This window comes from Ammospiza nelsoni, chromosome 1 (genome assembly GCF_027579445.1).
Source record: "Ammospiza nelsoni isolate bAmmNel1 chromosome 1, bAmmNel1.pri, whole genome shotgun sequence".
Classification (NCBI taxonomy): domain Eukaryota; kingdom Metazoa; phylum Chordata; class Aves; order Passeriformes; family Passerellidae; genus Ammospiza; species Ammospiza nelsoni.
In genome coordinates, this window is record NC_080633.1 from 141585501 (window position 1) to 141657589 (window position 72089).

Sequence of the window (72089 nt, forward strand, 5' to 3'; positions counted from 1 at the left end):
TCCAGGCCTTGTACCTCAGTATGTGTGGTTTGTTCAAAGACCATATCTCTTTCCCACTCCTTGAATTCAGAGAATTTGGGAGTGAAAACAACTTCTTGAGCTTTTTTCCCTCCTGTTTTTAAAACCTAAGCAAAAGTTTGCCAGGTGTGTGGAAAAAACATGAATTTTACTAAAGCATCTGTGTGGTGAGAGGGGCAATGGACAGACCTGGAGCTGTCAGGGGAGGGAGAGCAGAGATGGGAAAGACTGGAAACCACTGGTCTGGATGAGATAGGGCATGACCAGAAAAAAAGAAATTTGTGGATTTTAGTTCATTTAAAGTTTTGAAAGCTGTTGATGTTTAGTTCATGATTGAATTATGTCTGGAAAAGTGATACCTTTCCTTCCAGTTCCATTCAAATGTATATACAAACTCTGTACAAAAGATGTTTATCTATACATATCTACATATGTCTATAACTAAATATATTTCTATCTATCTATCTATCTATCTATCTATCTATCTATCTATCTATCCCACCAGTGAAGGAGATATATGAAAATGTTTCACTGCCACTGAGTGAGTAAACAACCAGAGATGTACCTGTGTCTAGGAGACTGTTCTGGCAAGATGTGAAAAGAGTAAAAAGTGAAGAAGAAATGAGAAAGAATTAAGAAAAAGAAGGGGGGAAAATGCAGTTCAGAGCATTAAAATGAATTTTGCATTTGATTTACATGGCAGTCATGATTCATTTTAAGCTATGTCGTTGTACAGTCTTTGAAATATATTTGTCAGCCCATAATGTCTGTAAGAAGTTTTATAAGACCAACAACAGCATTGAATAGGCTGTAAATAAACTTGCTTAACACTTTTGCTACTGCACAGCTGAGTGCAGCCCTTGGGGAGGTGAACACTCAACCTGGGTCACGTCATAGGAAACTGTGACATCCACTGCTGGATGTTCCTGCCAGCATTCCTCTCTGCTGGAGTTCCCTAGGATTCCTCATCTCTCCTTTTCTTCACCTTTACCGTGCTTTTTGAGTGCTCCCAAGTCAACCTGAAAAAAATTCCTCCGGGACAGGCAACTTAAGATGGGTTTGCCTTGCTCTGCAGTGGCTAAAATGTGCCCAGGACATAATTGCTCTGTAAGCAGGCAACACAAGAAGGGTACATGTGCTCAGTCCAGGTTTTTGATCTGGAACATACTGTAAAAAGGACATAATGTGATGACATTTATCAGCACTGGCCATCTAGTTAACAACCCTTTGAAATGAACAGGCAAATAACACCTCAAGCCTATTGTTTTAAATGAAGTTGAAACAAACCCATAAACCTGTCCCACTTGCTCTGGGTCTTTGCTTCAAGATAACCCTAGCTGGGAGATTTTTACTAAAATCTGATTATCTAAGTGACAAGTTAGCCCCCCACAATACTTGCAGATGGCTAGCATGGTGCTGTCTGACTGTGAAAAGGTTTTGCCCATTTTTCCAGCTGTGAAGGCACAGTGGATTAAATTCCATAAAGTTCCACAGTGGATTAAATTGCATAAGGAACCAAGTGGTATTTGCACATCCTCCTTAAGTTCTGATATCAAAAAGCCACCTGTGGATATCATTGCTGAAAGGCAACAGGGAGTACTGCAATTGAATGTCCATGAGAACAAAATTGATCAACAAGGTTTTCTGAGTAGGCCAAGGGGTAAGGAAGGTGGTGCTATGTTATGCATATGTTATGCATGTTGGGATTTCTGGCTGTACCTGTTGTTGCTGTTAGTCTATGGGACTGTCGTTCCCACAAATTTCACACATATTAAGCTTGATTAAAAACAACCAAAGGAGTATTTAACACTCAAAGAATCCTTTCATTATGGAGAACACTGAGATGCTTGTTACATTTACACTTAATGAAGTGCATAAAAGACAGTTGCTAAAATATGCTGCACTCGGGCATGTAGCTCAGTTAACAGAATTTGAGAGGGGGTTTGAAACCTGGTCTCAACCCCAAATCTAAAAAAAAGCAACATTTCTGAAGGCACCAATCATACCTTGACAAAAGTATGAGAGGACCAAATGGGCTACAAATAGCCAAGTAGGTAGAAAAAGCCTGTGTAGAAATTCTGTATACCTTGGCAAAAATTCTGTCAACTGTCTGATCTCTTCCAGCAGAGAAGTGGAAGTTTCCACCCTGAACTCAAATGTTGTTACAAGGAGGTAAAAGAGCAAATGAAGGAATGAATTGCTCATAGTAAGGCACTCACTAGAAAATAGTAAACAGATAAGATAGAAATATCACAGAGCAGTACATGCTGCATATACCAACAAGAGGCAGCAGAAGGATAATTAGCACTTCAAAGAATTTTTATTAAGACAAGTAAAATAAAATATAATAGTCTTTCCTCAGGCAAAATGCACATTGAATTTAGACCTGTAGATGCAGGCAGAAATCACTGCCTCCTCCACTATATGTATGGGCTTAGTACCTCACAAGACTGGACCCGTAGCTATGCAACACTGGACCAGAAACGTGTAGCAGTTTTACATGGAGCTACACTGGGAAAAGCCTGCTTCTGAATTGAATACCAGTAAATTTGAGACTGGATTTTATGAAGTGTGTGGGTGGTGGTATGTGTCAATTAGGTAATTCCCATTATCCTAATGTCCCTAGTGACTTAGAATATACACATCTTGAATTCATTAAGTCCTGTGTTGGTCTAGGAAAGAAAATGAAGGGAATCCTCCTTTAGCTTACAGATAGAACTGATTAAAGGTTTAAGAACAGCACAGACTCAAATTTTCATCATTGCACAGTACATTTAGATAGAGGATGTAAAGTGCTCTGAACCACTCCAAAACATGTTGTAGCAACCACCTGCTTTCAGTTCTGGTAGCTCAAGCAAGTGAAGTAAGATAGACTTGTCAGGGAGAAGAAGTGAAATTAAAGATTTGATTGCCACATTAAATGTGGAAGAGAAGATTAAGTTTTGTTGGGGTTTGAGAGAACAGATGGAGAAAGCCTTAAACTCATTATTCACCTCCATATTTTTTGACGTGGTTGTGGTGCTTGTGTTTGCCTGAATATTGGTGGTGGCTCTGGACCATAGTTGGGAAACTATCTCCGAGCAAGGAGCAGAAGGCACAGTTGATAGGACTGGAGGTAGTCCAGCTTCATGTGCCTTCTGTTGACTCCTACTCAATATCTACAGTCTGGCCTGAAAGGAAAGACTGTGCTGAAAAAGCTATTTATGCAAGTGAGCATGGCCTTGAGCATTCACTGAGTTAACACAAAACCTTTTATGGACCAGCAGGAACTCTCCTGGACATGGTAGTGGATTGGAGGCTGGCATCATGGAAAGGAAGGCAGGAGAAAAGCAAGGAGGATAGAAAACAGTAAGTAATAAAGTTAGCTAACATGTCCTTTTTTGGGAACAAATACAGTCAACTGCAACAGCAGAGAGAGCATAAGAGAGGGAAGCTGTACACATCAATTTCTCATTTTGATGAAGCTTTCAAGACGTTTCACAGGACATGTCTTGAGCAAGGACCTATGATCCAAAGGAACCACTATAAGTTACATGGTTGGTGAAAATATATAGATAACCAATATATGACACCTAGTTGAAAAAAGAGATAGCATTTCAAAGAGGATGTTTCAGCAGGGGTACCATCAAGATCTGCCTAGAATCCATATTATATTTATGGCATTTGGGGATCAGTCAAATGGTGATTGAAATTTTATTCAAACTCTAGGAAGTGGTAATGGTGCCACAACCTAACCTAACTGGCTATTATTCAGCATTGAATGATGCCAGTTGATGCATCCTCGAAACATTTCACACAGGTTTATAAAATGTTCTTGAAATCTTAGAGTTCCATTGGAGGAAATCTGGTTTAATTGAACATTTATATGTACAGAATACATATAGAGTTAACAAACATACTTAGAACTTTAAGTGGAAAACAGTTTCTGAGGACTCACATTTTAACAGAGGTATGTTAAATGAGAATGCATTTCACTGGGCTTCAGAGTTCCTTAAATGGAGAATTTCTTACCTGTCTGCTAAATACTAAAGCAAAATTAGTGTTGAATTTAACACGAAGAAATTCAACAGTGACCTTATAGCCATTAGAGTTGGGAAAAAAACTCTCTTCAGTTCTCTTCAGTTTTCAATTAACTCATGGGTGAAAGTTACAAAAAAACCTGCAGAAGTCACAAGCTCACCTCTGCTGCTGGTCTCTTCTTTTAACCCATCTCCTCTGAAAACAACCAGTTTTTGAGGACTATCAGAGTTGTGGGTTTGGAACATACTTTTCCAGAGTATTCTGCTCCTATGTAAGTAACATAAGACTGCTCCTTTTAGCCTTTTAGCATTTGTATGTTCCTGTTTGCAATGAGTTGTGGCTTGTCTGAATTGTACTGTCTGAATTTTACTGCATGAATATAATAATAGGACAATCTGTGGAGGAGACCTCTTCTATTCTACTCTTGAACAGACTTACTGTGGTGTAAGAATGGCTTTTTTGGCTTTGATTCCAAATAACAGAGGCTTAAAAGAAAAAACAAAACAGGTGTGCCTGAATAAACTCTCAAGAGTTTCATTGATCTATTTGATTAAAATAAATGACTTAACATATACTAAATAAACTGACATGTGCAGACAAGGTTTTTAAAATATGCAGCCCCTCCCTCTCAGAAGTTTGGCAGCAGCAGCACAGAATGATGCCAGCTGGATTACAGTCTACTGGTATCAGGGCAAAGACAGACAGTGCTTTCTGATGGAGCTGTAACTCTCAAAGAAGTAAATAACCCTGGCTGTTGGCTGCTGCTGTTGCCTCCACAGCTGGGATCATAAAAGGGACTGAGATTGATATTTGCCTGGATAATGCTATTCAAGTATTTTACCTGAATAAGCACTGATGAGCATGGTTTGCATTAACCTGGCTGACCTGATGCTGAATCGGGTGAGAAAGCAAAGCATAAAATTTCTATGGCAACAAGTATAAAGGTGGGAGCATCTTGCAATGCCTCACCTATTTCTAAATCAATATATACTATTTATCATCAGTCTAGATGCAAGTCTTTTAAAGCACAGTATTCCTGGGCAAGTTATTTTAGTGGTTTGTCTCATACAAACAGGTAAAAGCTGCTCTGCTAGGATATAGTCCTCCAGCATAGCATGCTTTGTAGCCTAAATGGATCTAAGGAATGATCCATTTGCTTCTTTTTTGCTTTCTTAGAAAAACATGTGTCCCTGCATTGGTGACTTGTCCTGTCTGTGGTCAAGATGACAAATCAGGAGCAAATTATTTCATATGCATTAAACTCATGCTAATTGCATGATCTTTTTAAACTTCTGTTAATGCCAAGGGATTCAATGTAGGTGAATCAAACCAAAGGTTTTTTCCAACTATTTTAGATACATGCAGAAGTACATGATAAATGTACAAAAAAGAGGCATCACTTAACCAATACTGGAAATGTGGCCTTATCTCCTTTGGAAAACATCTGTTTGTTGTTATGCAGCTGTGTTTTGGGAAAAGGAACCTTCAGAACAGAGAAATACCAGTTCCATTCAAGCTTCAGGAGCAATTCAATTAAAACAAGTGTTAACTACTGGAATTTATGAATTGTTTCCTGCCTAATCTTATGAAACATGTGTAATTGCTATGGGTGGTTAAGACTTTAGCTTTATACCTGCCTGGCTGTGCTGATTGAAACAGAGAAGTAACAAATTAGATTTGAGGAAGTGGCTGGAAAACAAAGGGATACAGGTGTCCCATGCAATGATGCTGAGTTTCCCAGGGCTTTCCTTGTTAGTGCATAGGGTATGACCCAAAATTCACAGGAAGAGACCCACAAGGATAATAAGCTTTCTGTTTTGTTTTAACACTGGGTTGATCAGAAGACTTTCCATAGTTCTTGGCAAGCTGAAGTCAATGCCAGATATATTTCCAAATTAATGTTTCACTGGTTAGTTGTTTTAAAAAACCAAAACAAACAAAGGGTATGGAGTGATCTATCACATGTGCAGAACACTCTTGCAAAGACCAGCACTCTCCCCAACATTTACCACCATGCTACAGCAATGTATTACTGAGGAGTGCATTTCTGCTGACAGATTCTTTCCACCACAATTACAGAGAGAATAATGGCTGAGAAAAAACACCCATATGTGCTCATTAACTTTGCAATCTGTCTGTACTTACAAAGCCCTCATCACATCTCAGATATTATAGTGAGAACGGGAGAGATTAGACAGACTTCAAAGCTGCAAGAGAAATGTGAGTGTTGATTCCCAGCCATGATTAATTTGGCCAGAACCTCACACTCCTTTAATTTAATTAAGAACATAAGTGGCAATCAGAGCAGTGACAAAGCAAGAGAGGGACCGAGCTGGCAGCTGAGGACAACACAGGCTCCCCAACAGGTAAAGACATCCATGTGAGATCTGTCAGGCTGCCAGGGGAGTACACCCTGCTGGGGGTGGGCAGCATCCTCCATGGGATGAATCCAGTCGATTACAGCATGTGTTTTAGAACTGGAATTGTGTTAAGCCAAATGACCATCAAATAATTAATTACCAGAATTAAAGACTAATAATTAAAAAAATTGAAATTAATGGATCTGGCAGCTGCCTGCGATCATGCTGCCATCTTGCAGTATGTATAAAACAGTCTGTCAGGAAGGAGTAAACTGCTTCCAGTGGGCCAAGAGGACCACGCACCGTGACAGCTGCACCCAGCACAAGGCACTGTAGGTTCACACTCTTTTCCCCCTTTGGTAACACACTTATATGCCAGTGCCAGAGCACACCACAATTCACTTCACAAGTCCCAGGTGTCTTTGTATGCACAGGGCACAGGCCCCTGGCTCACCCAGAAAGCAGCCCTGAGCAGTTTAAGGTACATATACATCTAAAAGCTTTCTATAGCCTAGAGCATGAGTTTACACTGCCTTAATTATCATACATTATCTGTCCAGTTTCCTCTCATGCCCTGTGGCCAATGCAATGTAACTAATGACTCTGACACTGCAGGCTTAAGCTACCTCAAGCTTACTGCAAAGCAAGGATTTGCCCAGGGCAGACCTCATGGAAAAAAAGTGCTGTAAATTCACTTGGCTTATTTTATGGTAAATCATGTGAGACTGATCTGGCATAGGCCCACACAAAAGTGTCATGTTTTTCTGCCAGTTTGATTTAATCAATTCATTACCACAATTTAGGTAAAATTTTCTTTGTACAGGCTAGTAAACAAAAGTTTCAGTTTCACAGTTGTGAGCATAATTTCCCAAGAAACATAAATCAAACCAAACCAAATATAATAACACTTAGACTACAACAAGTGAAATCACAAAGATTTTGGTTATGTTACACTTTCTTGTGTAGACAAGGCTTTCAGGGTGCATGTGCATTTACACATTTGACCAAATCTGAGCATCTACAAAAGTCAGCATTTAGGGAAGGGCTGTGCTAACTATGGGATAGACTCTTCTGTTGGGTTGCTTTTATTTCAGAGCTATCCCTACTTTGAGCAAAATGTTGGACTAGATGATCTTCTGAGACCCCTCCAACCTGAATTAAACTATGAACCATGATCTGAGCTGGCTACTGAGCCTCCCTCCATTGGCAGTGAACAGCAGCAGCCATTTTTAGGGAAAAAGGTCTATTTCTCTTACAGTATAAGCATGAAAGAAGCATTCTGTGTACTGTGCAATTCTTTTATAGCTCTGTCATCAAATGTTTCCTTTCCTGAAGGAGGAGCCCTCTTCTATGATCTTCACAGACTTTCTCTTTCAATGCTGAGCTCTCTCCCAATGCATCTCACAGTGCTGTCAGGATTATCCAGGTATGATAGATGGTGGCAGAATCCAGGTCAGGACCAGCTCTTAGGAAGGCAGTGAAGACTGAGCACAGACAGAATTCACTGGTATCTGCAGCATCAACTCTGGATGGGTTCAGCCCATAAGCTACATTCATTAGAAAGAATCACTATGGAAAACTTGAGAACAATTTTGAGGAGCAGATACAGCCCACAATCTCATAACTAATTTAGAGCAAGCTGCCCACTTGATCTGTTTTTAGCCACATTCATCTCATTTCTTCATGACTAAGTGTTCCATGTAGCAGTATGTCCCCAAAGTGCTGTAGGGTCAAGACATAGAAAGAAGTGCTACTTTTACTCATAAAGACTATGAAATAAAAAATTATTTGGGCAAAAGAAAGGTGCGAAAACTGCAGAACTGAATGACATCTAAGGATCTCTTGAGAGAATAAGATTCCACATGATGTCAGGTAAATGCATGAGCTGACTTGCCTTTTGCTTCTGAGTGGGGTAGTGATAGCTTCTATTTAGACTGGTAAAAAACAAAAGCCAGGACTCTTTTCAATCTGGTCATCTTCTGATGATGGGGATCACACCTAAACTCCACAATCTCCCAGACCAGGCTAGTTCCTGCTCCATGTATCAATACCACCTGTGTCCAGCATTTTCTGGGGCAGGACTCTCTGGCCTATGGCAAAAACATGCCACAGGCTGTATTTACACTTCAACAGTAGAGGATTCTGTACCAAAGCACAGAAAGATGCCTGGATCTCTCCTTTATTTAATGACAATGTAACTACAAGGTTATTTTCCTCTAGGCAGTTTGGTAAGTTATAGAAATCTTAGTGCTATTTTAGGAGAGTAAATTGGATTTATTTGGCCAAGACAAATATTATAGAAAGTATAATATTTATTCTAAAAAGTATAACATGCTTCTTCCATAGCTAGAAGAAGCAGAAACAATTTGTGGCACATCATCCATCCATCCATCCATCCATCCATCCATCCATCCATCCATCCATCCATCACAAAGCTGAAGCAGCATATTTAAGCTAAATAAAATTTGGGGGGGGGGGGGGGGGGGAATGTACATTATTTAAAATAATTGTGTTAACTCCAGAGAAAAGTGGCATTTGCAACAAAGCCTCAGTACTACCAAATCTCATAAACAACTTTCAGTAGCTTTTACTCCTCTTTACCATCCTAACTCTTGCTAAGAAACAAATTCAGGCCTAATTTCTTAATAGACAGATTCACAACAGCTTGTGCATCAGGACATGTTTGGCAGCATGTGTCTGACAAGAATTTTTCTGCCTCCTAGGAAAGTTCTGCTAAATATTCATGCATTTCTCATTGAAAGAAACCTGATTCTTGGCCAAAATGAAGCTTATTAACAGACAAAAGAGGAGGGGTCCTTCCTCCCTGCTGCACCTCTGATTATTGTAGGTTTTGCATCACACCTAGTCTCTGCAAACAGTTGCTCTCAAACCCAAATTAGTCTACTATGGAAATGATTTATAACTTGAGATATTGCCAATTCATGGCATTTTTTGATTTTTTTTAAAACTTTTATGTAGAATTCATAATTTTTGGGACTTTTTTCAGCACCATCTGTCTATCAAAGGTGACTAAAAAAAAAATCTGTGTTTTTAAAAATGTTCAAAACAGACCAAGAATATTTCTTTTAACATGTTTTCTTCTTTTCACAGAGATCTCAAAAATATATTTACTATTAATGAAAAACAGGAAATGTTATTAAAGATCTTAATTTGTTTGAGAACACTTTCAATATGAACTGTTTCATACTCTATTTTTCTGCTGAAACCTTTTCCTAAGTGGCCACAAACATGTTGAGGAGAGTGACCCAGTCACAGGAAGGGCTCTGATGTTTTGGGTACTCAGTACCAGCTCTGCTGAGCTATTTGTGCCTGGGGTCAGGATGGATGTGTTTGGAACAGAGACAGAATGAGCGAGCCTCTGTGCAGGTGCAGCTGTCAGCACCTGCTTCAGAAAGGATGACAGGAGAGTTCATATCTCTGCCCCAACCCTTGCCTAAAGTAGGGGCAGCTCCAAGGTCAGACCAGGCATCTCAGGACTTCACCCAGTTTAGCCTTGAAACTCCCTCAGGATGGAGGGAGGATGCACTGCCCTGGCAACCTGCTTAGATATCTTCATATCCAGGCCAAACCCTGAACCTTGAACCTCTCCCCTTTCAACTTGGAATCTTCATCATCAAACCAAGCAGCCCTGTGAAGAGCCTGGAACCATTTTCTTGGAAACCTCCCTATAGGTATTGGATGTGACCTTAGGGTCCTCCTGCCAAAGCCATCCCTTGTCCCTCCCAACCAGTCAGGTGTCTCAGACACCACTCCAGCTCAAACCAACCTGGACTGAACTCACTGCAGTTTATCAGTGATGTCCCTGTCCTGGGGTGCTCAGTACTGGGCACAGTACAGACACAGGGTAACAAGCACTGAGGGCTGAGAAAGCTGTCTCCTAAGTCACTGACCTGTGGCATGCCTGTGTGAGATTTCACTTTGCCCCGTGTCCCTGCAGCAGTGGCTGCTGCCCATAACCTTCAGTGACACAAAACATACAGCTGCCCTTCAGCTGTGCCAGGGCAAAGGGGGCTTGACAAACAGCACTGATGAGGAGCAGGGGAAGGCCATGGGCCTGTCCTCCTCTGCTTCCCAAGCTGTGGAGGGTGATAATTTCCAGTGGACAGGAGGGCAGGAAAATATCAGCTCCTATGTAATGTTCTAAAGTACTTTGGCCATAAACTTCAAAGTGCTTCCCAAAAGAAAGCTGGACTGCTATTCCTGTTTTGTAAATCAAGAGGCTGAGGAAAAAGGGAAGGAAGTGTTCTGACTGAATTGATCCAGCAGCTGCTGGCACAGACTCTGAGTGCTGCCTATGCCCTGTGCTGCCTCTCAGAGCAGGTCCCAGCCCCTGCCACCTCAGGCACACACTGCACTCCACAGGTGCTCCTCGGCAAACTCCCTCTTGGAAATCAGGCTGGTGACATTAGAAATACAGCCTTCAAACTGTGCAGATTTATGGCTCCAAAGTAAAAGTGCTGGTGAGAAATACCATGAATTAGTCATAATCTTATCAAAAATATTTTATTTATGAAAGTAACAATTATACTATACAACCTATATTGGAAATACATTGAATAATTGCTAGAATAAATACAGGCAATTAATTCAATCTTTTTATAGAATGAGAAGATTTATTTGACATTTGAATGTTAACCCAAGCTTTAATTTACATCATAAATAGTTAAAAGGCATAGTCAAGTTTTTTTGATTTTTACTGTTTCTCTTGCTTTTTTTTAATACTGTTCTATTTTGTAATCAACATGAATCAACTCTCCAATCATTAACATAACATTAGTATGACTTTCAAGCAATCATGTACCTCAAGATAATCAGACAACAAGGTAGTGTGTGTGCAGTTCATTCTACAGCAGAATCTATTCATGTCTGCATAAAAAAGAGAAGCTGAAAATGCTTCTAAGTTCTTTAAGCATCATATGCCGATTTCTGCTTTACCACAGTGCTTTTAATACCAGAATCTAAGAAGGGCAGCTGGTCTTTCTGTTGCTCATAAAGTATATTAGGGCTCAATGCCACATTCCTTTGGCTGGTGAAGGACTGCAGAATTTAGTCCTGAATATTATTTCTCAAAACTATTGTCCAAAATAAATGTCCAGGACTGATTATTAGGCACCAAGGAAGTGATGCATTTGCTAAGGCTTGATGTTTTCTGATAAAAAAATTGGCTTCTTTTCTGGTAGATATGCTGTAGTCAAAAACAAATTATTGGGCTCAGTACTGGGGTCTGTATTACACTGGATGTCAGAGAAAGGGATGTGTTTATTTTCTGTAAACTGTATGAAGGACTCTGCAGAAGTTTCATAGTACAACACACACATTTTGAAAATGTTGATAAGTTCTTCCTTCCCTGTTTTTTTTTTTTTTTTAATAAAAACCTGAACTCTTTGCTTGGTAGTAGTAGATTATGGACAGCTAGGACCATCAGTGAATTCAATAGCAGTTTCATGTGCCCAAGATTTTTCCAAGTCAGAAGTTTTTGACTGCTCAGGTCCCATATAAAATCAGTGGGATGCTTTCCATAGCAATGTCTTTTGCAGTGGCATGGAGGCCTGCCTTGCTTTACGGTTTATTCTGCATGCCAGGGATATTAAGTTCTCAGCGGAGAAGCAAATTTCCCTTTTAAAATGTTATCAAAACAAAAACCCCAAATTGCACATATCTACCCCTTTGGCCTTTTTTTTTTATGCACAAATGTGTTTGTATGCAAAACCTGAAAATTTCACGCCTTTCCTAATAAATGTCTTAAAAGAGCACATTTAAATGCTTTTTCACAGAAACAACCATTCATTAGTTGCAAAAATGCAGAGAGACTTTTTATTCTTTCTGTTGTGAACAATACCATTTCAGCAGAAATTTGGGAGGAGAATGTATGATTTTTTTTGTCCCCAAATATATTAAAAAATGCTAAAGAACAAAATGTTGGGGAGGCAGCTTTTTTTGGCAGATAGTAAAATATAAAATATGTGATTTAAAAAAAAAGTTGGCTTAAAAATACACACACACAAATAATACAATAATATAAAAATACAGCTCAGCCAATGGCCTCTTAAAATTTACCTTTGGCATTACATTTGGCAGCCTAAAACAAAAGACCCTTCCTATAAACAGAACTATAAAAAAAGAGAAGTTCATAAATTAGGTTGCAAGGGGTTGTACAGTCCTTTTCTTGATTCTCCAAACTCCCTTTCTTTCCGTCCACACACATAAGCATGACCAGTGAGGTATATAGAACGTAACACTGTCAGGCATATGCACAATAAAAAAAGTGCATAAACACAGAAGTTCTCCCCTTTTCTTGTGAACAGGTCGTAACTGTGTGGTTTGCGTCCTTCCCCCCTTTGGAAACAAAACCCCCTTTTTTTTTTCTTATTTTTTTCTTTTTTTTTCTTTCCTTACTTTGGCAGGATGAAAAGGAACCCAGAGGAATATAAGTGTCCTATTCCCAGCAGCAGTGATCCATTTCCCTTGGCAACATATGTCTGATGCCACAGATACTACAAGGTCATTGGGTTGCTTTACAACTCTGGGTAACTTCCCACGGAAACATCATACGTCTAGCACCATGTCGTAGTGTTGTTGCTCTTTCTTCCGCCTGCCACATTTGTTGATAAGAACCATGTACAAAGTCAAAAGCAAAACCCAGTAACATGCATAGAGTATTGTGCCAATGATGAGAACTGTCTGTTTTGACTCAGAAAATGGCTTTTTTGATTCCTTGTAAATAGTGAAAATTACGCCACCTAGGAGGATTGTAAACCAAATGGAGACTGGAATGAGTCCTATAAAATTAACTACAATGGTTTTCCTTCCTGACGTGCCCCACCCTGCTTTGTTTATCGTGGCAATCGCAAACATCTTTGCTGGCAGTAAACTTGACATGTACAACACTGAGTAGAGTGACATGAAAACCATCACAATGTTGCCCCTAAGGAAGCTGGCAAAGGAAGACTTTATCAGGCCAACTAACTGAACTGTCAACAGGAAGAGAAGAATGTTCCAGATTTTTCCCCTGTAGAAGAGCTGAATGACTGTGGCAATAAGGAAGAAAGGAAAGAATCCAGTGATTACAGCTTCATAGGTCATCCACAAATGGTGCTTGTGGAACCACATGGCATTATAAAGCCACTCTCTAAAGTAGGATTTACTCCAGCGGGTCTGCTGATTCAGCCACCTGAGATACTCTATCGGTGTTTCCGTAAGGCACTTGGATCTAGCTGTGTATTTTGTTGCATAGCCCAGACTTAGCACTCTGTTAGTTAGATGCCTGTCATCTCCAAAGCTGCACTGGGAGCCCATAAACTCTTGATTATACCAATCTTCCACAAATTCATGGAGTAAAGAGTTTCTGTACATTCCCAGAGGTCCGCTGATGCACTGCACACAGCCAAAGTAGGACTGACAGGCTCTTTCGATGTTAAACGCCATCCAGTATCTCACGCTGCTCAGAAAGGAGATCCAGGAATCATATTTGTTCAAAATCTGCAAAATAAAAAAAAGTTTTCCTTTTAGATGAGCTCTTAAAACAGAAAACATGCACATTGGATCATTAAGGAGTTTTCTGAGATTGGAGCACCATTAGATGAATTGTGATAGGAACCTCACTCCTGTGTTCAACTCATGGCAAACCCAGGAGCTACACAAACATTTCAGCCAGGACATTGACAGGAAGGGTGAGATGAAACCTTCAAATGTCTGTTTCACCAAGAGGTTCTTTTTTTCCTTGCAACTTTTCCTATTCTCCACAATGAAATTTCCTTACTTTCTGTCTCATTTTTCCTTCCCTTTTGCCCCCAATTAGACCTTCCGGATTTAGAATTTACCAAGAAGAGCTGGTGAGTTCATGGCCTCCTGCTGCTTTCTTGCCCATACACATCTTTGGGGCTCACAGGACTCCTTCCAGTCCTCCCAAAACTATGCTGGAACATAAGAAAAGCAGAGCCCATGGTCTATGGTGTCTGCCCTACATTTTTGGTATCACAAGTCTGGCCTTAAAGGTTTAACCTTGAACTGTATCCCCATGTCTAGCATTCCTTGGAGGAGCAACCTGTCCTGTCTCTGCAGTACCAGCCTGTTACCTTGTCCTAAGCCATATGGTGATACTCCAGCAGAGCCTTCCTCAGGCCCACACAGATGTCTCAGTCTTTCTCTTCTGCACAGCCCAGCTGCACATCCAACCTGAACACTCAGCACATGCATGAGCGCAAGTAGATGTGCAAGTGTGTGGCTTCACATCCAAGTTCTCAACATGCACCTTGTGCCAGAGGATGTGACAAGGAAGTGTGTGGATCTTTGGCCTTCTACAACTATAAAACATTGCCCTGCAACTAGAAAAATAGTCTTTTGCTCTGATGGTCCTAATTTCTGTCAGTTTTAATTCCAGAACATATTAGAAGCAGAAGGGCTTGCTGGGAGTATGCTGGAAAATGAACTGGGGGAAAAAAAAGCCCAAAGCCTTCATTCTGTCACCTTTCCTCAAAGAGGGCACACATCCTTCCCAATGCAGATGCTTATGAACCCTCACTGCCACAGCTGAACCTGTCCTGCCTCCCTTCACTTGTACTCACACATGCCTGGAATTTCACATGCATGGGCTGTGTAGCCTGGTTTGTGGTCAGTCTAGAGCTCCAAAGCTATTCAGGTTTCTGTGGGAATCCTAATTTCTGCAGTTATGAGCCACATGCCTGAAATACTTCTGACTACTTGGGCGTTCATTAGCAAGTTCTTGCTCATTTACATAGCTCTTTCTCCTCTGTCTCACATAAAAAGTCCAACTGAGTACAGGGGATTGATCTTAAGGCTAACAGAAATATTCATACACACTTCTCTTTACAAATTGCAGCAGAAGGAGTTGTTTCAAAAGGCACCACCAGCCTTTTGCTGTAGCAATCAGCAAAACTCAGTAATGCTGAAAATCCTAACACACATGGAGCTGGTCTGACTTGGAAGTTTTTATTGCCCTGCTTGACAGAGATGGGAGACCCAGTAACACACAGAGTGCACACTGCAGAGCGTTTCTAAGTTATTTTTTCTTTCTAACAATCTTGGCTGCCAGTAGTAATATAATTGAAGTGCTTGAGGTTGCTGGACATGGCTATGGGACACCTGTTCTCAATTTCCTGCCCCCCTATAGCTTTTCTTTGGTACCTTGAGCAAGCAGCTATACTGAGAGACTCTAAGATGCCACAACAATCCTGACAATGCCAGTGCCCCCCTTTTCACATATTGGGGCAGAATATTATTTTTTTTGCTTGCTATGGATGTTAAAACCATACAGTGCTCACATCCAAGAAGAGTTTCCAATCAATGGACAAAAAGGTTAAGGTATGAAAAGAGCATCTATAATGGCATATTATATATGCATATAATACATACACATATATTATATTTAATGCTATTTCAGGCAGAGGAATCTATTGCAATGCAAATAGTTGCTGAAACACCTCTGTTAATCTGAAAATTGTTGTAGTCACCTGCACATCACCTCCAACTCCTCCAACCATTGGATCTTCTTCTAAAACTTTTACCATCTCCACTGATGAGGCTGGATCAAGCATTGTATCTGAATCACAGACCTACAAGTAAGAAAAAACAAGAACAAAATGGGTTAAGGAGTTCACTACAGAAGAAAATAAAAATCATGCAAGTGATTATAATGACTCTAAATGCATATTCTCCTGAATGCAATTAAATCTGACTTTGAAGTCTGCACTGATATTTCTGCTAAAGGTCACTTGTACCAGGCAGCAAGGCATAGTGCTGCACAAAACACAGAGCTTGTTAATGCTGTGCACACAAACAATCCTCTGTATCAGCTCCATTTGTTTTACTGGCACACTGGACTGACTTCTTCGAGTAAGATATGGGGCACTGCAGAATAAGATGGTGTTTGTGGGTGTGCAGCAGATTCCTGTTCTACTCTGACATAGAATTTCTCTGCATCAGCTGCACAGTTGGAACACCCTGGTCAAATGTTTCCTACTGCCATATGAGGGAAAGAGCGAGGAGTTAAATCCCAGGCACTTGTTATTAAAAAGAAAAAAAACCAAGTAGGAGTCTGGGAAGAAACCTAATCGTTCTTTCACTCACAGAAGGGTTTAGCAATTAATGTAAAATATGTATCTTATATTTCAGAAAAAACTCATTTTAATTTTAGATGCATGATGTATTACTACTAGTGCAGGGATTTGACATTTGATGTAGAGAAATTATTTGCTATTTTTCTCTGGCATTTTTTTAAAAAGATATGTAAGGCCAGAAGGCGTGAGTCCCGAAGTCCAGTACTCCAAAAGACCAAGGCAGAAGTAAATGACACACAAGACATTTCAGCTACACAAACACTCCTAGTCAACTAAACACTGTGTACATTAGGAAATTGGCTTTCCCCTGGAGAGTAGGAGGAGGGCTCAGACAGGCTGGCTGGTCTGTGAGACAGCTGGCATTGCTTTCGTTTGCTCTGAGGAGAATGACTCGGCTGCAGCCTGTTTAAAACAAGAGGGTGTCTCCTTGTTGTATTGCTGCAGCTGAAAGAACTGGCCACATCGTGTGTGAACTCATTTCACAGACACCCAGGAACTGGAGCAGAGACTGTCCCAGAAACCCCAGAAACACCCCTCTGACTGACTGAATCCCACCCTAAAAATTCTCATACTGCCTCCAGTTTGTCCCCACATTGCATTCCTGTGACTTCAGACAGGGTCAGTAGGAGCAAGTCAGTGGCTCTGCCTAAACAGCATATCAAAACAGATTCTGCTGAGGCTTTGTAATGGGTATCCGACTTTTGGTGTCTTTTCATGCAAACTTTCAATTCAACCTAAGCCCTGTCACTCCAGGGGAGAGGTAAGCTTTACAGCTGCTCTATGAAGGGGGAGAGCACTGGGGCTTTGCTGTGGACCAGACTCAAGAGGAGAGGTTACCCAGGATAGTTGGACTGCATAGTTTGGGATGAGCTGGGACTCTGCCAACATGCTCCCCTCCATGCCCACTCAGAGGGGGCCAAGAGGAGAAAGGTGATGAAAGCTCTCATATCTCTGTCAGGATAAGAGCCACAAGCCTCTCCAGCTTCCGCTAACTTGATGCATCCATCCACAGCATCTTTGTATCCTGGCCAAGGCCTGACTCCAGCTTTAGTGGAAAGCTGTCATCAGTGGCAGCACTGGGTGATAGAAAGGGAGCAAAACAATGAGGGAAAACAATGTCTATACTTTTACTTGGGTTTTCCTGGACAAACCTGTTGCAAAGTGCTTTGCACAGGGAATCTAGTTTGCTGAATCCCCAGGGTGCTCAGGCAGTGACAGGCATGTCATTTCTAGTGACCATGAGTGGTGGGCTGGGATCAGCTGCCTCCCAGCCCCTCTGCTTTCCCTCCAGCACCTGCCACTTGAGCAGCTCCCACCCCATTAGATGTGTTTACCTGTGGCAGAAAGGCCTGCCCATGAGCCACATCACTAATATATTAGGGATGAGGAATCCTGAAAACACTGGATTTTTTTAACAAAACACCATCACATGTCCTGGGCATGCTAGCACAGTGGGTATGTCTGGGTTTCTGGGAAAAATCTAATAAGCCATCATTTTCCATCTGGATGAGGTTTTTGCAGGTGAACAGAGGACACACCAGAGAAACACAGACACTTAGAAGCCCAAAAAAACACTGACACCTGCCTAGCCAGGGTGTGCCCAGGACAGCCCTGAGAGACAATTTCCACATAAGGGCTGAGTGACCCAAACATCACTGCTTTGGGTCACAGAGTCACATGAAAGGGACAATTGACCTTAAGGGAGCTGGTTTTTAACTTGCTGTAGGCAGTGACAGTTTATCCCAGCTGCTCTGAGTTCAGACTGCACTACACTGTCCACACAGGCACGTCCATCAAGCCAAGATGAATTGCACCCTGGTTACCTCACAACTCTGCATTGATAATACCTGCCAGATTAACTCCTCCACCTGATTACCTGCACACTCATAAACTCTTCTAGGATGGAAACAAGCCTTCAGAGCAGTTTGCAGTACTTAATGAGACACCACTACTGAGTAACAGCCCGTTATCTGCACTGGTCTGACTGTTTATGATTGCCTGTTCATAATTCCAGGGTGTCTTCTAAGAACTGTAAGGCTTACAATTTTGAGGGTGGGCAGTGGTGCTGACTGGCCACTTTAAAAAGTGCTTAATCATTGTTGCAGACTGCTTAGCCCTTGAAATATAGGGCTTGTTTAAAGTAATTTACCCTGGGTCTCCCCAAAGGACCATTTGAAATATCTCAACCTTTATTTATTCTTAAAACAGAGCCACATTTTAGTTCCTTTTTTTTTATGACTCTGCAATAGCCAGGGCCACCAAGGGGCTGCATTTCTACTACAGATGTGACTGTAGATGTGACTGTGGCATCAGTCACTAATGCATACTGTGCTCACAGCACCACTACAGTCTGACAAATTCATTAAACCTTCTGAGCCAGGTCTGGAGTGTTAACTGAACAAAAATATCTCTTCTCTTTTCTGAATTTATGCTATGACTATTGAAATAGAAACATTTTTTCCAGGTTCCCTGAAAAATACAAGAGCTGAACTGAGGGAGGAAACTTGCAATGAATCTGCTTTCTCTCTGCCTTCTTTCTCTGCAATCCAGTATGTCTGTGTGTTTATAAACCCATGCTAATAAAGAAAAATCAGCATTTTTATCCCATCATAGTTCCTCACAGCACAAAACCAAAGTGCAGACAATGGAGAGCTTAAGCCCATTGTTTTGAAAGAATAAATCAGTTTCAGTTTGGGAAGTGGCGGAGGATGGGTTTTAAATCTTGGCTTTACTTTCCTAGCTCCAATAACAGAGCAGTTCCTGGCACTCTTCACTTTCTGCCCCTCCTGTGCACTGAAGACTCGCTGCTCTCAGCCCAGCTCCTGGCAGCCCCTCCAGGTCCCTGGGACACTGCACGTGGATGCTGTGCTGTGCAGAGCATGCACACACCCACACAAGGCTGGGCACAGGCCCCAGAAACACACATGGCTCAGCCATGCAGCTGCCCTGAGCCAGCAGAGAGCACCTCACAGGGAGCTGCTGCTCCACTGCAGGAGACTGCTGGATGCCCTGACTGTGGGAGAAGCTTGGAAGAACTGAGGGTGGTTCTTTTGGAAAATCATCTCCTATTCAGTGGGATTAGTCAAATGAGCCTTCTTGGCCTAGAATTCTAAGGAAAGGTCCTCAGTGTCCAGCCAGAGTATCTGATCCCACCCGCCTTCCTCCACACATGACCCTTTCCCCTTCCCACAGTCAGCAGGGACGTTTGCAGGAGCAAGGAATCCATGTAAGTAAGGCAAAAACATAGACAATCTTTCAGGGGATCCAAGGCAGCTGGAAAGAAATGTGCCTCTGCTGCTTTGGAAACAGGGAGAGAGGACCCAGCCTAATTCATTTTTAAGTGAGTAGTGTGTCATAAGGGCCTTAAAGGCCAAGTTGCAGTGAGTGAGGTAATGCAGCTGTAAGTGATGAAGCAAAAGCTCCTTCAGGCTTTAGCTGAAGAAATTTTCTTTCAAATCTACACATTGACCCTTTTATTGAATGCTCCACATGGCCTTCAAAGCCTTTAAAATATATCCCCATCTTTTTTACAGCTTCACCACTTCTCCAAGATATTCCCTAGAGAGACCAAATACCTGTCTGTCTGCTTGTAAATGGGGCCACTGACAAACTCACAAAATAAAGCCTCACCCGAGACCTTCACCCACAGGAGCAGAGATGGGGCTTTCAGGAGGTCATTGGCTTTGTCTGAAGCAAAGCCATTTGAATGAGGGCACAGTACTGAAGGCAGGGGAAGGATTTCAGATTTCTCCAGTAGCTGGTACACAAATTTAAAACAGTCACAGATAGACTGGCCATTTTAAAAGGTAGCAAAATACCCTTTTAACGGTCAAGCTGTTTCCAAACAGACTGAAAGGAGCACTGTGTTCATCAGGGACTAGGATGGCCTCTAACATGCTGCACAAAATATACAAAAGCTGCTTTCTTTCCAAGTGTGTTTGAATTGGCACTGACCTGGTGCTCTAATACCTACCTGTACATAATCCACACTTCTCCCCAGTGCTTTGAATGCTGTGTACATTACTTCTCTTTTTCCACCCCATTTCTGCATGATGCAAACACTTTTGTTGGACAGGACCAGCTGAGATACGTGTTGCATGCTCTCTCTGTGAGACTCCTCTGTCTCACCAGGACCTTTGTCGTGGAAATTATTACTCCAGATATAAGTGGCACAACTGTCCCTACCCATGATTTCAGTGAAAATGTCCATCATGTAAACGTCGTCTTCTGAGTTCCCATCAATGACCATAACAACTTTAATTCCAGGGTAGGTCAATCTTTTTACAGAAAGTAAACATTTTCTTAAGTAGTCAGGATCTTCTTGATAGGCAGCAATACAAAGGGCAACTGTTTTGTTCAGTTTGATTGGAGTCTCTAGCGACCGTTTCATTTTCCTGTGCTCTAGGTAGGCAAACAGGCTTTGGATGATGAGATGTGATGCCAGGATAGCACCATAGAGTCCAAAGGAGAAGTAGTAGTTGTCTGTTTGGATGAACTGGTAGCCCACAATGTAAGCAGCGGTGATTCCCAGCAGGAGGGACACCCCGAAGAGTGTGGTTCCAAGTATTCTCAGGATGCATATAAACCTCTCACAATACATCTGCAAAGAAGCAGGGAAACCATTAGCAGAGCCACCACTTGCTGATATACGACATCATAAGGGGTGCACGTGGCTGCAACACAGATCTCAGCATCAACAAATACGCCCTGAGCTTCTAGCTCACAGACTCACTGCATTCCCTTGCCCAACTGAACATCTCTTTGCAGGACTTCCCCCATGTAAAGTGCAATCCAAACAGACTTAATGTAGCAGAGATTATTTCTGCTACTCACAGTGCTCTCACAGAAGGTGCTATTTGTGCAGGATCTTATTTTGGCAGCCTGGGCTGGTTGGATAAGACTCTCTTGTCATATTATCCTGAGGAGGTTGGAGAAGGGGCTTTTGGGCCACCACTCAATTTGTATGGTCACAGGGGACTGGAACAGCTGAATGTCTGGGCAGCCCCTCCTCATCCCCCATCCATGTCACGACTGTATCCCACCCTGAATTGTTTCTGTCGCTTAGTTATGTTTGCAAAAATATTGGAAAGACATTCTTAAAACAGATGCCTGAATGTATTTATAATTTTTTAAACAGATGTCTGACTATATATATAATTTATATTTATATAATCAGACATGTGCTTTAAAAGGCCTTCTCAATACCATTACAAAAATGCATTATTCATATACTTGTGTACATAGATACATGCACATGTAAGCATGAGTGTATAGGGGCTAAAGCTTAACTGAGATTAAGTCTGTGGAAAAAATATGCATAAATTTAACAGAGCCAACACTCCACCCTGGACTCGGAAATTCTCTAGGACATCAGCTGATTCTGATCACTTCTACATATTTAGCTTACCTGGCTGTTTCTAACCTAAACTCTGGGCTATGGAGCAACTGGCTGGCACGGAGGGTGCTCTGGTATTCTTGAAACAAATAAACAGTATGGGCAGGCAGGCAGGTTGACTCTATTGGTACCTAAATACCTTTTCTGACAATCACATTACCCATTTTATGCAACGGCTTTCTCAGAATTGTAAGAAGTTAATGACAATATTTTCTGTCAAGAGATGCATTTCATGTGAAGGACATAAAACAGGTGATGTCTGTTTAAGGCTAATCCAGCAAGTGTGTTGCAAGTCAATAAAACTCATGCTTGAATATTTTGCTGAATTAGGTCCTCTCAGAGTAAGAGATTTAATATCTGTGTTTTCTTGCTATTATTCATATTTTCCCTGCTGTTATCATCTCACTCATCTGCTGCTCATGTTTGTTTCACCATCTGTTGGCCAAAGTTGAAGCTGGAACAGGACTTCCTTACATCATATATGTTTTTAACTCTTCCTTGAAAAATGACTACCAAGACACAGCAGCATAGCTGTCATCAGCTATATATATGTCTGAAAAGCTACAGGCTTGGAACAAAAAAGTCAACACAGAATCACTTACAACATAAAAATAAACTAGCCAAGCATGAAGTTTGAGGTTACAAAGACTTTGTCTTTTTCCATTGGCTACTTAGGGTCTTAAATTTCAAGACAGGAGGAAGCCTCCTAAATGTATATTTGGAGGCACTGTTAAAGAAATCAGACCCTGGCTCTAGGACTTCCTTGAATACTTAAGGCTGGGTTCTGACAGGTGTTGTAATCATCCACCAGCAAAAGGGACCCTCCCTGTTCTGGCTGTCTGAAAACCTTTCACAGCAGGGGTCATAAGGATGCCTAATAAAAGACAGCTTATGCCTACCACCACTATAGGTGAATTGAAACTCAGTGCCCAAAATAGACTTGCTTTAGAAAACAGATTAAGTAATGGATCCCCTCTAGATTACCTCAAAGTAAAACAGTCCATGTGTTTACTAATCTCTCAAGCATGCAAAATGTTACAAACATCAAGGTAAATGTCTCATTAATGGTGCACTTGTACTCTGCTTTCCCATTTGGGGTCCTAAAGTCTGCTTACATGAAGAATTATATGGCTGAAATAAATAGGATATACATTAAGATCTGGAGTGGCTACATTTGAATGACCATATATTGTAGCAGACATCTTTTACATTAATTTGCTATTGTTTTGCTCTACCTATGAAGTCCTTCTGCACAAAATGAAAACAAACAAACAAAAACAAATTCTCTGACTTTATCATTACAGCACAGATCCTCTTCACTGCAAAAATCCAGTCTTTTAAGATCAAGAAATTATTTTCTGGTGTTAATAAAAGAACATTTCTTTTTCCTTTTCTCTGTCAACCTTACGAAAATAATAAGTGTTTTGATCTAAATTCATGGCTTTCATCAAAGAAATTTTCCCCTTTGTATGTGCAATTGAGGGTTTTATGTATAGTCTTTTAAATGACTGAATCTCAGGGGAACGGGAAAAGTTGCTCAATAGTCTCAAGATTTAACACGAGGCATTGATAGCTTGCCCAGCAGAAATGATCTTTATCAAATTTAACATGCCCAAACAATAGCAAAGAAGCCAAAAATCTCCACCCATCTCCAAGAATTAAGCTAAGAAGTTAAAAAGGAAATGATGCTTGTACAAGTCTGGGACCAAAAATGAACTGCTGAATCAAATATTGATACTGTGGCTAGGCAGCAGCTGCTTCAGAGACTTTCAGATCAGACAGTGCTGTTGTGAGTATCTAGCCTGGCCTGACACAGTGAAATATAATAATTCTATCCTGCAATTTGGGCACCTAAATCCCTTACAGGCACCCTCACCTAACCCCATGGAGTTGAACCCAGTATGAGTTTTACACAGCCTCCAGCAAGCAGACCCAAGGTTTGCATGCACAAGGCGAGCGTATGTAAAGAGCCTTCACAGTCTACCACTGAGCAATTTGTTGTTGTGATGTTTCAGCTCTTTCCTTTCAGGAATGAGCTGAGCAGTGCTCACCAGCCCATCTTGTAGAACTGCAATGTGAAAGCCATATGTTAAATCCTGATGCTGTGCAGGCTGCTGCTGATTCAGTCGCACATTTTGATTCACAAAGCAGTGCCAAGTATATGCATGCCTTGTAGTGATTGTACAGTAGCAGGCAAGGAGAGCCTTTCTTTGGAGGCTGCTATGGAAAAGCATGACCAAGAAATGAACCCTTGCATGTACTCGACATCGGAGTCCACCTGGTGAACCGTTTGGCATTGTGTCTCTTGGCATCCTGATAAAGCCAAATATATATACAAGAAGAATATATTCCCCTCTGTGATGAAGGGGAATTTTCATTGTTATGAACAACTGGCATAACTAAAATTGTAGTATTCTAACAATGCTTTCATGAAAAAATCAGGTTAACAAATGACTGATACACAGTACATCTAATGATTGGGGTATTGACTGTAGCACTAGAGATCACACTCCTTTCTCACACTGAATAAGGCCTTAGATCTCAAATTAGAAGAACATAGCAAAATATGCTTCAGTTTTCTCTATTCTGATAAATATTTAGACTAGTGTTTACTGTAGTTATGGTACCTAGATCTAAATTTTAAGATCTAAGTTTAAGATGTAAGATCTAGACCCTTGACTGAAAGTCAGCAGGTTCTTATGTTTTGTTTTGAACTGGGTCTTTACTCAGCAAAGAACACTGGTGACTTCCATGGTAAAGTACCAATTTTTCTTCCTCCAAAATCCTGTGGCAAAGTTCTTCCATGTGGCTATTAATCAGCTTTCATGCATCTCTGAGAGTAACAGGGCCTGAAGATAATTTATCCCTTTATGAAGTCAGGAGGCAAAGAGACAGAAAAAGCTTATTTTGTTACTAATACTGAATAGGGGCAAATAGATATCCAGAAAACCAATGTGCACTGGTGCCAGAAGACATCAATATTATCTGCAGCCTGTTCAATTCTGCACCCTCTGTTGTGGGATACATCTCACTACATCATCTCTCTCAGAAATCCCCTTTCATACAACACTCAAACATTGGCACATAGTATTTCTGGGTAGCTTTTCCTCAGAAGATTAAAAAGCAAGAGAGGGAGACAGAAAGTTTGCACCTAATATGATTGAATGATTTGGAAGGTTGACAGAATTATCACTTAGTAATTCCAAACATCTGAAGACATTTAGAAAAACCCTAACCATAAGTTGCAAAAGCCAATATGTACCCAGGAGGCAGTAATAAAGGTTTGATCACAAATGTGCTCATTGTGTCCCTGTACTGGGCCTGGCTGAGCTGGATTTTTTCCCCATAGCCCTCCAAGTGCTCTGCTTTGTGCTGGTGGGTGGGAAGGTGTTGCTAATGCAGCAGTGTTTTGGCTACTGCTGAGCAGTGCTCCCAGCATCCAGGATGTGTCTCCAACTTTTTCTCCCACACCAATATGCTATGGGTGGGCCAGGTCCTGGGAGGGAACATAACCAGGACAGCAGATCCAAACTGACCAAAGGGATATTCCATACCATGTGACATCTCAGATAAAAAAGCTGAAAGGAGGAGGGGGAAGCATTTGTTATGATATTTGTTTTTCAGTACTGAAGCCCCACTTCCTGGGAAGTGACTGAACATCATCTGCTGATAAGTAGAAGATAAATCTTTTGGTTTTGTTTGTGTCATGCACAGCCTTTGCTTTATCAAGTTGCCTTTATCTCAACACACCTGGAGTTTTGCCCTCTTTTTTTCTGCCCCTACATCCTGCTGAGGAGGACAGTGATAGAGCAGTTGGGAGGGCACCATGCAGCAGGCCAGGGTCAACCCACCACAGTCCCCTTCACTTTTAAAGGTTACAAAGAGCTGTGGCTTTCTCTACACATCGAGGGTTGTGGTCACATCAGCAAATAGTGCAATACCACACCAACAGATCTGCAAAGAGGAACACCTGGTGCTGAGGACCTAACTCCACCCTCCATACATTTCTGTGCTTTACTCTGAACTAAGTATAGTCAGACCCAACGGAATAAAAACCTGATAAGTGTCTTCCAGAGGTAGACCTTGCAATTAGTTTCATTCAAGAGGAATCCAATTTGGGTGTCCAGTTACTGCTATGCAATACAAACTCAAGCAATTTTGTTGAAGGAGGGACACTTGTAGCAGCAGCTTCTATAGCACCTTCTCATTGAAAACAAATTGATAAGACAAATCAACCTCACATGTGAGATCTGCAGATCAGATTTGTCTGGAACCTTTGTGGAAACCAGAAGTGCTGAGCACAGAAAACCTTTGAAAACATCTCATTTTTACATGCCTGTATGGAAGCTGCATTCTTAAATATCTATTCAGCCTTAGTGCTGAGGCTTTGAATTCAGCAAAGCATGTAAGTGTGTCATTAAAGATAAGTGTGCACTTAGGTATTTTGCTGAAGAGGGAAATCAGTGGATAATTTATCTTGCAGTTCCGTAGTAACTGCAAGATAATAAGGCATAAAAAAAATCTTTCTCTGAAAATATGCTATTTCTGAGACACTCAAGGTAAAAATGCAAGTATATTTTTGACAAATTTACTGTAGAGATTAACCTCCCTTATGAAGGTTGTTTGATATGTCAATGCTTAACCACTGCATTTCTTACATTAGGGAATCTAAGAGTGGATCAGGGCCTTGAAAATTTCAATTTCCTTCCAAGTATTGTCATTCACCTGTTGGGTAACCTTAAATAAGTGAATTCACCTTTCTCTGTCACAGCTTCCTCACCTGTAAAATGGGGATCATGATCATGCACAAAATTTTTGGAGGGCTCCATAAGGCTTAGGTTACTCTTTTTAATGCTATATGAGATCCACCTGTTCTCTCCTTCCATACAACTGGTTTTAGTCAAAAAACTCCAACAAAAACCAACACCCCCCTTGCTATTTTCCTTGCCTGTATTCCCCTGAAAGCATAGTCTGTGGGGATCTGTCTGTAACAAACATGCAAATCTAACTCAGCAGGAAGCCTGAGAGCAGTGAGGTGGGCACCATAAAAGCCAGCACACACAGCTTTAAGTGCATACCAAGGGCTGTTTTGCACACAACCAAAGGAAGAATGAAATCTTTATAATCCTTAACACCTACTTCCTTACTAATGAGAATGATAGCACTGGCTGCCACAGAGCTGCTGCTTCAATGACAGAGTGTGTCAGAGTGCACGTGTGGATCTGGGCCTGTATACACTCTCTGGGAGTACATGGTGTTTGAGGCTTACAATTTCTCAGACAATATTTAGACTCATTATTAGGCTTATTTTGTTGGTAAATCAAATCATATATCATTGGAGTACAAATGATTCCAGGTAGATATTAATCACAAGCATAAGACAGCCATCCAGACTCCCTCTTCTATTCTACAGCCTGAAGAGAGGAAAGTGAAAAGTTATGCTCCATCTGTACACCTTTATTACAACACAATTGCCATATCTGGAACTTTTGGTTATTTGTAACTTCCAGATTTTGTTATGCTGTGGATCTGGAAAGGGTTCACATAAAACTAAAGTTAACTCTGAGGTTAAATTAAAAGTAAAGAACAGGATTACTGATGATGGCAAACTCTATCTGTATGCACAGGCTTTGATCAGCAAATCAACAATCTCCTATTTGTTCAGTGTATGTTTCCCACCAAACTGCTCAAATTTAATCTCTTACAGGTTTAAATAACCAATGTGGAAAGAATTCTGTGGCTGCAGGTTGGATTTGACCCTCATGTACACAATAATACACTAGTTGTTAAGAAAGAAAACTTACAAAAAAATCTCCAGACAAATGCTCCAAAAAACGAAACAAGAAGTAAATCATACTTCTACTCAGTTATTTTGGATTGTGGGTAAACAAAAATCTAGTTTAGAAATGTTTTCTGGTTGCTGGTTAGAATACTTTGCTGCTCTATACACTAATCTTGAATAGCAAAAAAATGGAGCAAATACGCTTCCATGTCACAAATATGAAGACTTGAGTTTTTCCTAGTGAACTTGCCTGAAAAACTCCACTGAATCCAGTAGAGCAGCTCTTCCTACTGGGAAAACCTTGATCTGAGTTTTTCTATGCTTGGATACAGGGTAAGAAAGATTTATTACCCTTATCTAGTCCTCAGAATAACCCTCAAGGAACCCATATTACACACAATGTGAGCTTTCAAAGAAGTATATGGGTGCCAATGGAAAAATGATCCCAAAGGCAGAAGACTCAAGCAGAGCAAAACATGGAGAAGCAGCTGTGCCCTAAGAGATATGGGGTCACTGCCGCCCTGCAGAATCACAGAACCCTTGGGGTTAGAAGGGACCTGTGAAGATCGCGGAGTCCAACCCCCCTGGCCAGGTATGGTCACCTAGAGCAGGTGACCCAGGAACATGGCCAGGTGGGTTTGGAATGTCTCCAGAGAGGGACACTCCACGAGCTCCCTGGGCAGCCTGTTTGGTGCCCCGCCGTTCTCAACGTGAAGAAGTTATTCCTCCTGTTGAGGTGAAACTTTTGTGGTTTAGTTTAAGGCCATTGCTCCTCGTCCTGTCGCTGGGCACGACCGAAAAGAGTCTCGCACCGATCCTCTTGGCACCCGCCCTTGAGATATTTATATTCATTAATGAGATCCCCTCTCCGTCTTCTCTAGACTAAGACAACGCCCATCAGGAGTGTTGTACTACAAGGGGATCCTCTCGGGGCAAGGAAATGGGGTAAATTCCCTCCCAAGGGCCAATGCCCGCTTCTGCCAGCATCGCCATGGATGCTGCGTGGCGAGGCTCTGACCAGCAGGCTCTCTCTGTGTCCGAGACACGCACCGCGGCTCCCAGAGGAGCCGAGCGGGGCTGCCGGGGGCTGAGGGCTCTGCAGCGGCCAGAGGCGCCGGGCCCCGCGCTGGCCGCGGGCTGCACACGGAGCGGGGGAACCCCGGCCCGGCGCCGCGGCCGCGATCCAACGGGGCGGAGCGGCGTCGTCACCGGGCGGGGCCGGGGATCCCCGCGCGGCCGCGTCACGGGCCCCGCCCGCGGGAGCGACCGGGCCCGGCCGTGCTGGCGCTGCCATCGCCCCCCGCTGCCGCGGCCCCGGGGCGGCCCTCCCCCGGCCGGGGCGGGCCCGGCGCGGGGAGCTCCGGGCAGCCCCCGCCCCGCAGCCCTCGGCTCCCGGCCCTCCCGCGGGAAGCCGCCCTCCCTCCCTCCTTCCCTGCCCTCCCTCCCCGCGCTGCGGGGCGCCCGGGCGGCTCGGCGGCGCTGGCCGAGGCGGGCCGTCAGCCCCACACCCGCCGCCTCGCCTGCCTCCCCTCAGGGCCAGCCCTCCCTCCGCTGCCGGCGCGTCCCCGCCCGGCTCTGGATGCAAAGGCGAGGGGAGGGAAGCCGGATCGGGCTCTGAGCAGGTCTCGCCTTCCCCGCTGCGATCAGCGGAGCGGCTGCCCAGCCTGTGCTCGATTTTATTCTAATTTCAGCGGATTTATGAGGCGGTTGGTTTTTTTTTTTTTTGGCTTTTTGAGGTCGGGATTTTTTCCCCCCAGATCCTGAAGCTCAGCAATGTCTTAAACGGTCTTAAACGGATTACACGGAGGAGGGGTTGAAGCTGAAAACTTCATTCATCCTCACGGCGGTTCTATTCATTGCTGAAATAGGTGTAGCGTAGGAGCCGGTAAGATCCTCCCCCAGCCCCACTCGTATTTTGGGGATCTGTTCCAGCTTTCCTCCCTAGAATAGTGGGGATGGGAGGAGGGGGTCTTCTGCTCTTGAGCTGACAGAAGCATAATCATAAATCACCTACCTTGTTTGTCCTTCTGTCCTTTGGTCATAGAGGGGCTCCAGCCAACTGTGTGGTCTCACGTACCGTTGCTCCCGCTGAATAGTTTCCAAGTTTGAGGTAAAAGAACAAATCGCACTTTTCAGGGACTTAGTAAGACGCTCAGAAATAAAAAAATAATTAAAAATGAAAATAATAAAAAATCATGTAAGGCTATTCAGTCCTACTCATTTTCTCCCACGTGTTTTCACAATTATCGTGCATTTGTCTTTCTCTGCTTCAGTTTCTAGCTGAAAAGTTGTGGGATTTTTCCCCAAATAATAGCAATAATTTTAATAATAATAATTAAAAAAAGTTAGAAATAATAAATTAGGAGTTAGTTTCTCGTGGTCGAAGCTGAAGATCTTATTTCAAACCCGGCTAGCCAGGAGCCTGGAGAAGTTGCAAGGCAGTGTCTGAAAGTTTGAGAGATCAGCATCAGATAAAGTCTCTTTGGTGATACCTTGCTGCTGTCCGAGTAACTGTTTCAATGAGGTTTCTCAGCAGCAGCAGCAGCAGCAAACGGGTAATATTTTCCAGACGTCTTTTTCTTTCCTGCTGCTGCTTTTCTGCCTCTTCCACGTTATGGGGTCTTTTAACAAGGGAGACTTGACTTAATAGGCGGAGGATGGGAAGAAGGAGGGAACTCCTGTAAGGAGGAAAAAAAAAAAACCCAACCCTCCCAATTGCCATGATCTCAGCCAAGGACCAGTTCAGCGCCAGGAATTTAATTAGCCAAGTTGCAAATTTTTTCAGAGAAATACAATACACATATGTTGCCACCAACTGGTTTCCTCTTCGTGCCCCGCAGTTGGGGGAACCCCCACCTTCCCCACTCCCTACATCCTTGGGCTTGGGGTGTGGGATTCGTCCCTCCCACAGCCACTATTCGGCTGGGACAGTTTTTACTCCTGCTGGTTTTTATTAATAAAGGCATTGCGTCTATGAATGGATGAACTTCACAGCTTTATATCCTGCTTTACCCGTTCACTCTCGGGAAGATTTGTTGTAGTAAATACCCAAGGAAGCTCCCACTGATACTCATACCCATGCCTCTTGTGTTAAAACAAGCTGGGAAACGTGTTAGGCCATTTAAAAACTGTAAAATTGTGCCGTGGGCTTTGTTTTGGTGTTTTGGATTGGTATACTTTTGGTGTGGGGGTGATAAGTTATAAGTCAGAAGTGTTAATTCTGTCGAAGGTTCCCGGTTAGCCAGGGGCACCAGCAGCTCACAGCACGCCCCATTGCCGCTTGCCGGCCGCTCTCCCTCGCTCCCTGCGGCTCCGCTCTGCTCACAGGGCGGCTTTCCCGCTTTCAGCCGCCCTTCCCGGGCAGTGCCCCGGGCGCGGCGCTGGGTGGCGCTGTTGGGGCGGCGGAGCGGCGGGGCCGTGCCCCGGCCGGGACCCGCGGCGGCGGCGGCGGCGGCTTCCCCTGCCCCCGCGCTGAGTGCTCAGGGACCGCAGAGCTCGCCGCTCTGGGGCGTCCAGCCCACAAAGGGAACCGTACCCAGACACCGTTGGGAAATCCGGAGATGACTCTTGGCCGAGTTATCGCCCCTCGTTACCTTCTGCTGTGGGAGAACTCCGGAGCGCTCTGGGGGCTTCTCGTGTGCTGTAAATGGTTTAAAGCCGGTGGTTACCTCGGCTGGAAATTTTTTGAGTACCTACTTCGGAGAAGTGTTACATTTACAGGTGTGTTCAGTCACTGCCACGGGGGAGTGGCTTTAGGATGTGCATTGAAGCCGAGCTCCCTGAACCATCACTCTGTCTCAAATAACAAATCTGATGCTAGTTTAAGCCAGAGTTTTGTGGGCAGTTTTAACCTGGCATTGCCAGGGAAAGCTAGTCTTTCACCCTCCTCCTCACTGTCCCTTTTTTTAGGTCAGGAGAACTGTCCTAGGTTAGAAGTTTGTTTGGGGAGAGGGAGCAGTAATAAAGTAAGAAATAATTTGGGCTGATGAAGACAAAACAACTGCTTTGGCAACAATCTGGCTTTTGGTGGTTTACAGTGTCCTTTAAAGTACAGCACAACTTAACAAGCATAGACTCTATCGGGGCTTTCAGGTATTCCTTCCTCTCAGACCTTCCTCCCATGGCAGCTCCATTCCCATACAGGGGCAGAGGGCAGAAAGGTGTCAAGAGGGCTACTTGATCCCGTCTCCACAGGAGCCACCCTGATAGCCAAGGATCTGGTGTAAGCCAGGCTTATAACACTATCACAGAATCACAGAATGTTCAGGGCTGGAATGGACCTTAAAGATCATCCAGTCCCAGCCTGCCCTACCATGGGCAGGGACACCTACCACGAGACCAGGTTGCTCAGAGCCCCATCCAGCCTGGCTCTGAACACTGACAGGGTTGTGGCATCCACAATCTCCAGTGCCTCACCACCCTCACAGTGAAAAATTTCTTCCTAATATGTAACCTAAATTTCCCCTCTTTCAATTTGTACCCATTGCTCCCTGTCCTATCACTGCAGCTCCCAATGAATGATGAATGTCATTTAGGCAAGGGGCTATATCAGCAAGCTCTGCTACTGTTGTACACATAACCAAGTCCTTGATGTCTGTGTGAGTCCTAAGGTGTGATCACCTGGCATCAGACTTTCTCTGGCACTGTCAGAGGTGAGAGAGGATTAGCACAGGTGTCCCTAGTCCATCCATCCATGGCTACTCTCAACACTGTGCCTTGGGGAACTGGTGTTGCCTGCCTCGTTTGTGTTCCTTGGGCGCTTGGTGGCCTTGTCATGATTCAGGGATATGGATGTCCTGAACAGGGGACTTCATGTCTAGGATAATTTCTGAAATGAGGTTTCAGGGGGAGGATGGGTTTGTATGGTTTGGTTAATAACTAAATGTTGCAGATTAATTTTTTCAAGTGAACGTGACTCTGTTATAAATGAAATATCTTTTTTGTTTGCTTATTTGCTTGGAGGTTTTTGGGTTTTGGGAGGGTTTTTTTTTTGTTTTGTTTTGTTTTTGTGGGTTTTGTTGGGTTTTTTTATATTTCACCTTTTAATAGTTAGAATGCACATTACTCTGGAAGTACACAGTATCCCACTGGCTTAATCCCACGCTCCTTAGGTTTGAACAGGGATCAAGAGACAGCAGTTGAGGCACAAATCTTGGTGCAGCAATAAGCAGCACTTAAATCACACCAAAACTTTGATTTAGAAAATGACATAATGGGAATGGTGAGTCTGTCATGTCTATATCTGTTTCCTTCTAAGCCATAGCTCATGTTGTGTGTCAGGGCAAGTGGGATAACGTAGGTCGGGAAGTTAGCTTTGCCTACCGGGAAGGAATTAAAAGTAGGAGGATATGATTAATGCCAATCCACACAGTGCTATAGAAACCAGATGTAGATGTGTTTCATTAGAAGTATATCACATCTATATATATATGTTATGTTATGTCTACATGGTTACCATTATCAAACAATCCTGGCTCCTAATTGTGATTTACACTCACAAGCAGTGAGGAGAAGGGAGTTCTTGGCTGTCACTGTCCACTGGCATAGACTGTCACCAACCATAAAGAATAATAATAATGAACTAACCTGACTTAATCTTCTAATGAGGCAATGGGTTTGTTAGAGAGAGGTCAGACAAAATATGTTTTGGGGGAGATTAACACAGACCATGGTTGAATAAATTGGTTACTGCAGAGTAAATTAGTGGATGAATTGATGGCATGTAAGCCACTCTTCAGGAGCTATTGAGTACTCACTTTTACCCTGAGGGAATGGCTCCATGTGCATTTTTCCTCTCTCTTCTTTCCTTTAAATATCTGAATACTCACCCCCAGCACACACACGTGCTTGGGCCAGCAGAGTTTGCAGTGCATCTCTCACCCCTGCAGTGACCTGTGCTGCAGGCAGCTGCAGAGCTCGATGGCCATTTCCTACGTGCCTGTGTGAGCTGGCCACGGAGGGAACGGGGCTGCTCTGCAGTGGGAACGAGCAGGCAGTGCTGGCTGCCAGCAGGACTGCCCTCAGCAGCCTCTTCAGGAGTTGCCAGGAACACAGGACAGGTGTGGTCCCCCAGCAGTGGCTGCTGAGGGCTGAGCCCACTGGGCTGAAGGCTCTTATCTTGCATTGTCTCTAAGGTAAGGATTTACACACACCCTTTTACTGCAGATCAGCTATTGTGTAGGGCTTATCAAAAAGAAAAGCAAGAAGCAGACTCTTTGCAATGCATAGTTGTCTTCAGGTAAGAAAATTAGAGAAAATAAGGATCTTTGTCATGTAACAATGAAAAGCTAAAACTGGAAGGTAGATGTATTCATGCTAGACAGAAGGCACATTTTACAGCAATCTTTCTTTAAAGTTATCTGAACGATGAAGGGGAGTGGTGGATTCCTGTGTTTTAAAACCTCTGGATGCTTTTTTGGAAGCTACATTTTAGTTCAGTGAAAATTATTGGGCCCACTACAAGAATAACTGAATGGATTTCCATAACAGGCGGCTCAGACAAAGTGATCTAGCGGTTCCTTCCACCTCTAAACTCCATGCAGCTATCAACAACCAGACTGACATGTCAGGTGTGTTCCACACCTCTTTTCACATGTAGCAAATTCTGCTGGAAGTGAGAGAGTTACAGAAAGCCACCTCCCACATGGGTGTAAGTGAAAGCAGAATCATGCCCTAAATTATCATTTTATGGTAACTGAGAGTCCACTTGCAGATTTTAATATAAATATCATGGACACTTTAAGGCTTATGAAGACTGGGTGTAGACAGACCAAACATTCTGTGGTTGTTTTCACCATATATAGAGCCATTTTAGAGGCTTTCAGTGTTCTGGGAATTTAAATCCAGGGTTATTTATATGCAAAGATTTACAGGGTCCAGCAAAAACCATTAGTCTTTAAAATTAAATAGCTCTTGCAAAATTGAAACTTTCCAACAATTTCTTTTTAATATAACAGGGAAAACGATGACTTGAAGAAAGTTAGAAGTTAATAGCAGGCAGGTTCAGACTAGAAACAAGTCATGCACATTTGGATGTGTCCAGAACTCTTGGCTAGAATGGACTGTGACTGTTAGCAAAAATGCCTGTCAGGATGGTTTGAAGTAATGGGTTTTAATGTGCAACCAGCATGGAGCAGAAGGAAAAGCAGGTCAGTTAGAGGTTTCTTTTGTAAAGTCTAATTTAAGAGAAATGACTTAATCACATGCCTATAGTCTAACGTGACAGTAGTGAGAGTCCAATTTAGAGTGTCTCAGTGTTAAAGTAGAAACATTATATTCTGCAGGATGCACAGATAACACCACATGAAACAAAGGGCACATGCAGATAAAGGCAGATCTATACACAATGGCTCTGCTGGTGAATTGGACTGACCAGAGCCAGGCAGCTCTAGCTTGGCACATGTTCATCCACACAATTTCACTGCTGCCAAGCTCCTGGCAGAGCTGACCCTGACCAGTCTGGAGACTCTGACTATCCCTGAAGGGGACCACGTCTCCCCTGGAAGAATGGCTGGGCTCTCATCTCCAGTGAGCTTCTCACAGGATGGGGAAATACTCCTCTACATTCCCAGACACCTTCAGATGGAGAAACTGGAATGAGTTTAACACATGCCAGCATAGTGGTTTTTAGAAGCCTCCATGACTGGTTGGAGGCAGTTGCCTTTATGAATCTCCCTTCTTCCTGGGCAGAGCACTGGAGTGGTGCAGCCAGTCACAGCCTGCTGGCAGGTTTGCCCTGGTCTCTGACAGCCTGGTGGGTGCAGGTGTCCTCCCAGCAGTGATGCCAACAGAGGCAGTGCAATTCCCATCCACCACGTGGGAACAAAGACACAGGGACCTCTAAAGGGCGTGGTTTTTATAATGACAACAACAATAATAAAATTTAAATATAACTGACATTAAATACAAATTTTAATTGACTTTAAATTTCCTTTGGAAAGAAATTTTCATTAACTCAAATAAAAAAAGAGCGAGTGAGGCTTTCCTAGAGTGTGTGAGATTTAGGCAGGGAGGTAGGACACCCCTTTTGTTCATTTTTAGGCTGCTCTTTTATCTGTTGCTGGTGCTTACCAAACAGTTCAATCAAAGTTGCCACTTAACCTAAATAATTACATGGTCTCTTGGTTACTTCCCACAAACACATATTGCAGATCAGTGTTAGGAAGGTGAATATGACTAAATTGATAGGCCCACCCTACCATCACCAGCTCCAAGAGAGATGGGTCACATCCTGCAGGCATCAGAGTACAACTGCCCCAGGAGACCTCAAGGAATGCAGCTGCACTCACACAAGTTAGAGGCCCATTTTTTGTCCATGTTATATGAGAATTCACCAGAAATCAGAGGACGTATCTCTTATTCCTTTTTCTGGAAATCCCTCATCAGAGCATCAGCTCTCAGTTAATGACACATTTTTCTTCAAAAGTAGCTAAAAATCAAGAGTGAAACCAACACTTGTGTGGTGCTGTGCACCTCCAAGCTGGCTGAGCAGCATGGCTGTGTGGAAATTTGGCTGTGACATACAGTTTACCAAGGATCTCAAGATGGGACCCAGCAATTTTATGACAACACTAGCAATCAATTCCTGCCCCAGGAATCCGGATTTTTTTCCAGTCCAAATTCTTTCTTGCCTGGCATATACACTTGGGCTTTAGGAAGGGTGCAGGTTCTATTTTGTGAAGTTCTGTGTCCTTCATGGATTTTCTTGGCATGTGGTCTGGGTTGAATATTGGCTTGCAGCATCCAACAGCTGAGCTGTTTGGGTTATTACATGGTCAGGCACTCAGTAGCTGAAGATTTTTGTTCCATGTTACCCAAACATCCAGAATGTGTGAAAATGTCTGGCAGTGCTGCTTTGTGGAGCAGGAAATGAACCTGAAAAGAGCAGGGCTGCTTACAAATAACAAGTATCAGAGAGTACTAATGATCTCCAGCAGCTTCCACACAAAGCAGGTGAGATCTCGTCACAGGCAAACACTTTTCTTGCTTTCCACTACAATTTGATTTGCACAGGCAACATCCCTTTGACAAAGCTACTTTTGAATGTATGTGCTGATAACAAAGCAAACATGAGAGCAGTGACAGTCTGCAGACCCTGCTGATTCCTGGCTCTTCTGATCTTTCACTGAAAATGTTTTCTCTTCTGATTATGAGGGCAGATTTCAAAGACACAGCCTTATGCCTGTTGTCAGACTGAAGCCTTGATGATGAGGTCTTTCCCTGACCAAAGCCACAGGACTAGGTGACACATCAGAGCTACCAGTGAGTTGAGAGAGACCTATCTGGGAGTATTAATGTGCCCTGATGTAGAGTTCAGCTTTTCCTGCTGCTGCTTGCTGTGCTCTGAAGTGACATCAGCTCTCTGGCCTTTGTGGGGTGAAGTCTTTCTGCTGCTGGGAAGTGGAACTGTCCAGGTAGATACCAGGGTGGAAGCAATGCCATGAGAAGATGTGAACTTCCATGTGCATCTGTCAGGGAGAGCTGTGACCCTTGCTACCCACTGTCCCCAGTGCAGCCTTCAGGCAGCCACTGTGCCTCTGACCCCCAGGCAGGGAACAGCCCCCCGGCAGGAGGGGAGTGGTGTAAGGACTGAATGGTTTTTCCAAGATCTTTCTAGAAAGTCTGCACCTTCCTGAAGTAATTAAGAGCTGTTGTGTTATGATGTGGACTGACTCTTAAAGGAGTTGAGAGGCTAAAGAGACATCCTCCCATTGCATCTTCCTGTGCTCCAGTGAGTGGATTTTCCTCACTGTGGCTGGAGGACACATTGATCTGGCTATTAAAGTGACTCTGTGCTCCTGTCATGTGCCTTTTTCTAGATGTTAAACACAGCTTACACTACTGATTTTGTTACACAATGGATTGTGCAGGCAAACACACAATTTAGCATAATAAATAATCATTTAGGTTGGAAAAGATCTCTAAGCCCAACTGTTAACCCAGCACTGCCAAGTCCACCATTAAATCATTATTTAAACAGTGATTTTGCAAACCCTCATATTCTGTGACCAGTGGTAAAAGATGCCATTGTCTATCAGCTACCTGTCTGAAACTCTGTGTCCTTCTGGACTTGATACTTAAAAAGTCTCTTGTGTGAAAGTATCTTCTGGAGAGGCCCATGTCCTCCCATAACATTTAATGTCACCTGCAGAGGTTTTAGCTTTCTGAGGTCAAGAAAGATTTTTGTTGTCATTGTTTTGTTGTTTTGTTTTGTTTGTTTTGTTTTTGTTCTTTTAATATGCTCATCTGACAGCAGGTCAGACTGTCCCAAGCCAGGGAGGATGAGCTTAAGGCTCTAGTCTGGTCATGAGAACACAAACCTTAACATGACCCTTCAGAACCAGTGGATAGACTCTAATTAATTTCATTTACTAGAATAAACACAGACATGATAACATATTAGGCATATGATTGCTGGGAATTATGTTACAGCAGCTTAAGATCTTGCAACTTATCACTTGACCCTATCAAACACATTTATTCAGGCCATGCTAATCTATTTTTGTGCAAATGCCTTAGCAATTTTGGTGTGTGGTTTTTTTTGGTTTTTTTTGCAATGGGTTTGAGCTTATCATATTCTGTGACTCAGATGAGTATGCACCATAAATTCCAGCATGCACAATCCTACATGCTTGAAGCAAACAGATACAGCAGACACGAGCCCCTTTAACATAGATGCAGTAAGGTCTCAGTCCCTCTGCTAGTCCTGCAAGAGTCACCAAGCCTTAACAGGCTCATTTCTCTCACTCTCTGCTCTCTAATCCACAGTACTGATGGATTTGTTCTGCATATTTCAAGAAATATTTAAGTATATCCATGACTTCAATACTAAAATCAAAGGTATAGATGTATAAAGAAGGACAGTTAAAATCTCTTCACAAAAATCTCTGGATTTTGTAGGTTGCTCAGTTCTTCAGGTTACTGTCCTGCTGATTGCCTTTCATTAAAACACCCTGGCAGCAAAGTGCCACTAAAAAGATCTTTGCCACTTCCTATGAAGCTATCATTGAATGGGCAGTTACATTGGAAAATGAGAGCACAGCATGATCCCTTGATGGGCTCACCTAGGGATATTCTCAAAGGATTTTTCTTCTCACATTTTCTGAAGATTAGTATTAACTGATATCAATAATTATTAACGATGAATTCAATGAACACACTTTTGAAAGAAAAGCACAAGATGTGTAGCTACAGCAATGGCACAGGGCACAGATTTCACACCATTGGTCTGCAGATGGTGGGTGAGCCTGTACTGCTGGGGAGCAGCGTCTTGATTTGATTTCTGCACCAGCAGCAGCATAAATCTCCAACTGCTGTCTGAGACCCCAAGTCCATTCACTCTAGCAGACCCACTTCATTGCCTGGCTTTTGGCCAAATCTGTCATGGGGAAGAATCATGTTGTAATGCAATAGCATCCTGACTCTGCAGGATGCTGTTTGATCTTGCCTGTATAGATGGGGCTATGTCCTTGCTATGACAGCATTATGGCAATGTGCTGCAGCCCTTTGAAGATCAGGGATTTTCTTCATTGTTGTAAGTTGTACTCCTTGCTGGAAGGAGACCCATCCAGGGTGGAGACAGAGAAATCTTGGGGAAAGCAGAACTAAATTAGGGAACACCTTCTCATAAATCTCTGTCCTCTAAAGAACAAGAGAAAATTTTGCCAATGCCCTTTGCATTCTGGTCCAACATTGGTGACAGCTAACAGACACTTCTTTCCCCACTTCCCTCCCAGACACATCTGCTGGGTCCTTTGAACCTACAGCCTGCCTCCTCCTAGTGCTCTGGATCAGCAGCTGGTGGCTTTCCCCTAGATTAACCCTCTGGTGTCCCCAGCTGATGCTGATGGATGTACCAAGGCTTTCTCTCTCCTGGTACCTAGCACAGCAGGAATTTGTATCTATCCTTTAGCTACAATTCCTCATAACAAAGGAAAAGATGGGGATATTAATAGTTTCTTCTATTCAATAAATGTGGATGAAAGTATTGAGGTGGTTTGTGAAGGCAGGTGAAATCCAGTCATTGAAGAGACCTGTAACATTTTTACTGCTTCCTTGGAACTACAAAGCCATTTCCATGGGATTCAAGCTCAAGTCCAGGCCTCAGCTAGGGATACTTTCATAGCATCTGTGCACCAACACTCACAGTCTGTAAAAACAGGGTACCCACCACCTCACCCCTTCCTGAAGTTTGGTTGTTATTTTTAGAATGGAGCAATGGAAAACCAAAACCTCAACTCCTTCTCAAAGCTGCCTTTATCTTGCATCCTGTCTTTGAATTTGCTGAGCTGCTCCAGCCTTTCTCTTCCAGAGGAAGTACAGGGCCATGTGTTTCAATGAACTGTCACTGTTTGCCTTGTAAGAGGTGAATTTATGCCCCTTTACTACACTTCAGACCAACAGTGCTTGCTAAGGCAAGCTTGAAGATTCAGGAGGTAGAATCACATGTTCCCTATTGGAGCTACCAAAGACATCAGAAACCCCCAGCTGCATGTTCACAGGGAGTTTACAGGTGCACATGACAACTGATAGGCTCAGAGTGATGGTAACTCCTGTGTGGGTGTCTGTGGCCTCAGAGGGAGCTTTCAGCCCTTTGCCCCTCTCACCTTTTTGTCCATTGCCAACCCAACAAGGAGTTGCAAATGATTTTCCATGTGCTGGTGCCTTGTCAGCCCTCTACAGCTCCAGTGCCAGTTCTGCCCTCAAAAGCAGAGAGGTCTTTCAGCTGAGATCTGTTGGAATACCTGAGTTTTGAATATGGGGTGTGTTAGCAGCCTGGGAGTGCCTATTGTGATGTCTTCCCTCCTAGGCAAAAGACTTGTCTCCATGGTCTCCATTTCTAGCTGAACAGGTGGGAAACCTGAATGCCAGACTTTCTTTTCACAAATATTTCAGTCTCATTCAAAAGATGGTGTTCTGTGCAAAGCAATGAAAGACAAAGGTGGTACATTAGATTTACTTGTGAAGAAGACCCTGAAGAGAAAAGATCACAGACATTGAAAAAGATAATTCTATAAAAACAATTTTGTATCAAAGCAAACGATGCTCTGACCATCAAGACTTTCTTCCTGTCAAATTTTGCTTCTGTGTTGTCTACTAAGGGTTGTGGCTCTGCTGATCTCAGTTAGGAAACTCAGTCATCTTTTGGACACCAATTCAGCCAGTGCTTGAAATACCTTAATATTTTGGAAATTTCTCTATCACTCTTATTAATTTCATAGAAACTGGCATGGGAGTTAAAAAACACTGACAAATCAGAAGGAAAAGTTAAAATAGAGGAGGTAAAAACAACTTGCCAGAAGTTAAACAGACAAGCTAAAAAACACTTTTGAAAAAATACTCTTAAAAAATTAATTAGAAGTGCCCATTGCAGTTAATCCCCTTTCATATTCCAATATCTTAGCTGGTTTTTGCCTGTGTAATGGAATATCTACATTTTTAAATGCCAATGAAGTTTAACAACTCTTAGTCAGAGGGAGTTGCAGGCGATTAATAATGATTCTGGCATAGTGAAAGCTTCCTCTCACTAGTATTTTCACTTTTTTCCATCATTAATCTTGGATGATCTGTCCACATCTCTTTCTTTATCTTCTCTCTTCCAGGAGCTGGTCTTCCCCAAAGCAGCTCAGCAGTTGTGTGGGCTGCTTGAGCTGGCTGCACAGTGCTCTGAATCCTTATCATGTGTCTGCTGCAGGGAACCCCCATCTCATCTGGTGTCATTCGTTTCATCATCTTCTGGGTGGCTGATCAAACCCCTCCCCAGCTGGGCATTGTTTCGGTAAATTAAGTCAGGAACCAAATTCCCCAAGGTGTGGAGGTACTCAGAGCTCGTTCATGGTGTTACGCTTGCTCATCTCTAACTCTTTCTCAGAAACAGAGAGGAGCAGCTCATTGAAGCAAAATCTAAAAGGGTTTTTTAAATTATTCTTTTTCTTGCTTTCTGTCTTCCTCTGTTCCTCCAGAAACCAGGAGCCCCACTGATATTTATTTCCCCATTTCCCTCTCACCTTCTTCATGGGGGATAATCACCCAAGCCCCTTGTGTGGTGCAGGGTTAGGCTTGTCTCACTGTACATGGCACAAAAGGGGCTCACAGGCATCTCTACAGGGTATAAATAGCCCTGAGGCCATGCTTAAGTGTTAGTTCTCTTTCTGCTCGTGTTTCTTGACTATATGAGCACCTGTGGGGCTGCCTCTGACTTGGCCCATGTAGGTTTCCGGGTAAGTCCTGGAGGTCTGGGGGAGCACTTCCCCCAGACCTCCAGGAGGGGCTCCAGCACCTTATGCCTGGCCAAAACTTTCTATTTCCATAGGCTGTCCATAGGCTCAGGTCATATGAGTGTTCTCTGCTCAGCAGGCCAAGCTGCTGGAGCTCTTTTCTAGGAAAGCCCATTGCTGTTCAGCACAGGAGAAGATGGAATGTGAAAACCTGAGCTCAGACCAAGGTTCTGAGAGTGGTTTTCACACTCTGGGCTGAATCTATTTGGTAATTCAGACATCAGGCATGGGATGATCCTTTCCTCCTGGTCCCAGGTGTCCTTGGGTGCCCTTGTGTTGGGTGCACCCAGCCAAGTGCACTCTTCACTGCCTGCTCTGCTCCCTTTCACCTCCACCCGAGACAGGCTGGAGGGGAGCAAGAGAAGCCGTTCCCTGTGGTGGGGTGTCCCATCGACACCTGGCATGGCCAGGGATAGTTAGTCAGAAACCAATGGAAACGGAGCAGCCTGGGAGGAATCTGCTCCTCACACAGCTGCTATTGCCCAATGTGAGCTTTGCACAACTCAGGAATTGCTTCCAAGTGACTCAGAGCAGAGCTGGTGAGGAAAGCGCACGTCAGGAAGGGTGTGCGGCTCCTCGTCGGGGACACGACATCAGAGATGGCAAAGGAGCCGGGCAGAGATCAGTGAGAGGGGATCCTGCACCGGGGTCTGTCACAGGGAGAGCCCTGAGAGAGAAACACAGCCAGACTCGCACTGTTCTGTGCGGGAAACACAGCAGATCCCTTTCTCTGTGAGCACTGTGTGTGTGTGGAGGGCTCGCTCCTCTGGCCAGAGAGGGCACTCTGAGTGCAGATATTTAAAGAGATTTGCAGAGGCAAGTGATAGCATGGCTGATTGTAAACTATTACTGATATTAACTAAGAGCGTTTCTTGCTTTTGATCTGAGCTGTGAATATTATATCAGCTCAAATCAACTGTACTTAAGAATATTTGAAATCTGTTAAAAACAGACTCACACTTGTCTCTTTGTCTGGTGCTACTGGCCAATAACATTATCAGTGCTTAATATTGTATCCTTTACAAAGGGGATAAGTGACAACATAAAGGCAAGAACAACATGAATTCAGTCTTTATTTACACAGGCAAACATTAGGATTATTAGGATTTACTCATTCTTGGTCTGCATTTGTTGTAGCCCTGCTTAAGCTGACAGCCAGAGTGAAACCAGGTTTCAGTGCACCATGGTTGCCTTACAGCTTTAATGTAACAGTTTTGAGTGAGATGAGTTTTGAGATACAGGATTTTTTTTGCACCAGAGTTGTAATTTCTGACACTACCCTTTCCAGAGATTTATAATATCAGTGGGATGTTGTTTCTTTCTTTTCTTTTACTTTTTTTTTCTTTCTTTTTTTAAACTGATTTATATATGAATGAGGCAGTGCCCTTTTATTTTCTGTTCTTTTTGCTACAGCTCACTGGCTGCTTCCCTTTTTTCCCAGCCTTGTAGTATTTCTACCCTCCTCTCCCTTCCCCCAGTCTGCCACAGTGTCGGTGAGAAACAAAACTGCTGAAACCTGAGCTTTCTGGCTAGAGAAGATGAAGAATGAGAGGAGGTGGTAATTAAACCCTCCCCCATATTATTCATGCAAAGGAATTGTCTTTGAACACCACTTCATCCTGGGAGCCTCTCTGAGTTCAAAGAGAAAGTTGAGTTGTTGTCATTCTGGGGCCATAATCTAATCACGGTGTCCCCCTTTGATTTAAAAATCTTCTTAGGAGGTGGCAAATATCTCTCCCTGTCTACTCTTTTATATTTTATTTTTAATTTTTAGTTTTAAGAAGGTGGTTCTTGTTGTTTTGGCGTTTTTCTTGTAGTGCAGAGTTTTATCACCCAAGTTAGGCTGGTTTCTGTCACTGGCTGTGGTTTAAGAGATCTAAGCCTTTAGCAGTATCAAGAACAGACACATTTTCCTCTCTGTAATTGCAGACAATTCTCTGTATGCAGGATAAGACCAAAAGGCTCCCCAAGAGCCTCCATCTTCCAAGGTATTTCCAGATTGATGCTTTCAGAAGCAGCTCTGGTATGAGTGCTGCTTCTAGGGACAGGCATGTAGCATCTACTGGGACAGATCTACCATTTTTAATCTCTTGGCAGATAAAGAGCACTGACTGTGTTTCTTCATCCTCTTCTTGCCCTCTTTGCTCTAAAGAAGCCCAGCAAAACATCTCTAAACATCACTCCATTTCCACACAGACCACTGACACAGGTATGTGCCCACACATAGAAAGTAGGACACAATGATCTCAGCAGTCTTTACCTTTTCAAGGTAATTCATTATATGATTCTCTGATACACACATTTAACATGTTTTGTATTCTGTCTTGTGAGGGCTGTTCTGCATCAGCCACTTGAAGGAGAAAAAGATCATCCATTTTGGTTTCTGAGATTTTTAAGTGAAATGTCCAGTATTACTCAAGGGGTTGGTGAGATAGGGCCTACTCCCTGAACACCAGTAATGTTCCTCCACCCTTGCTGTCAGAATTTATTAGGTCTGTTCAGGGCACACTTACTTGTTCAAGGTGCTCCTGCAGATTCTTGCAAAGTTCAGTCTGCAGATAAATAAAGGCAGAAATAAGTTATGGTCACTGCAGGCTGGGGTGTTGCTGAGCACATGCAAGTGTTTGTACAGTGAATTTTGGCTCCTTGGCAGTGTAGTGATGCTGAGGAATTGCCTGTCCAATTGTAAGTGTGAACACCTGCCCTGTGTTTCTCCTCCGAGGCACAATGTCAGGACATCTGAACACTGCCCTTTAATTCTATTATAAAAATGTTTAAAAAAATAAAAAGGGCACTTTTGTTGTGGATAATAAAAAACTTCAGAAAAAAATCAATAACAAGAAAAGTAATGACATAAAGTAGATTTCCTTGTGAATTTAAGGCTTTCAACACATGGTGTCATTTCAAAAACACCAAATGCTAGTAGCTCCCCTTAAGCCCATATGGCTCTGCTCAGCAGACACACTTGAAAAATCCTTGCCCTTTCTTTAGATATCTAAATATACACCTGTCACACTTATTTTTAACATCTTGTCTTAGATTTTTGGTTCTAACAATTTTTATATACAGATTTAAAGAAGAGTGATAATTTCTTTCAATCTGTATCTGGTCAAATCTCTTTTGTGCTGCTTATATAATTGTAATTTTAAAGGTGGCTAAGTAGTTTTTGCATATACTTATGTTTGAGTTCATCTCTGCTAACTTTTTGTATCTAAGTATTAGATATTTAGCTCAAGGTGGTCACTTAGATTCTTTTATTTTCAACCATAGGCACTGGCAATGGCTGTTCATCCTTTCCTGAGGTTGCCTGGATAACTATTTCATGAGGAATCTGGAGTGATAACTTTTAAAGTGCCTAATTCTTAAGCAGCTAAATGAGAAGAGGCTTATCCTTCATACCCTCAGCATTGGCTTTCACAGCAACTAAATCTGCTTCATTAAGAACTGATGTTTAGCTAAAATGCTGCATAATTATTGCATAAACTGTCTGATATCCCCAAATGCCGATGGAGCACAGCTGATAGAACTCTGACTTGTTTCCTGCTTCCCCTGTGAAAATGGCCAGGCTGAACACTGGCTGGTTTTGAATCAGAGGAGCAAGGAGGGAAGAGAAGATCACCTGAGAGATGCCTCCCTCTGTGCAAATGTGTATTCAAATACACAAGAAGATAATATGAAGGAGAGCAGATTTTGCAGCAGTCTAGTTAGGGATTAGTATTTGTATTTTTTAGATAACCCCCTTCATATAGCTGAATAGCTCTTTTTTCTGGCAAGTGGATAAAGCTTGTCTTTTTGTGTGAAATACACCATAACTTGCACAATGGGGTGAAAGTCTTATAAACAGACAGTTGAAGAAAGAAGCTGTCTTTCGCTAAACAGATGTGGGTTCAATTTCAGATGTCAACAATAAAAAAATAAAATCCTTGACAACGGGAAAATAAATAACTGAACAATAACATGGAAATTAATAATTTTCTGTAAATTAAGCCAGGCTGTTAGAATCACAAATTCTGCATTTAGTAACAGATATTGCAATTCTATGGAAGCTGGTTCCTTCTCTTGGGTGATGTTTATCTGCACAAAATACACATGGAAGGATACCGAAGCAGGTTCTTGATTATCTCTGTAATCTTATGTTGATCAGTTTACAGAAAAATTCAGGATGCCCTGACCTAATCTGAATGAACTCAGGCTATATAAAATCACATCAATATCCACAGTAGAGAAAGAGGTATTCTGTTTAGAATAAAACCAAACCACAACCAAACCACCCCACTATAACCCCTACCCCAGAATTCTGGTTTCCTTTCATAAAAGTTGAATGAATGAATATGCCAGGTTATTGATGTGGCTTCCTGAGACACACTTCCAGCATAACATGACAAAGGCTGAATTTGTGTTTAGAATTGACAGAATCAGTGACTCCTAATCAAAGTTATGAGTCTGGTTCCTTAAAATGACCAACACAGCTATGATCAGCAATTGCATCAACATTAGACAATTTTGCAATGTGTAATGTGGTTTATATCTGTGGCTAGAAGGCAGGAAAAACTAATTTAATAGTCATTGCTTTTTTTTTTTTAAGATAAAAAGCAATGTAACAGTCTTAAACAAACAAAAAAAGACCCCAAACCACTTATCTTTACAATTGTGTTTATTTGTTTCAAGAACAAATACAAGATGGCTAGATCTTACCATTATTTTTGCTGACATATGTTGGGTATGTTTCCTTTGTGCTCCACTGTTTGTGATTAACACTGCCATAAAGAGAGCAAAGCCATGATTATTACTACTGAAACTGGAGAAGAAAATATCTCCTGATTGAAATAAGGAGAAAGTTTCACAACACACCATGGCAATTCGTTGTGTGACTTGGTGCAAGCAGCTTTAAATTTGAGTGGAGGCTTATGGGGCTCTTAATTGAATTATTCATTAATATTTGTCATCTACAAAATTAGTTTACTGCCTTTGAAGTCTTTAGACTCTTGTAGATTTTTGTGGTAAAAATCATCTTTATGGTATTGGTAATTTAATTAGTCTATGATGTATTGGGAAGCCAATGTTAAGTCACATCCCCGTCTGCTTTCATTACTGGCATCTGTGATGATCTTTCCTTTCATGGGCTGAGGTCAGCCTTGGTGACTTGCCCTGTGGATGCCCACCCTTCCTCTGAAATTCCCTGAACCCTGCTGTCACCTTCCTTCTGAGGCTTTTAATTTCCATTTGCATTTTTCTGCCCACTGACCTTTAGTGACAGGTGTCCTTCAGTGGACCTTGTCTGGGCTGGTAACAGAGGGCTGTGGGAATTTAAGGTGTGTCCTGATTTACACAAACAGCTGTGTTTTGCATCTCTTTCAACAGAAAAAATCACCCCAAATTCCAGCATTTAAGTGGCAGCACATGGAGACTCACTTGGATGCTTTGGCCAGCCTGAGTGTCCATATTATCTCAGTGACAAGAATTCCTTACTTATCTCCAAGGATTCATAGGCTCCTAGGGAAGATGTTCAAATTTTAGCCATTTGACTTTAACAGGTTTGGTTCTCATGCAGTCAAAGCCCAGGGGTACTGCCTTGAATGCTTAACTAGAGGCAAGAGCCAGATAAACACAGAGCAGAAGGCCAATGAGATCCTATTGTAAATCTGTCCAGCAAACACAAACCCCTCCCTAACCATCAGCCTGATTCCAAAAATGTGCTTAATGGAAGATTCATGTGCCAAAGGGCTCCTGTAACTGGACAGTGCAGAGCTGAGGTATTATTGAATCCTGTGTCCTCCTCTGCATTTCCAGCTATGTGACTGGAGCTCATGTCCTCCCCTGCTCTGTCCCAGTAGCTGCAGAAACCAATGGAAATATAATTGAACATGTGAGATTCAGTTAATTCAGTTATTCAAAGCATGTGGCTGCTCTATCTTCCAAAACACCCTCCAGCCAAGCAACCCTTAGCTTGGCCATTGCTAAACAATGTTCTAAAATACTCTTAGGACGGGGGAGTGCAATTGCTGCAGGCCTGGGTGAGCACATTTCCTGCAAGGCTCGGAAACGCCGCTGCTGCTGAGGCTGCTGCTGCTGCTTGGAGAGAGCCCGTCCAGGCTCCTTCCTAAAAAGTCACAGATATCCACTGGAAAATCCTTGATATTTATTTTTGGATACAGGGCTAAACCCTGGCTTTGTAGAGGTGAGGAGAGTTTCCATTGATTAGATTAGAGCCCAGACTTCTTTTTCCAGCTTGATTTCTAGCTGAGCCCTGTCTCAATCTGTTTCCTGAAGGAGTGGCAAGGAGAGTTTTGCTTTTTATGTTCACCAAGGGCAGGGTCTGAGGCTGGGAATCAGCCTTAGCTACCACCATTGCACCAACTGAGTGATTAACAGGAATTTGATAGTGGCACACTCTGAATACAGACAGTATAGATTTGAGCTCTGGGCAGCTGCAGATTATTAATCTCAGCAGCTGCTGCTGAGAAATCTTCTGGTCAGCTTCCTCACCAGAAGGAAACACATTTACTCAAATGGATTAAGTTCCTCATCTTTTATTTTTAATTTCTTCTCTTATTACTATGTGCAAAATAAGAATACCCAGCTCATCTCACCTTTTCTGCCTGTAGATTTTCATCCTTCTCCCAGGAAGGTCAGGTTTACCCCCTTTGCAGATGGGGAAACTGAGTCATAGGGAGAGGTGTCTGAGGTCATTAAGAAGCAAATGGAAAAACTGTTGTGCAAACTGGTCAATGGGTCTCTGCAGTCCCTGCCCAGTTGCTTGCTCCCTTAAATGTCAGTCCCACAGGGTTTAAGCTAAAACTAATGGTGATAAACAGGAAACTCCCCACTGATTTAGATTGTCTTTGAAATCAACATACATCTCTCTCTCTCTATATATATATATATACGTATAAATATATGTATATTTATGGAAGGATATAGATATATAAATATATATCTATATCCTTCCACAACCTCGAGTGATTTTAATATCCTATCTTGATCTTATCTTGATCTTATCTACAAAGTGTTAGATTGACAGAGCAATTACAGTTCCTGTGGTGAGTCAACAATAACATTATCATCACTGCTGCAGGATGACTGAGGAGCTGATTAAACACACCCAGAGGAGAGTTTGCCCAGTGAAACATGCAGAGTCCATTGCCATGGATTCAGATGTCAAGCAGACTGGCCAGACCTGGAAGTCTGCTTCACTGGAACATTGAAAGGTTCCCTCTGGCTGGATGGGGCTCATGAGATGGGTCCAGCTGTGTGGAATTCATGAACCACAGCACGCCACCAGAGACAAGCTACCTTCCAAGCCCAGTACTGGATCTTCTGTTCTTCCTCCCAGATTTCTGCTGTCCCAGATCACAAGGATTCCTCTGCTTGACGGTGGGAAATCTCTGAAGTTTGTGACCAGGTCAGGGCTGGGCAGCATGCAGGCAGCTCTCCCTGCACGGAGGGCTCACTCCCGCTGGCATCAATATGGCACTCCATCCTTCTCCCAGCTCCCACACCCCAACCAACATGCACTGTGCAGGTGTTCATTGTGCTCCAGTTGGATGGGACACAGAAGCTCCCAGAAAGGACACAGTGCTATAAATGAGGCAGTACCACTTGGAGTTTGAGCAGGTTTTTTGTCTGGTTTTCCCATCTTCTGAGTGAAGTGTCACCTAAAACCTTGAGCTGCCCAGGTGGCTGAGGTATCCCCAAGTCTCTGGGTTTCTGTGGGTGCTGTTCTTTAGCTGGGTGTTCACTATGGGAGTGATCATTGTGATCATTGTCACCACTGAGCTTCCCAGCTCTGACCTCCAGGATGGTTCCTGGGTCCCAGTGAGGCTCCAAGAGCAAGGCAAGCACGGTGTCTTTCCAAGGGCTGGGTGGGAGGCAGAGCTGGCAATCCTTTGGGCTGCTCCCTGGGTCTGCTCACTCCTCTTCCTCTGCCCACTCTTGCTCAGTGCTCCTCTAAGTACTTTCTATAAGAAAAGGGAGCAATAACAGCTCCAGTGAGCCCAATACATTCGTAAAACTATTTTTAAAGCTTTTATTTCCTGAATGTAAGGACTCAAACCTTCCAAGTCATGTGTGCTACTAATCAACATTTTCCTGCCCTGCCTGCTTAACTTCCACTAACTCATCCTGAGTCCTGCATTAAAGATATGATAACATTTTGTATCCAATTTCCCCTATAATTGGATGCACAAACACTGTTAGAATTGCTGAGAATGAGACTATCAGTAACAAAACACTCCATCAACTTCCAGCACTTTAACAAGATCCCCCTTTTTTATTTTATCAGTCTGATGTGAATCCCTCTGATCAGGTGTTAACAAGCCAGGCTATTTTCCCTCGATAATCCTCTAGGACTAGAAATATATACTCACTACTCAGACATCAAATCACATGTACTATAAGGGATTTTAGGTTTCCCAATCCTACCACATTTTTATAAATCTTTGTTTTGCAAATCTCTCATATTAATTGTTCATAATAGCAGCATCAGTATCATATCCGGGAAGGAAAAAATAGTTGGCTGTAAGGAAAGTTTGTTTATGTTCCTATATGTTGTAAGGAATTTATTTGATTTATATTATATTATCCATAGACCTTCATTTTAATGGATAATATCAGTGATCCACCACTATCTGTCCAGTACATCTCATTTTTGCTTGATGGGTAAAGTATATTTGGTGATCGCAACCATACAACAGACAAGAGCTGAATTCTGTTTTGCCCTTGGAAAAGACACCTCACCTTCCTGCACTTACTGCTCATCTGCAATGGCTGTGGTCTTCTTGAATTTACCAGCATCTCTTTTTGCCTTTCTGGGAATTCCCAAGACAGAAATGGGAACTGAACAGAAGACTTCCAGTAACTGAAGAGCCCTGAGGAAAAGAAACCAAAACAAACAACAAATGCCCCTCCCTCCCAAAATGGTATAAGGAGACAATATATTTATTTTCTAAATTTGTATAGGAACACAATTAACTCCTGCTTTATTATGCAGTTTCTTATTTGGTTGTAAGAATTTTATCATATCCTGGGAGAAAAGGCAAATAATGATATGATGAGAAATAATGATATGATATAACAAATTTTCAATCAAATTTTCAATCTTTTGGGATTGTATGTAACAAAGTTTCTAATATTGTCTCTACCACTCTTTTTTTCTGTAACTTTGTAAAAAGCTGTAAATAATTTTAATGCTGAATTTTCCCATAGAAGTCACTAAGTCAAGGCCACAATACTTGAAATCTAGAGTGACTATTTAATTGCTTAATTTAAATATTTAAAATTCAAGCCAAATATTGAAATTAAATTGAATTAAATATTGAATGTTGCACAGGAAAATGTCTACATCAATATTTGCACCTTTCTGGCTTTGTATTGCATCAAACTCCTTAGAAATTCTTCCCAGAGCAACACCAGCACTTCCCAGGAGCTCAGTATGGGAGGGATGGAGCTCCTCTCCTACAGAGATGGGCTGAGGGGGCTGGGATTTTCACCCTGAAGAGAAGAAGGCTTTGGGGGACACCTCATTGCAGGACCTAAAGGAGGCTTAGAAAAAGAAGGGAGAGGTTTGGGGGTTATTTTTGGGTTTTTTTTTTTTTTTTTTTTTTGTTTTTTTGGGTTTTTTTTGGTGAGAATTCAGTGGCAGGACAAGGGGCAATTATTTCAAACTTAGAGAGAACAGGGTTAAATTAAGTATTAGGAAGAAATTCTTTACTCAGAGGGTGGTGAAGCACTGGAACAGGTTGCCCACAGAAGTTGGGATTATCCCATATCTGGAAGTGTTGAAGACAAGTTTGAATGGGACCCTGAGCAACCTACCAGTAGGCATCCCTGCCCATGGCAGAGGGGATGGAACTTGCTGGTCTGTAAGGTTCCTTTCAACCAAGGACATTCAATGGTTCTGTGATAAATGAACTCTTTTCATACCCTCAGAGTCTCACAATTAATGCTCAGTCAGTGCTAAAGAAGTTTGCTTTACATATGGCTTTACTTTTTGGACAGGTTAAAAATTATCTTAATCTAAAAATCTGAGTAATATTTAAAAAAAGGTTCCATTTACATGAAAAAAAAACAGGAAAAGAATGATGGAACTGCCTCCAGCAAAACAGTAGCACAACTTACTTCTCTGATGACACATGATTGTCCTGTCCTTTCTGTGAAAAATTTTGCCCTCTGCAGTATTACTTAATTTTCTTACTGTTAAACCATCTTGAACAAAGAGTGGTGTTGGTATTGAGCATCCTCTGTAAAGATTAACATACAGATTCTGCCAAATGCTTTTCTTCTCCTCTGTCATTTTTAAAAGAGTTTTTATTTTTTTCTGGTGTTTCAGTTTGAAATTTAACCCAGGAGACTTCCACTGCCAAGCAAAACAAAAATAAAGCAGAAACAGGATCAATAAGTAAAGAATTATGCAATACACTGATGCCAATCAACATGTGTATGGCTTTTGCATGGCTGGGTTTGGTAGCTGGGTCTCTATGGGGTGGCTTTTCTGAGAAGCTGCCAGAAGCTTCCCCAGTGTCCAGCAGAGCTGATCCCAGCCTGCTCCAGGGTGGATCTGCTGCTGGCCAAGGCTGAGCCCATCAGCTGTGGTAGCACAACATATTTTAGAAGGCAAATTAAGTTACTGTACAGAAGTAATTGCAACCAAAGATTGGAGAGAATATGTGAGAGAAACAGTCCCCAAGGTCAGTGAGGAACGAGGGGCAGGAGGTGCTCCAGGTGCCAGAGCAGAGATTCCCCTGCAGCCCCTGGTGCAGCCCAAGGTGAGGCAGCTGTGCCCCTGCAGCCCATGGAGGATCACAGGGATGCAGAGACCCACCTGCAGCTCAGGGAGGATCACAGGGATGCAGAGACCCACCTGCAGCTCAGGGAGGATCACAGGGATGCAGAGACCCACCTGCAGCCCTTGGAGGATCACAGGGATGCAGAGATCCACCTGCAGCCCATGGAGGATCCATCCATGCCAGAAGAGGTGGGTGCCTGATGGAAGGTTGTGAGCCTGTGGGGAAAAGGCTCTTGACAGGAACCCTTGGAGAGAGGGGTCCATGCTGGAGCAGGTTTGGTGGCAGGGACCTGCACACCTGTGGAGAGAGGAGCCCAGGCTGGAGCAGGTTTGGTGCCAGGACTTGTGACCCCGTGGGGGATCCATGCAGGAACAGCCTGATCCTGAAGGACTGCACCCTGTGGAAAGGGAGCCACACTGGAGCAGTTCATGAAGATCTGCAGCCCATGGGATGGACTCACATTGGAGAAGTTCATGAAGAACTGTCTCCCATGGGACAATCTCCTCTCCATAGCAGGGGAAGAACTCCTGTCCCTGAGCAGCAGCAGAAACAACCTGTTATAAACTGTGTAACCCTCATTCTCTGTCTTCCTGCACCTCTGAGGGGAGGAGGTAGAGCTGAAAAGGAGGGAGGGATGGGGGGAAGTTTTTTTCAAGATTTGTTTTATTTCTCATTATTCTGCTTTGATTTTGATTAGCAATAAATTCAAATTTTTTCCCCCATTCAAGTCTATTTTGTCTGTGATGGTATTTGGTGAGTGATCTCTCCTGGTCTTTATCTCAGCTCAGTAATATTTGTTGTATTTTCTCCTGTTCACTTGTGGAGGGGAGTGAAGCAGCTTTGGTGGGCATGTGGCATCCAGTCTGGTCAACACAACATAAATGATTTTGTGGAAAAAAGATTTTCTACTGTTTTGGTTTTTCAGGAAATCACATAGAGGTTAATAAACATTCAAATTTAGCATGGGTGTATTCCTGCAAGGTCACTTGGTTTAGCACCATGGCAGTTAACGTGAGTGTAGCACACACTAAATGGATTAAGAGCTGGCCAGCTGGCAGATTTCAAAAGGTATTTGTTGATGGGGAATTGTTACCAAATGGATGCGTTTCTCATGGAAATTCCCCAGTGGGCTGTTCTATGTCTAACACTGTTCAACACTTTTATCAACTCCTTATTTGCACATGTTGTAATAAGCTTTGATTTTCCTTGATACGCCTGACAGATTAGTTGGTGTTTAGTGATGTACATGTTTTCTGCAAACTGTTAGCCTCTTACCAGGGTTTTGCTGTAATTCATTCTGTTGCCTCTTGTGGTCTGGACATAAAGTTTAGCTTTTTAAGACCTATTGTGAAATTCCATGTAGAATTCTGCCCATTTTCCTCTTTCTCCCACAGATAAAAGAAGACACTCCCATTACAAGTTTTGGTAGTCAGCTGAAGTAGCTGGAGAGTCCACTCTAGTGACTTGTACTTTGGAAAAAAAGTTGAAAACTTTGAAGGAAAGAAAGGTTTAGTTACACATTGGAAGCCTCTGGTTTTGGATCTGCCAAAGAAATTTAGCTCTGACTTAGAAGAAAGTCTTCAACTGTTACCTGAATGAGAGATGTGTCATTCTGCTAATGTTTGCACACATATAATGGTCTTTATTTAAGGATGTTGCAGTGCTGAAAAATATTACATCTTTAGGAGAAGAGCATAACAATATAAAAATACTGACCAAAGCTAAGTCACCAAAAGTAATGCTAGCAATGACACTGTCAGTATAAATCTGCAGATTTGATTATAGAGGAGACATCCTGATTACCATGAGAGAGGTACCCTTGACTGGTATGTGTTCAAAAGCTAAAGGAAGAGGCTAATGGAGTAGGATGAAGTGAGAATATAATTTGATTTTTTTTTCTGTATTAGGGACCATTTCTTTTATGAACAATCAGATTTTAAAGAGATAGAAAACATGGTAGTATTTTTCACACTGGGGAAAGAAGGTGCTAGTCAGAGGATGAAGCCTGAAGGGTTTTCCTCTGGTTTTGAAGTGAGGAGTCCATGGGTTTTGCATGTTGCATCACTGCAGGGGTTGTTGTGAAAGCCTCTCTGCAAACCAGGGCAGCAGCCAGGAAATCAACAAGGAAAGCAGCAAATAGGTGATGGGAAAGATTACTTGGGAACAAACCTTGCTGGAACAACTAGCTGAGAGCAATTAGCAGGGCAGCCAGCACCAGAGCCAGCCACAAAGGGTGCCAGCAGCAAGCACCTCCAGGAGGGACAGTGGGGAAGGGCTGTTTGCACATGGGCTGTGCCTGGCTGAAGCTCAGGAGCACTGGCTGCTGGCAATGCCCAGGGCCGCCGCTGAGGGCATGGGCAGAGCTCAGGCATGATTCTGCTGAGAATGACCATCCTGCTACTGAGTCTGGATCAAAAGCAGAGTGAGATGCAACGAGAAGAGGATATCCATGGCTGACACCAATGCACTGATCTTTCAGAGATCTCTTTTGGCCTCTCTGGAGTGAGCAGGTACCTCAAGGGGGAATGGGATCACGTTTCCTTCTCTTGCTTGGATTTTCTAGGTGGAAAGGTGTGTCTGAAGCTCAGGTGTCTGCTGTAGAAGCACTACCAGGCTCATGGTTTGTACTTTAACAGCAAACTACCTCTGGAAATTTATTTACTGTTAATAGGTGCAGATCCCTTTATTTGCACTTGGTTTGCCTACAGCTGGTAGTTCCCAAAATCTGGCTTCTCTTTCTTCCCTATGAGGAATCCTCAGTCATTCAAGAGTCAAATTACTCTGATGCCATCTTAAATGGGAAATAAGCCCAAAACTCAAAAAAAAAAAAAATGCTTTCACTCATGAGAGTGAGGAATGTTCTTGTACCAAGTATATAAATTGTAAAAATGTAAATGTATTTGATGATCTTGAAGAACGAAAGATTGAGAAGTGACATGATGGGCCAGAAGGCAGTGCCCTGCTGAGAGGTCAGATCCATCAATTTCTGCTGAAGCCAAGAGGAATCAAAGGGGGTTTTCAGGAGAAGTTTTTCTTCAGCCATAGGCACATCTCTCTCATCTCACAGACCAGCAGCATTTCTCCTTTGTAGCACTGTCTCTCTATAGATCCATAAAGGGACTTCAAACAAACCTTATTGGTTTTGGAATCTTGGTGTCTCGAAGGCCTGCATGGCATTCTTCCTTCTTGCAATTTCCTTGCTTTTACTTAAGACTGAACAAGCCCAGGAGCCAGGCAAGCAATGCTGCTGAGCAGTGGCAAACAGCTTTCTTTGGACTGCTAATATTATTGGCAAATTCAGTGCTGAGCTGCAGACTGCTATTTGTTCTCTTTAAATGTACAGGAAAACTGCTGTGAAATACGAGCTGTCAGAATTATTTTGTGTAAGAAATTATCTTCTATCTTGACTGGACTGATGTGGGCTGGACACAATTTTCCTTTGTAATCATGTAATTGCTAAATGAAAACACAAACTGGTGGGCAAAAATGCAGAAAAGGTGTAATTGATGTTTCAATGTGACTGCTACTGAATGTCACAGCATCTGCCATATGGACCTCCACCCTATGGAAAAGAGAATTCATTGATCATTTAATACTGTGCCAGTGTTTTCAGGTCTTAGGGCTTCATGGGCTCCACTGTGAAGCAACTGGATTGATTGCAAGCATTCAAAAAGTTTAAAATGAGTAAAAGTAAGTTAGGAAATAACAAAAAGAGAACTGCATTCTAAACTCCCAATTTAGGCATGCAAAAAGTATAAAATCAAACAACAATAAGCAGAGCTGAAGTCTTTGGGGTCTGTTATTGAAAGAGTATGTGCAAAGAGGAGAGAAGGGCATACAAAGCATCACCACCTCCCATAGCACTGCTGAAGAGAAAGGATCACAGAAAAAATAAAATAAAATAAAATAAAACTAAATTAAATTAAATTAAAAAAAAAATGCAGCCACCCAGGACAAGAGGAGTGCATACTATTTCTTTTAATTATTTTCATTCTGTTTTGTGTATGTTGAAATATTTCTCTCCTCCAGCTACAGTGGACTACCCCAGATAGAGTTTTATTTTAGTTCAGTGACACAAGATAATCTATGTTATTACAAAATGTCTCACATAGGTAGAACAGCTGAAAAAGTAAATTTAGCCATGGCAATAAGGAGCTCTGGGCTTACAGAATGCATAGTTTAAAAACTGAAGCACAGACTAGGCCTTGGGGTCTCCCATGCTTCTGGGATGAAAGTACAAAGCATCTTTATTAATATTATAAAAAAATTTCCCCATAGATGAAGTAAATCTGAAGTAAGCCTTTCTTCTGAGGCTTCCTCTGTCTGTCAGACTTGTGTTTGTTTGTGAGGTTTACATGCTTCCCGTGCCTGACCAAAACCAGGGCTACTGAAATAACTTGAGAAATGTTATCACTCTGATGTTTCTGAGACAGCTAGGATTAGAAATGACTGGAAATGTTATGGAATAATCTGTTTTCATGAGATTTCCACCCAGATATGTAGACCAAAGGGGTTTCTTGCTTTGTGAACTTACAGAACACCTTTCAGTGCTCTTTGATGTAAACTCCTTGCTTCCTGTAGCATAAAGAAAAGTCTCCCCTGCATTGTATCTATGCAAATTACAGCAAATAGAACAGTATAAACTCACATTTTAAAGTCTGATCTTTTGTTTGAACTGTTAACACCTGAAAGATGGAGTTTTTTCAGTTTTCAAAGCTGGGTATTGCAGTTTATTTGTCAAACTAGGAAAGGATTGTCTTATAACCCATCCTTTCAGGGCCCTGCAATAGGCATAGGAAACACTGGATTTTTGTAACCCAACAGAAACCAGACCACACAGAGTTAAAGTCTGACTGCATCCTGAGAGTACCTTGTTTTCTTTACACAATTACCTGTCGTCTCAGTTTGTCAGATGATCTCAGCTGGCCTTCAAAGTAATACTGAGACAATTGACAGAGGGATGGAGTTTCCAGCTTCAGCTTGAAAGACCCCTTGTGTTTGTGGATTCAGGTCAGACTTTTAGTGTTACCTGAACTTAATTGCAGTTTGTTTGTGCTTTGCATTGTCTTCTAAAAAAGCAGTCCAGAGAAAGAGGGAGGCCTGGGAAAAACAAACCGCTTGACCAAAATGACTCCAAAAGCAGCATTAGGACCACCTCCAAGTCTAAACACATCTCTGTCAGAAAGGTTATGTCCCTGCTCCCCAAACCTTGCCACTTCCTGCAGAAGCACTGGGGGGTTTTTTGTTTTGGGCCATAACAAAACCCAGGACTGCTATTACTTTACCCTTGTCTCCCATCTCAAGTTCAGACTGCTTGAGCAGGCAGTGCAGCCCTACTCTGACTCCCTTTTCCCAGTTTTGCCTCAGAATTTTCCTTTTCAGTCCCATACGAGGAGGTTGGGTGCCCTGGCTGTTAGTGACCATCATTAAGGACACAATTCTCTCTAGTATCCACCTGTGATTGTCATGTTTGATTAGCAGCTACAGTCCTACTTCTCCTTTCTTGAGTTAGGGCAGGCAGTCTCCTTCTTGGTTTTGGGTCTACTTTAAATGTTGGCTCAGTCTGGGAAGCATTTCTAAATGCTTCAGACACCACTGGTAAAATATGGCCCTTGAGATTTGTGTGCATGCTCACATCACAGCATTTCCTTTTAATATTTTAATGTGGATATAAAAGTGTTGGATATAAGTTGTGTGCTCAAATTGCAAACTCCATTAACTCAAAACTTTATTTGACTCGAGAGCTAGCAAAGAATTCTTCTGAGCTCCATGTACATGCTGATGATCTCTGCAATGCATTTGAATACTTGCAAATGATGATATTTACTACTGAGACTTATCTCAAGATTGATATGTCACATCAGAGCAGGCAGATGACATATCTTGTTATATCAGTTTAATGGGTTCCTGCAGATGAGCTTATTGGCAGTAAATGTTTGTGCACATACTTGTAGCTAAGACACGGTGGGCTGACAGCAATGTGCTAATGTTATTCATTCCCATGAACAAATGATAATTCGTTCCTAATTCACCTTTCTTTTGCTGTAACTCAATCCACACAGAGTCAATTCCCATTGCTCTGATGATGCACACAATATATTAAACTCTCATGGCTGGATCAAAAATCACTTCAGTTAATCTAGCTTCTGCTATTAAGATATTATAACTTTTTCTTTTTTATTCTTTCATAGAGATGAACAAAATGGATTTGAAGTGAGACTGTGGTTGCTAAACTCTCTCACCAATTCATATAATAATGAACCATCATAATAAAAAATATGTCTGAAAAAAAATGACAGTTCTACAGTCGTTCTTGAAATCGTTCTAAAGCAATAGAGTGTGACTGTCTGAAGGTGCTAAATGAAACTAGGTGGTTTCAAGAAATGGATTGGACAGACTTTACTTATGTAAACTCAATTTATGTTTAAAACAAGTGCATAAAATATATCTGGAGAGTTCAGTAAATCTTTAAGGAGTGAATTCTGTATGCAAACTGCAGTTATGGCAATAAACAGACTATTCTGCCAAAGCAGTACAAGGAAAGCAAAGGAAAATGGATCTCAGACTTTGTGCAGGAACTCAAGGTAAAAGTTAACACCATGACAGTAATGACCATGAGCCTCACATGCAAGCAGGCATTTGTGCTGAAAGCAAAGACTGAAGAAACAAACTATGCCAAGATGAATGCAACAGAACAGAAACAGATAGGGCAGCAAACCACTCATGTGAAGACAGACTGACTGCATTTTAGAACAAGCTCAGCAAGTAAATGAGGAATATATTGCTTTATACCATAAGGCATTAGAAGTAGAATGTCAGGAGGCTGGCAAAACTACCCACACTGTTTCTTAAAAAAAATAAATTGCCCAAAGTTGCCAGTCAATACTAAATAGTTTGGTAAAATGCAAGGAAGCAAGTCATGTGCATGTGAATAAAGAGACAAACCACATCATACACATAATATTCTTTTAACTGAGTAAACTTACTTCAGGGTATGGAGAAGGCACCTCTCTCTGCTTGTTGGGTCATGTCTGTCCAAACCACTTTCACTCTGCATCAGGAGACTCTGCAAGCAGCATCTACACAATTCAGGAGTACAAAGTATTGTGCAATGCATGCCTGGTAAGTAAAAGCAGCAAACATCCATAAATGTGCTCATTGCCACCTGATGGTGGCCTGGCACTTACTGCCCAGGGGTACAGCAGGCTCAGTGATGCTGTTGAGTTGCCATCTTTCACTTTTCAGTTTTTTCCTTGGGGGCATATACCTCACATGCCAGTATTTTTTCTCTTGAAGCCTCCTTCCAAGGCATTCAAAAAGAATGGGAAGTATTGAATTGCCAAGTAAATCTACCTTTAACAGAGCTCTGTGTCATCAGTGTTAACACTATATTGATAACTGAAAATGAATGCAATTGGATTTATTAATGCTCATTAATATTTAATGGCAGCACCTTTTTGGAGGGGAAGAAGGAGGAAACAAATACATAAATCAGTAATTACAGACTTATAAAATAGTATTGAAAAGAATTAGGCCTCACATGTTGTCACATATAATAAAATATAATTTTAAACTACTGATTAGCAAACAACAAAGTACCTGAAAATCATAATTTTGGGATCTATAAACAGTTTTCCAATAGCAGCATCCATAGAGTGTCTTACTTACACTGAGATCTGGTGCCCAGCAGTTTTGTAAATTGCAGTATCAAAGCTTAATGACGGGTGAAATTTTATGACCTCTATCTGGTTATGAATGGTTAAACTTTTCCTTCAAATTTGCTTTCCTTTTTGAGCCATAAATTACCTGTGGTCTTGTTTGTCAACTCCTTCGAGGGTTGAGGGATGTGTTTAACCGATTCTCTATGAGATTTCTAAACTCTTTCAATTATAAATTCCCATGCTGACTGTTATTGCTCTTAAAAACACTGATTCCAACAAGATATGACCACACAAGAAAGTAACATTCAAACCTGTTTGATTAGTAGATAACTTCACCAAATAAAAAAGAGCAATCAAGTTCATTTTTGTCAGTGAGTTAACTATGTGAGTTATATTAATTCCTGCAGAAAACACTTTATTCTCTGGAGTTCGTTAATAAATAATTATGACATTCTCTTGAGTCAATCTGTCTAAATGCAAACATCAAGACAGATCATCTTGTAGCCTGTAGTGTGTAAAACAATTTTCCCTCAGTAGGTGGGCTGTTCTAAAATGTTGCTGTTTTCATATACCATTTTATTTACTAAAAAGAAGCACAGCTCACCTCTTTGAAGTGATTATCTTATGGAAATATTTATTACAGGAACAGTGATTAAGTTTGGGTTCCAAGACAGGTATAAACACCCTCTAATCTACACCATTTTCCTTCAAGCTAAACTGTTTCTAAGTTCAATCATAATATTCATTATTCTCTTTCATTATTAAACCCCAAAAGTATTTCAACCCTAAACTGCTTATGTATTAGCAGCACTTAATTAGTCCATCTCTTTCAAGCATTTTTCCAGTTCTGGGAATGTGAATTTTTTATGTTGTTGAAGTTATAGCGAAAAGCTATTCACCAGCATGGACCTAGTTTACAGTGAGACAGTCTTCACTACAGAATTATGATGTCTGCCATGAAAATCCCCAAACTACATTTATATGTTTCAAAATCATGACCAAAATGTTTAATAAATTTGTATTGGGGGCTTAAGCCAAGCAATTTTTTCTTCTCTGTCACTCAGAATGGGTGTGGTGGAACATCCTCTTCAGTGTGAGCAGCTACACAGATTGCAGGGGAGCCACTCTTTGTCTGCCCCATGGTAAGAAGTGTGCATCTGTCTATATTCTGATGGATTAATTCTGTTTGAGTACCAGGATGAATGAAATGGAATTTGGCCCTGTAACTGTAAAAAACTCAATGTACACAGATGTCATCTGAGCTTCACTCTCAGAACCATATAAACTTCCAGTGGCAGCCAAGGAGTTTGGATCAGATCCTTTATTCTCTGAGCTATTGCGTGTTATATTGTGTCTCCTTCCCAGACTCCAGGTCATATGTGACAATTCTTGACTTCTGGATAGTGAGAGTCCCATTGTTTTCCACCTCTCACAGTCGTTTTCTCAACAGTCCATTTCCCTAGCAGAATTAATTCCAGCTTTGTTCTATAAATGCTAGTCTCTTTCCTTAGTCACTCTAGGCATTGAGCCAATGAATTCAGACTAAACAGAGGATATTAATTTTACTTTAGCATGTATATATTGCACAAAATCTGTGGTGCACAAGGTTTCACTGCCAAGAAGTAGAGTGAGACAGTTGTGTAAGTTTTCGAATTTGAACGTCAGAGATAACTTGCTGAGGGAATTGGAGACACTTAAGAGGAAATACTCTAAGATTTTCTGCTTTTAATGACTAAATACCACAAGAAAGTGGCTGTGAAGTATGAGTCCTTCACCTGAAGAACTGGATGAGATCAAATAAACTTTGGGCTACCGCCTTTTGATATTCCACAGGCTGGTGGTTTCCAGGAGTGGATTGCGGGAAGGTGTTGAACTCTGTCATGAGAGATTGAGAGATTTTGTAACAGAGAGGGAGAAGACAGCAGCTGCTGGAATCTCAACACTCCCAAGGGCATTTGTTTGAATATGATTGTGATATTGGGAAAAGTGAAGCTCACCTTTCTCAGCTCATGGAAACAGCCTTGCAAGCAGCGCAAGCCGCCGGTCTGTGCTCCTGAGGAACCCGGGCGCTGCCGATGCCTGCCCGGAGCTGGCAGCGCAGCCAGGAGATCCAGTTCAGCAAATGGTGTTATGAACTGCCCTTGGCTTTAGGGGAGAATAGCAGGGGTGTTACTCAGGCAGAACTTCGGTAGCTCAACAATAAACATTTTCTTGAGGCAGACAGCTTCCCCACTGGATTCTCTTGAATAAAGGCATGAAACCGTTACCAGATCCCTGGACAAAAGGAGGTCTTGCACCTTATAGTTGTGGGACTGATCGGATTTCCCTAATTGCTCAGAGGCTCTATTGTTCTGCCTCAGCAGAGCTGTGCAAAGTTTATCTCTCACAAATACGTGAGAAATGCAGTCCTAGGCACCCGCAACTCCTTGCCACCGTTATCAGCTAATTAACAGCACAGAAACAACAAACCTTAGCCCAAAAGGCATCACAGAAGTGAATTAGTTAACTGCTTACAGAGCTGATGAGAGTGACTGCTAGAGAAAATACAATTTAGTGCAGTTTAAAGTCATTTTCATCCAACCTAAAACTGTTAAAAGAAGATTTACTTCCTTGAAGACAAAACAGTTATGTCCAAGATGTTATGTGTATGCCTGCAAGGACACATCTGTTGATATATTTGGGGAACTGTTCTGGCTTAACTGGCCAGCTGTGCAGGAAATATATGTGGGATCTTCCTCGAGACAGTTTGTGCCATTTGTGGGGCTGATTAGTAGTCAGGAAAACCCTGAAGTTTTTCAGTCCCAAGCTGTGATCTGTAATTCAGTGTCTGCTGAAGTGGGGTGAGTCTGAGCTTGGAGGTGAGAGGGGAAAATTAGTGAGTGTGTCCAGTTGTTCACATGTGTCTTATAGAACCACAAAGGAAAGAGATACATTTTCTCCAACCAGGTACAGCTGGGATAAAGCAAGATCCCTTCTGTTCCTGAACCTTGCACATTTCACCTCGCCAGACACACTCAGCTGAGCTGCAAGCAGCAGCTTTTATAGCCCCCATCTACTTGGAAGTGTTGATGATGCTGGCTGAAGCTCTGGGGCTTGGCATCAGGAACTAAAGTGATACCTTCTAAAAGTGTAGACATAACCCTTTGGTGACAAGTCACAGAGATCCGTGAATTAACTGGATAGATTGTCCTGTCATAATGTCAGCTGGATATTTCAGTGCTAAATATCAGAAACGTAGGAAGCATGATGAAGTGGAGAGGCAAGTCCCTTTCCTCTTTGCTCTTTTTGATCCAGCTCACTGGTTGTCCCCTCTTCACAGCCTCTCCCCCTCTCAAGGGCCCTGCTCCTTCTTTTGTCTTTCTGCAACAGAGTTCCATCTCTGGCCTTGCCATGGAGACATTTCTCCTGTACCCACCTTCTCCTGTCCCTTCAGCCCTGGTCTGTTGCTGACCTCCACCCATATCCAGTGTCCTCAGGAACCCAGGACCACGTAGGCATGTCCCACTAATTTCGGGAATTGCTTGATTAGTTCATGTCTGAACATTTTGCCCTCTCTGAAGAGGCATAACACCATGTGAGTCAGTCTTGTGGAAATAAGTGTTACTCGTCAGATCTTTGCTTAGGTTCTTTGGTGAGGGATTGGTGGATTTATTAAAAATATATTATTAGAACATGGAGAATCTTGCTTCTCAGTGGATAGTGATGTAATGTATGCAGCTGTCTGGCTTAATCCAGGGCAAAGCTAAGGGAGAGTTGTTATGGACAGTACTACCCATGTTGTAGAAATGGAAAGCCAGAGTGAAATAAGGATTTTTATTTGTCTCAATGTGACACAGCTGATTTCCTCTTCATTCTACCATGCAGACACAAACAGGGTTCATGAACCTGCTGTGGCCTCTTCTCAGCTCTGTCCTTGTCACGGACCTCTGGATGCTTTCATCTCTTGATGAGCTTCATTTACTCCATAGAGATCAGAGAGAAGAGTTGTAGGGTTCAACCACTGATTCAACCTGTGCTAAGGAGTCTGCAGGATGCCACAAGCTGCTTCTGCAGTTGTTCCTCATGGGCTCTCTCTGTTTCCGTGAAATAAATGAACTCAATGAAGTTAGTATCTTTCCCATCATGGTACACTCCCATCTGTTTTTGTAGGACCAGCCTGGAAAGTATTGCCCATAGCTTCAGTAAGTAACTAGTCATATATTCACCAGTGTTCATAGTGCTGCTCTCCAGAGTCTTTGAGAGCAGCCTGATGCTGCACCTGTGCCAGCTTTTCCTCACCTCAGGTTTCCCATCCCTTCCAGTGGCATGCAATCAGGCAGCCCACTGCTCACCTGACCCAGGTAAATCTTGGCAACACAATGGTACAATTGCAGTGGCTGCCACTGGTGGTCTACTCTGTTTTCCCTCAAGTTAGTTCTAAGCCAGGGTTCTGGGTGCTGTATTCAAGGTGTCTGGTTCCCTGGTGCATTGCTGCAGCACCTGGGCTGTGCTAGGAAACAGTGACAGCAGGGTTACACTGCCCTGCAGAGCTGAAGGCAGAGCAGCTTCTACATTTGAAGCTCCTCTTAGTAGTTACAAAAGTATTTACAAAGTTGAAAGATGAGACTCCTTTCTCATATTCTCTGTTAACCATCATGATAGTTTTAGGACAGATGTCGACATCTGTAGAGTCCTGCCACATTATGTGAAACTCCATGAAATCAGAGGTTTGTGGGCAACGAGTCTGGGTATTGTCCAGGTGCCATGAGGGAATGCCAGACTTAGTGCTAAGGTTGTCCAAAAATGTGCAGACATCATCCAAGCGTGTGGTTCCTGGACCTGACTGATAAAGCAAAGGGCCCCTGATGGGGAAGAACAACCAAAGACCTGGCATCTCCTTATAGAGGTACTTGGAGGTTGTGGATGAGGGTTTCAGAACTCAGGTTGGGGCTAACTGGTACTAATTGGCTGCTAAACCTCACCAAACTTTAGTGAGAGCAAATCTGTGTAGAATCAGTTCAGCTCTCTACAGTGGGAGGAGTATCAGAGGTAGAAAGTGTATTAATGTGAAAGAACCCCCTGATGATGGTTAAGTAGGTGGAAGCTGATGCAATGAGCTGATGCAATAATGGTGTGTCTTAATTTACTGGGTTATTTAACCAAAAGGAAGGGATTTTTCAGACAAGTAGGAAAATGTCCACTCTTTAGGAGCACAGTTTGAAAAAAAATAAAGTATATAGAAAAGTACAAAACTATCTGCTGTCAGCAATGACACTTGTGGCCATTTCTCTTAGCCAAACTTAATTTTCTGGCACGCTGATTTGATACAAATGTTTTGAACAGCTTCCATTCTTATTCCTCGGGCAAACACAAAGGAATACCAGTCCTAATTTGAGTTCAGCTCCATTGTATTTTTCAGTTGTGTCAAAATGCAATAGTTGTAGAACAACTGGCAATATTTTGTGAAATGCAGTTTCCATGCTCTGCCTTTGAAAGAGGTTTGGAGTTTTTCTTTCTCAGTCTCAGCTAGGCCTATCAGTAACATGTTGGTGTTTTTCTTCTACTGTCACCATATTGATGTTGCCCAAAATGTTCTGCAAAGATAGGTGGACACATATTACCTTGGAACTGGTGTTGGAAAACATATGCCATTCAGTTTGTTTCCTGACGGGTAGCATGGGTGCAGGCCAGGAATAAAAGTTTTACTCAGCAAAGGTGATGTATTAATATACAGCAATAGTGTTGAGCATTCAGTTAGGGCCTTCTCATGTCAACCTCAAAGCCCCTTGCATTGATGAAAACGTGATCTGTCTACAAATACAGTCATTATTTTACATAAGTTAGTTGTTACAACCACTTTTTCCTTTGAGGAAAGAGAGAAAGGTGAAGGGAAAAGTTCTTTCAGGATTCTTGACACAAAGTTGGTAGATTCACATGCTCACTCTGTACAAACAAGCAGCAAAAAAACCAGATGCAACTAACCTTATGGCCATGTCAAGCTCCTTACAGCCATTTGTGTTTCTAGGCTGAAAATAAATCCCATGGGTGCCTCAGGCAGAGGAAAGAGATGCCCTTCTCTTCATTAGATCATAATATTATAAGCTATGAGCTGTTGAAGTGCAAAGCGAAGTAACTTTTATTCTTCTAGTAGTGTAACCATTGCTATGCATGGAGTAGGACAAGGCCATTTAAAACAGTGTGGAAAAAATGAAAATATGTATTTTTTTAAGAAATAGCTTCTAGGGAGGTGAGGATAAGTGTATCTGGTGTGATGGGAATGGTGGGAAAATTGAAAGTGCCTGTGAGGAAGAGTGTTCCATGCGAGTATAACGTGGTTTGCCCTGACAAGATCTTGATGATCTTGATGATCTGATCAGATGAGCCAATTGTGTTGGCTCATCTGTAAGGCAGAGGATCCCTCAGTGCCAGTCTGCAGTGAAAGCGATACAAAGGCCTGACTCATCTGATAAAAATGTGTCAAAACTTTCCAGAAAGGATCAGTGATTTAAATGGTGTGATTTTTGAGAGAGGATAAAGAAAAGGAAAGGGCAGGTAGAGAAGAAAAGAAAAGGTGGGTAGAGAATCTGATAATGGACAGAGGACATTACACTGACTTTTGTAATATCATAAAACAGCTTTTCTGCAGGTTGCATTTCACAGAAAACAAGGCTTTTCTATGGGGAGAAAATGTTCAATTTGCCATCTCTTAGAAACTCCTTCAATAATCATGGGTATGATCTTGGCTCTAAAACAATCCTGAAAGGCATACCTTTATCTAACAACTGAGATAAAGAAAGAGCATCTGCAGGGGCCTGGACTCTTGCAAATGCTGTGACACATCTGTGCCAGCAACAGGCCAGTGTGAGTGAGCTTGACTCTGGTCTGTTGTTTACTCTGGACTTCATTTCTGGATTTCAAGTTTCTGGTGGCCTTTGTTCAGATTCCCAAGCACAGAATTATTGTAAAATAAAGAGGAGGCCAAACTTGGACTTGGAAGAGGAATCTCTGGCACTGTTTGAAACATATAAAAGCATGAGGTTTGGCTAACCTTGCCGAGATGCTGTTGCACAATCGTGTGTGTCAGAGATCAGCAATTAGCCCCCATGCAGATCCTGCTGTCTTGGTGGTCTTGGGAAAAACATATATTTTTAAGTCACAGTGGGTTTAAATGCCAAAGAATAAGTATTTGATTTTTCAGATAATGCTACTGCAACTCACTTTCAACTTGAATGAATGTTGGCAGGCACAGTCAAGTTTCTTGCAGATCTTTATTATGTCTGTCAGCTATGGAGTCATTATATCACAATCACACTGCAATGAGTGATTCCTTGACTTAAGTATTACTGCCCTTTCTCCTTAGGAAGGGAACTACTTAAAACACCCTTCAGATGTAGAGAAGCTTTGTTACTTACACTTTACACAAGCATAGTGGAAGCATCATAGGTTCGAGTCAAAGCCTTCAGTAATGGCCAGTTGTCTGTGTGTTTCAAAGATTGACTATATTAAGCACAGATGATCACACAAGTTCTTTTGGTAGACTGGGGAACAGAACCCTGGCACACCAGCCTCTGGCTGAAAGCACTTTTCCATTAGCATCATGGTGTTTCCAGAAGACTATATCCTTTTATTAGGTATTTTCCCATTCTGTCATGAAGAACATTCCCAAAGGTGCAGCGTTGACTTCTGTTTAGAAGTAATGAATGTAAAAAATTTCACTGAAAAATCCCTGGAAATCCCTGAAGAAAAAGAACTCCAAACTTTTAAAGCTCTCCCCAATATTTGTTTTGATAATATGCATTCTCAAACCTGAAGTAAACAGAATATACATATGACGAAATTACTTTCTTGTCCTTACCACTATACAAAAAGAGGAGAATGTTGTATCAAAAAAAAACCTATTTAAAATCTTTTTGGTGCAAGTCTATCATGTCAGTGCTCATTTCCAAGTGGACAGGCCATTGTAGGCAGCAGAGTGTCCCACTAAGAAATATGAGCATCTCCAGTGGGTGATTTGGTCTTTAAATGACCAAAGTGCTGCCTGGAGACATGGGTTCCTTTTCTCCATAGAATTCTCCAACTCCTAATTTAATTGCCAAAGGGTAAATATGGGGAAATCTCCACTTAGAATTATGTTTTAAAAGGTCTTCTGTGTTACTGAGTATAGTTTAAAATTTGTCACTGGTGTGCCTGAGGACAATATTCTCTGTCACACACAGATAAACCCCATGTTCTCCCTAACCTGATTAAAATTGTGGGTTATCAAATATTACAGATATGTGGGATGCAGAAGTGTTCTATTTAGCCCCAAATCTTCTTTCAAGAAAAGTCATTTAAATCCCGAGTGTCTCCATTTCCCATATAGCTGATGTCCTTAGCTGCTTAATACCACAAATTATTTAAAACCAGACATAAAATTATGTTATTAGAAGACTTGGAGTTGTTCAGACACAAATATGGGCCTAAAAAGTATAGTGAAAAGATGAAAATGCAATAACATGAAAAATATATTTTAAAGCAAAGCAAAATATTAAACATTAGCACCAAAAAAATCCCACAGAGAAAATGTTGGGTAATTATCACCCCACAAAGCCTGCTTAAATCAGATCTGTTTGATTAGTTTTTAAATGAATGGTAGGTAAAGAGAGTGTGACAAACAGAAATGGAAAGAGTGGGAAAAGGAGGAGATACACAGTGGAGCCCCAGAAGTGCAATGTCCATATTAGAATGGATAGAGTCCACTTGGAACAGAAATGGGTGAAATAGGGTGAAATGTTGGTGTTGAGGGTCTGATATCTCCAATTGGTTGCTTTTAGGAGAGTTTTTTGACATTGGCTATAGTTTGTCCATACAGCACACAGATTGAGCAGAGCAGATCATTCCAGAACAATCCCTTCCCTAAGTGAACAGAATTTGGGTCACTCCACCTGAGGCTGCTGTACAAGGTAATGATGAGATTTGCATCAAATGTATAAATCTGTTACAACATGAAATATTAATGTGACTAATGTGACATGCAGGCCTGCAACATAGAATGATTTTATGAAAAGGAAATTTCCGTGTCTTACCTCAAGAGTCTGATGCCAGCTTTATGAGGAGATTGTAGCAGAAGAATGAGCCTGTTCTATTTCAGAGCTATGCAGCAATGGTAAAGCTGCACTCTTGCTAAAGCATTACCACAAAGAACACTTAAATCCGTGTACTTAAAAAATCTCCCAGCAGATCTTCAGTAATACCAAATCCATTACTGAAGAGAGGATGGGATTTTCCTCAGACCACAGAATTTTCTGGGGAATTTATAAATAAAAAAAATCACATGAGGATAAAAATGAGAACTTCTTTTTGGAACCATCTTAGTCTGTCCCCTTCCCAAGAAAATGCACAATGTAATAGATGAGAAAGCATTGCCCTTGGGATCCAACTCTCCAGTGAGAACACCTCTTAAAAAACCAATAAACCTCAAGTCAAGGTTTTGTTTTGATCCTTCAATGTTTAAAGCTTACTGTGACCTCTAATGCTGGGATACAGCTGGGACATGAGAACCACAGCCCTGCTGTCAGTACTACATGAGCTGTTACAGAGAAGGGAACGGGGTTGTTCAAACTCTGCCAGCAAGTACAGCACAAGGTTTGTTCTTGTGTGTGCCAGCATTTACTTCTCACACTGGAGAATCCTTGGGCAAGATTGGAAGGGACCCTGAGAGGATACCTAGTCCATACCTCTCTTTCTTTCCCACACAAAACTTAATGCTTTATTGCTTCATTCACTTGAGCTGTTTCAAACACCAGGACATGCCATTCTGTGCAGCCTTTACCACAGGAAAGCAGGCTGCAGCTCTGGGTTCATTTAAGCCTGGCTCCTAATCCTGCTGATGAAAGATCACTCTTTGTTTTGCTCAGCCCTTCCCAACCTGCAGCTGAGGGGGTGGCACAGATTCTGTGTCCTGACAGGGCTCCAAGGCTCTCTCCTCAGAGCTGCCTTGCAGGCAGCTCAGTGTGGGAGAGAGGAACACATGCAAGGGCTGGAGATGGGAGCAGTGGTGGCAGCTGGGCAGGACAGTCTCCAGTGTATCCCTGTGACCTGACCTAAGTTCCCTGGCTTGGTACAGCCCTTCCATTGATATCCAAACATTTTTGTTGATGGGAAATTTTATATGGATGAGTAAATTTAAATGGATAGAAATTTTAAATGGAAAGGAATTTTAAATGGATAGCCTCAGATATCTTCAAAGGATGTTTGTATTTTACTTCAGAATACTTTCAGTTGTGAAGATTAGATGGGCAAATTGTATTTACCAGAGCATTAGCACAGTCTGCTGTTGAAATTCATGCTCTGAGGGCAGGGGCACCAAGGTAGTCAGGTGTGTAACCACACACTGGGGGAAAGCTGGTGGCACTCTGCCTCCTGCTCTGGTTAGGAGTTTTGCAGGCTCCACTTGCTGGAGTCCTTATTTGAGCCCCTGAGTGTCCCTGCACAGCTGGCCCACACTGGCTGGCAGTCTATGAACTAATATCATTGACGTTTATTGACTGGAAGCCTTTGAATATTTTGTTTGTGTGGAGTTTATTTGAGCAATACAAATCCTTATTTGGCAGGCAGTTTGAGTTCCCTCTAAAAAGGCTTGTCTGTCTTTGATAATTTTGCCACTTTAACTACAGTGGTATAATTGAAACAGCAACACAGAAAATTCTCAAGGGAACAGGCAATTATACTGGTGGCAAATTGTTTATATTGGCCTAGCATACTACAGAACAAAATGGACTATACCAAAATGATGAAGTTTTCTCTCAGTTTCTGTCAACATATTACTCAAAGCAAGGATTTTATCCATGTATATTGCCTGGCCCCAAGTCCTCTTTCTAACATTTAGGCATGCTGGTATAATATAAATGTTTTCAAATTTAATGGAGTTCTAAAGTGAATAATATTTTTTCCTCCTACCCCAAAATCTCCATGCCTGGCAAGTTTAAACTCTCTGTTGAGACCTGCTTGGGGTAGAGATCTTTTTTCATAGTTCCCTTTACTCCACAGACTGCAAGCAATGCTGTGAGCTCAGTGTGATGTGCATGAAGGCAAGGAGTGGCTCTTCCTTCTTATCTCAGTTGCTTTGATGGCATTGGGAAGATAAAGAACATGCTGTTGCTTTTGATGAGGGGAAAATAAAGAATTAGCAACAGCAACTGTATTACCCAAACCTTTGCCTGCAAACTACTTTGAACAGGTCTTTGGGTTGCTTTGATTATTTTTTTGTTTGTTTTCATGTGCTTGACTGGTCAAATATCTGGAATACCTAGAGGATGTCAAAGAAACAGAAATAACAGGCATCTTAAGCATAAGATTTTTGTTGCCTGGATTTCTGACATGCAGTGAATGAGCCTGTCTCAGTGTTTCTGTCACCTCCGGAAGCCCTGACATATTCCTGAGGGGTTGGAGAGACAAGCTGGCAGCAAGGGGCGGGATGACAGTGGCACACACAGGTTTGTAGGCATCAAAAGGACCCAGGGCTGGCTGCTGCAGCTCCCACCCAGGCTGCCTCAGCAGCGCTTTGGGCTGGGTGTAAAATGAAGCCCTTGGCTCACCGTGTTTAGCTTGTGGATAGCTCAGCAGTTCCCAGCACAGCTGGCCAGGCCCCAACAGATCCCTCTGCAGGTATTTAATTCTCCCTGTGCACTCTCCAGAGAGTCAGATAGAGTGGAGCCAGGGCACACAGCACTGGGAAT

General features: G+C 42.3%; 1 protein-coding gene across 1 annotated transcript; it reads right to left on the minus strand.

Annotated features, from left to right (window-relative positions):
• Positions 1–10955: 10955 nt before the first annotated feature.
• Positions 10956–30232, minus strand: HAS2 (hyaluronan synthase 2). The gene is made up of 5 exons (XM_059482484.1): positions 30165–30232; positions 29687–29760; positions 20469–21095; positions 15890–15991; positions 10956–13898 (listed from the first exon to the last, which is right to left on the minus strand). The coding sequence occupies exons 3-5, from the start codon at positions 21093–21095 to the stop codon at positions 12966–12968; spliced, it is 1662 nt and encodes a 553-aa protein (XP_059338467.1). The 5' UTR covers positions 29687–29760; positions 30165–30232; the 3' UTR covers positions 10956–12965.
• Between the last annotated feature and the right edge of the window lie 41857 nt (positions 30233–72089).

What these genes read in the sequence shown, in the direction of transcription:
- HAS2 (XM_059482484.1), bottom strand. Translation starts at nt 21,095, where the DNA reads ATGTATTGTGAGAGGTTTATATGCATCCTGAGAATACTTGGAACCACA. An exon ending in GAAGTGTGGATTATGTACAG is followed by an intron (nt 15,992 to 20,468) that starts GTAGGTATTAGA and finishes TCTTACTTGTAG; the next exon opens with GTCTGTGATTCAGATACAAT. An exon ending in GAGTTGGAGGTGATGTGCAG is followed by an intron (nt 13,899 to 15,889) that starts GTGACTACAACA and finishes TTTATTTTGCAG; the next exon opens with ATTTTGAACAAATATGATTC.